Here is a 72,089-nt window from a genome sequence, read left to right as displayed (position 1 = left end):
AGTTTTGTCGGTCGGGGCAGCAGATAGATGACTCAGTCCCCCTGAGGAGGGAGTCCCCTGACCACCACCACCCGTCTCCTTCTCTTGGGAGCGGTGACCGTGGAAACCCCATCCCTAGGACAGTGCATCTCATGCCTTCCAATCGGAGGAGTCTCCTTCTGCTCCCTTCCCTTAGATGTATCATCTAGTCCACTCTCCGCACTAGTACCTGTGGAAAGAACATGAAAACGATTGCTCACCTGTATCTCCATTACTGGTACATAGATGCTCCTCTTTCTTCTTCTGGAGGTCACATGCTGCCAAATCTCTTCACCATCCTTCTATCTCCTCTGCACAGCCTGCTCTGATTCTTCAGAACGTTGTGCCTGTAGAAGCATATCCTGATGTCTATCCAGGAAATCTTCATTTTCTCGTATGCAACGCAGGGTTGATACTTGTTTCTCCAGACCTCGAACCTTCTCTTCCAATATGGAGACCAGCTTGCACTTTGTACAGATAAAGTCACTTCTGTCCTGTGGAAGAAAGACAAACATGGCACAACCTGTGCAGGTTACAACTGAACGCTCACCTTCCATAATTTCTTCCTTCTAAGAGCTTCCTCAGCTGTTGCAGCAACTCACAGAAGCCCACAAAATAAAAGCCTCAGTGGGCACTCCCTAGGCGAACTCCCTCTGTTAGCCTCTGCTGTTCGCCGCTAAGCTGGTTCGCTGCTGACTGCCTCTTTATAACAGTCAGGCCCACTCAAGGCCCACCTGGAACAAAACACTCCCAATTCACACTTTTCAAACAATCAAGCAAGCACACGATCAAACTGACAAACTGTCCCCGCAACAGACATTCAGATACTCACCAACACAGCCCCCCTAATGCAGCACTTAGCGTACCTTCTCTTGGACAGATCCCAGGCAAACTCCCCCTGTTAGACTCCGCTGTTCACCGCGGTATGTACTTGAGCAGCTAATCCATGTTTCTGTCTATGCTGCCATGGCTTCACTGCTATTGTTATTTGAGCTAATTAGGTCAAAAGTGGCTCAGGTGTGTCTATATGTGGCACAGTCATACCTCTGAGTACATACCCTAAATCTGCAACATCCTTCAGCTAGGAGATGATTTCCTTGAATTTTTGTGCAAAGCTACACTCACCCCAACTTTTTAAAAATACTTTTGTGTTTGCTAAACATTCATTAATTGAATGCCAATCCTAGTGAAGTTGTTGGTTAGTCTCCCAAGGGCTGTAATACTTTGATCTACCCTCACTTGTTGGGTTTAGGGTGTTGGTGGTCTGTGATATACAGGAGGGAAGACTAGTTGATCTGGTGGTCACTTCTGGCCTTAAACTATGACTCTATGCTAATTAATTCAGGTAGTAAACAGCTGTGTTTTTTTCAGGCAATTACAGAGTTAGTTGCTTAGATGCTCATTGATTATAATAGATGGTGATTGCAACAACAGCCACATCTATTTTTAAAAAATGGTCACCAAAAAGTGGCCAACTTCTCAATAGCTTTTTATCATGTTGCTAAGATATTATCTTGGTGGTACAAATTCATGCAGTTTCCCTATTTTTTTTATTGGTGGTATCCATTTTGTTACATGCTTACAATGTGACTCAATCCAGCAGAAATAGCCATGGTCTTCGGTTTATGTTGAATCCTCTCAAATCTTGGCTTTCTAGCAAATAAATGTATTTAGCATCAAGATTGGCCAGCCTACTGAAGACACTTTTGGGGGGTTGTAGGTCTGGGTTGCATTAATCTGAATGATAAGATTCCCTTACCCTGTTTAGCATTATACCTGAATCAACAGACAGTTTAATGGCTGTTCCAGAGCAGTGCATCAAATTTTTTTTTAGCTCTGGCAATTATTCTGTGCAGCTACCAGAATAGAATCTAGGTTTGGTGGCCCAAATACAAAATCTTTTTTAGTACCAAACATTGCTTCTTGACAAGGAGGTCATTTTCCCATCTGTTGAAGGGTTGTTTGCCTTTTGTTACAATTTTCAGACTCCCTGACTCTTTTAGACTTACACTGGTATAAAACAGATGTAACTCATTTGAAGTCAAAGGAGTTACACCCGCTTAAAACTGGTCTAAGTCAGAGCAGAATAACATTGATAAATGTTAAGATCTGGAAGAAGGTTCTTTATGCCTGGAATGGTTTGAGAACAGTCCTGTTGTCTCTGTCCTCTCTCTGGTCTACTTTAAATATTTTTGTGACATCTTTTTTTTTTCTCTGAAACTGTCTCAGCTAGCTGTCATCTCTGCCTCCTTTGAAAGGTCAAGAGGGGATTGCACCAGGGTGGAAGGATTTCAGGACAGCCCCTGAATATGATGTAACTCTCCAGTTTCATTCCTCAGTAACTGATGGATGAGAAGCCTTATAGGTTTCAGAGTGGAAGGTGCATGGCACACCGCATGGCACACTGTTTAATCCTGCCTGCAGGGGGTCACCGGCAAACTGGGATTTGGTTAAATCCACCATTGAATCTGCCATAGCATAGCCAAGGAGAGCCTCTAGTGAGCCCCTAGTGTTCAAATGTGCACAAAACTAGAATATACAAAGGAATAGGAAAAATTGAATTACACATGGACATCCTAAACATAAAGGATATAAACAGCAATGTGACATGGGCTAGACTAAAACTGATCACTCCAGTACTTCCCACGCTGCCTGGAATATTTATTAAAAATGCATTACATAGGGCTATTTTTGTCACAACACATTTTATGACAACTGTTTTCATGTTGGGAAATTTACTTCCAAAAATATATTTTTGAAAAGCCTTCATGCAACTGATCACCAGGCATCTAAGGACTTCAGAGATGAGATTCCAGTGCACAGGGCCATACTGCAGTATACTAAACATTAATGGAATAACAAGCATTTGGTTATTATTGAGTTAACAAGCACTTCTATAGTAAATACCAAAAATGCATATTACTGTTTAAAAAAAAATCACTGGCATATTTGAACATTTTCAGTATGTCAAAGCAAAAATTGCCTTGTGTCCTTTTAGATGATTGTTTTCAGGATATTGGTCTTGCTAGAGTGACTAGCACATCCATTATTGTAATTATAATTTAGTGATAATTGCCCTGTAGAATTCCAGCATTTTATTACTATAAGCGAGAGCTCATGGTGAAAGCCAGAATCCAAAATCTCTGGGGAAATGACTGTTTGCTATGTTTATAATTTCCAGACTTGTTACATTCACTTTGGAGCGGTTTATACCTGCACTGAGTAAGTTAAAGAACCATCTCTCAGCTGATTACAATGAAGGACTGTCATTGAAATGTCAGACCAACAGTGTAATCAACATGGCAAATATGTCTGAACCATATTGGTTAAGAGAGATTACTTCCTTGCATGATTTTATAAACAGTTGTAGGCGTAATGCCAAAACGTAAAAGCAAATTGTGCTTTATAAAAGTCTATTTGGGTTCCCTTTCAAATTAAAAACAAACTAACCCCTCATACCAGCACATGCCTTCTCAGTAGAGACATCATCCTTCTGCAGTTGTTATGAGAATGAATTAATAGGTTCTGCAAATAATCTTCCTTTGTAGAACATGAATCCTGCAGACAAAGATAAAACCTGATGTTCCAACATACAAAGATGTATCACAGAGACAACAGGTTACAAAGGGGTCACCTGTATTTCTTGACGCAGTTTTGTTTCCCAGTATTTAATTGATATATTTGTTGAAAGAAAAGACAATGATTACGGTTTATATTATTGCTGGAGAGCCTGAAATGCTTTTTGGAATATTGGCCCAAATCCTCAATTAGTACAAAATTAGCATCACCTCCAAAATTAGCCCTATACATAAAGAAAAGGAAGGGAGAGAAATATTAGCCACTTTAAAAAAGGGAAGGGAAAGGGCTGCTGTCTAAGGAGGAAGAATAGGAAGAGGGAGAGGAGAAGGGCTACATATCACTTGGGGCCTGATCCAAACCCTATTGATGTCAGTGGTAACATTCATCAAACTTCAGTGGGCTTTGGATCAAGGCCTTGGGTCTCCATCCTTTACGTGCAATATCCAATTTAGTGGGTGCAAAAAAATTGACAAGCTGCATATGACCAAGTCTCAACCTATTGGAATGTGGACTGGACTTTTGACCCTGATACTCTGATGGTACAGGGGGTTAATGTGGCTTAACCTGTGCATCAAGAATTCTTAAAGTATAGAGGGAAACCATCAGAGGGGTGAAGTTTTGGAACAGCCTTCCGAGGGAAACAGTGGGGGTGAAAGACCTCTCTGGCTTTAAGATTAAGCTTGATAAGTTTATGGAGGGGATGGTTTGCTGGGATAAAGTGATTTTAGTCAATAGGTCAATAACGTGCCATCGCTGGTAATTAGCAACAATGGTCAATGATGGGATATTAAAAGTTACTACAGAGAACTTTTTCCAGAGGGTCTGCCTGGAGAATCTTGCCCGCATGCTCGAGGTTCAGCTGATCGCCATATTTGGGGTTGGGAAGGAATTTTCCTCCAGGATAGATTGGCAGAGGCCCTGGAGGTTTTTCGCCTTCCTCCGCAGCATGGGGCAGGGGTCGCTTGCTGGAGGATTCTCAGTGATTTGAAGTCTTTAAATCATGATTTGGGGACTTCAACAGCTGAATCAAGGGAGAGAATTCTTCCAGGAGTGGGTGGGTCAGCTTTTGTGGCCTGTATCATGCGGGAGGTCAGACTAGATCATCATAATGGTCCCTTCTGACCTTAGAGTCTATGAGTCTATGAAATTCCTGAGTGGTAGCTGGAATATGTTTAGGGTCCTTGTTCAAGGAAAAGGAGGCACAGGCCTTTCTACATATCCATAAGCCTCAGCTGCTGGACAGAGGCTACAGTAGGGGCTGAAATCATCCCCCGTGGCTAGCCCCAGGACGGAGAAGACAAAGATGGGGTAAAGCCCCTTCTCTGCCCACAATCATGCATTGAACACAGTTCAGCCAGACTGGAGGAACCAGGAAGCCTTGGGTTTGGCCGTTGCCAGAAGTAAAACTGTAAATACTTTATGTATGTGCTGTCTCTATGGCACCTCCCTCTTTTATGTTGATTAATTTTTCATTTGAAGAAAATGAAAGATTAAGCCACTACATAGTTGTCTTCTAGAAATTTATAAAAGAAACATTCAAAGCACTTGGACAAATCCCTTCCTTTATGTTTTTCCAAGATGAAGACTGGATTGATTATTAGGATGTTCTATCTAGCGTAGGCAGATTCTTTTTTTTAAACTTATGACTTCTATATATAGAACTTCCTCATTGTCTTACCATGTCCACTAGAATCCACTAGTTTTCAAGGCCTGGCACAACTATTCTATTCTGCTGAATTTGTCTGACTGTATTCGCCTCTTTCCCCCAAACAATCCTCTTTTGGCTTTTTTGTTTTTCTTTTTTTGTCTTTTTTCTTTGTGTAAGAACAGCTGATTTCTGCCCACCATTGGGTTTGTTTTTATTTAAATATTGTTTTACGCCAAGATTTTCAAAAGTAATTAGTGATTTTGGATACTTCAATTTTTGGATGCTGTGACAGAGAGCTGGGCAGCAGCAGCAGCTGTACCAGCACCTTGATTACTGGATCACCAATTAAATTGGCCCAGAGTAAACCAGAGGGGCAAAGCTGTGCATAACTGATAGATTGGGGATGGGTTGGAGGAAGTTACAAGCTTAATTAATCCAATAGCCGAGAAAGTAGGAAAGGTGCAGGAAGGAAGTGCAGGGGATAGAGAAGCAGGCTAGTGGAACCAGAACCAGGAAAGCTCTCTGGGGTAGAGCAATCTCTTCTCTTCCCTTCTCAGAGGACTGAGGAGAAACTGAAACTGTAAATAATTATGGTGTATGGATCAGAAAGGTGATGGGAAGAGCAAATGTTAACAAACTGCATGTGGGAGCTTGTCTGGGATCACAGCTGGTGCAAGAGTTTGGGGGCCTGGACTATGCAGGAGACCCTGCGGTACCTGGTGAAACAGCAAGATGACTCTGCAAAGTTTCCAGCAGCCACAGTACCTGGACTGGCAGTGGTTGTGTGCCTGGCAGATGGCACAGCAAAAGGGCCTGCAGAACTTCATGTGAGCTCAAGCAAATATGCAGCAGCAGTTACTACAAAGGGTGGTGAGTCTTGTGGTGGCGAAGGGTAATTGGGCCCAGGGACTGGGCCTCTGTAAGATAGGCCCTAGGGATAATCCTGATGCATTTCTGGGTACCTTCAAGAGGGTGGCTATGACTGCAGGCTGGGACTGGGAGCCTGGGCACTGTGGCTAGCCCCCTATATGACCTATATGGCTCTAAATGATGAGCAGGAGGTTAAGGTGGCGATCTTGGATTGGGTGATTCTGCCCACTGAACAGTGTGGACAGAAGTTCTGAGCCATGAGATGGAGTTGGAGGTTGCGGTCCTGGACATTTACCCAAAACCTGATAGATTTGTCCACCCGGTGGCTGAGACTGGACACCCCAACTAGGGTAGATTATTAACACTTTGATTCTGGAGCAGTTCCTCCAGAGCCTCCTCAAGAACATATGGATATGGGTCAGGTGGCATCAGCTATGTAACTTAGTGTGACAAAGTTCCTCCTCTACCTTGGTGGGTCCTGCGCTTATTGGCGGATTTGCTCCCTTCACAGATTCACCCTGTGGGTCAGGAAACAGTCCAGAGATCTTCCCCTCTGGTAGAAGCTATAGTCTAGGTCAATTCCTCCTGTGTTTGATCAGGAGTTGGGAGGTATGGGGGGAACCCGGGCCTCTACTCCGGGTTCCAACCCAGGGCCCTGTGGACTGCAGCTGTTTAGAGTGCCTCCTGGTACAGTTGCACGACACCTACAACTCCCTGGACTACTTCCCCATGGCCTCCTCCCAACATCTTCTTTGTCCTCACCACCGGACCTTCCTCCTGATGTCTGATAATGCTTGTACTTCTCCGTCCTCCAGCAGTACGCCTACTCACTCTCAGCTTCTTGCACACCTCTTGCTCCCAGTTTCTTTCTTTCACTCACTCACTCACTCACTCACTCACTCACTCACTCACTCACTCACTCACTCCCTCCCTCTCCCTCCTCTGGCTCCCCCTGGCTTGACTGGAGTGAGCCCTTTTATAGCATCAGAGGGGCCTTAGAGTCAGGTGCTTAACTGCCTCACCTGACTCTTAGCAGGTTAATTGGAGTCAGGTGGTCTATTAGCCTGGAGCAGCCCCTGCTCTGGTCACTCAGGGAACAGAAAACTACTTATCCAGTGACCAGTATATCTCCCTTCTGCTACTCTGCTGTTCCCAACTGGTCTGGGTCTATCACATTAGTTAAACTGACAGAGGAATTCACATAGGTGGACCTTCCCAGGAAAGAGGGCTGACCATTCAGGATGGCAGATTGGTGGAATCTAGACCAGACCTCTTCCCCAGTGGGAAGGGCATAGGGAAGAGGAGCTCCAACAGAAACTTCTACCCCTACCTACTACCAGTGTGGGTGAGAGGGATGCATAAAAAGAGACTGTCCTTATATGGAGTAGAGTTTTGCTGGAGTCAGCAGTTGGGCCAGGACTTCCCCCATTGGCGCACCAAGGGGAAAAAGCTCAGGCACAGTTCATATGGTTAGGAGAACCAGGAACTGCAAGTGAGCGGGAGCATGGGGAGAGACCACCAGTCCCAGGTACCCATGTTGTGAGGACCTATATTCCAAAATAGAATTGTGGGGGGCAACCTCCACACACAAAGTATGATTTGTGAAGGTGGAGAATGGGTGGACCATATAAGGAGGGCCAAGACGATCACCTTGGAGACAGAGGTAGAACCCCACAAGGAAGCACCGCCAGTAAGGGAGGGAAAGCATGGCGTAAGAAAAAACTTTGTTGAGGGTGAGAGATGTGTGCCAGAATGCTGGCAATAGCACCTATTGATGTCTGGGGGAGGTGAGCAGGTGGGCACAAGACTTCCCACATCTGAAGGACCCTCCCAAGCCTAAGGGGAGAAGCTTCTGAACCCAGACCTCCAAGCAAGTTTGGGGGGCAACAAATGATAATACAGGGACAGGAGTGAGGGTTATTAGGAGGGAGCCACAGGAGGACACCAAGCAGAGAACCCCAGACAGTGCCCACTGCTCTTTGAAGGTGTCTAGGGAGCCAGCAGACATGGCCCAGAGAAACTCTGCCTGGATACATGATCAAAGAGAGGAGCAGAAATAGCCCCCACAATTGAAGAGCACTTCCCCATCCAACGTCCTCCTCCTGGTATGGTGGATGGCCATCTTGGCCAGCGTCAGGAGGAGGATGACAAGGAAGTTTCACGACTTTGTGGGGCCATGGACAGGGTGTGCATAAATAAGGAGGGGCATGGAAAAGTGCAACCAGAATCTGAGGAGAAGATTCTGGAGGAGCCACAACCTGGCGCACTCGAGGTAGATATGACTGGGCAAGAGCTGCTGCACCAGCACTCTGATCATTGAATCCCCTATTAAATTGCCCTGGAGTAAACCTGAGAGACAAAGCTGTGCCTAATTAATAGATTGGGGATAGGCTAGAGGAAATTACAAGGCTAACTAACCCGTTAGTCCAGAAAGTAGAAAAGGCACAGGAAGTAAGTGCTGGGGGAAGAAAGACCAGCTGGCTTTTGAGAGTCAGAGCCAGGAGAGATCTCTTAGGCTACTCTCTCTCCCTCTCCCCCCTCTCCTTGGGGTGAGCTAAGGGGTGTATGCTATTGTAAATATGGAGTTGCACAAGTTTATAAGGGTGATGGGGAGAACAGGGTGAAAAAAATCATGAGGTGTTTGACCAGGAGAAGGTCTCCAAGTAGCTTGTGGTTAGAAAAGAGAGAGGACCAGGGTGATACCCAAGACATTTTAAAGGTGCCTGATTTTTAGAAAACATACAGAATTCATTCTCTAATAATTAGGCTCATTTAAAGTGTTACAAGTGGGCTTCCAAAAACTGAAGTATCCAAAATCATTTGTCACTTTTCAAATTCTTGGTGTTTATTTGTACAAGGACAGATTTTGTGTGCGTGTGTGTAGGTGAATGCTGCACTGTATAGTAATTAACTATTTCTTCTATTTATTATTTAGCGATGGTTCAAAAGGCAAAATTCACTGCCATATTTTAAACACTTGGTGATTTCTGGATATGGGATTTAAGTCCAGCCTGTTGCAAACACAGAGCTCATTTCCAAAACTTGGATCTGGATCGGGTTTGGCTTTCAATCACCCTAAAAGTTCAGGATGTTCTCTACAGATATCCTGGCACAGGCCTTTCTCCATTTTGTTTGTGTGAACAAAATAATCTGCCTACATGTAAGTGAAATATATTCACAAATGTGCAACTCCCTTCTCATGTGCAGAAACTATTTCAAAGCTCAGTCCTCCAAATAGTTACTCATGCACTGAATTCCATTCTCTTCAATGGGCTCCACATGTGAATATCGATACACATGGGAGTAACCATTTGCAGGACCTGCCTTTACAAAATAATAATTCACTGGTGACCAGTTTAAAAAAATAGGAGTAACTTTTATCTAGCCTGGTGTAGCTTGCTATGAAAGAGACTGTCTGGATGCAAACTATTGTCACACTTTGAAGAAGTGTTTTTGGAAAGGTTACTTTGCTCAGTCCCTGTTTACCAGTGCAGCTCATGTTCTCCCTTCTAAAAGATAGACAGGTAGTGAATGTATGTTAACAAATTCAAAAGCTAGAACTGAATTTTACAGTCCTCAGTGCTGGTCATTCTCACCTCATGAATCCACAAGTGTCTATGAATTTGAAGCATTGCTGTTGAGGGATGATCTCATCTCCCGCTTTCCATATTCTCTAGTTTTGTTTTCCTCTGCAGCTCGTTCCATGTGCTCAGAGCTAGAGTGCCAAACTTCCGAGAGAAGAATGAATTATTGTTGCTTCTCCTTTCTTCCTTTATATTTGCGGATTGTGTTTTATCTCAATTTGGGGCAGTAGTTTCTATCTAGGGACAGGAATTGTTTCGTATGGTTTTATTGTTTTATGTGCTTTATATGGCCTCAAAAGTAGAATTTTTACAATTCCTTACCTCTCTGCTTTCAAAAATGATACAATGGAAGGTCCAAATTCACAAGTGCAGCTTCAAATTAGGCTTTAATTGCTGGCTTAGGGAAAGGGCTGCAAGGGTCTAGACAGTCAAAATGTAGTGCTTTGTGGAGGTCAGAGGATGCCTGTCTTCCACAGTGTAGAATGTCTAATGGTAGGAGACATAATTTGCTTCATGGGAATATCAGATGCATAAAATGGCCCAAAATGTGTCTATTTTCATTCAAGGGATGTACAGATAATGGAAAAGAGAAGAACTGTTCCTCTCCTTCATTACTGCTATCTTTCTGCTATGAGCATTTCACCCTCCTTGGATCTCCTACGTTATTATCCATATTTATGAAGTGACCTTAGAGATTTTGGTGAAATGGCTTTTTCTAGTCTCTTGAATATTTTTTGTTTGAATTTAGTGCTCAAGGTCTGAGTGCACTGGACAGTGAAGTACAGAAAACTTTAGTTCTTGTACTATTTATTTTGTTAGTATTTGACTTTGCAACTTTAGTAATGTTATTTAGTAGGTTTTTGGTGCATAATTTCATAGATATTTTAAAAAAGCAAATTGAAAAACCCCACAAATTCATCATGTAGCATCACATTGGCACTCACATGGGTCATTAACAGGATTGGAATCTTTACATCCACAGCCCAGACCTCTGCCACTTGAATTAACAGAGGATCTTCCATCCATACTAGATTGTCATCCTCTGTGTGGACCAGCACAAGAAGGAGATGGGACACTTTTTGCCAGTGGGTTTCATAGATATTTGCTGACAGCAGAGGAATAGTGAGACTCAGGAATCTTAGGTTCTGTTTGTGTTGGGTTGCCCCCTTAGGATGTCACCTGATGTGTTGAGCTACCACTGAGCCTGTCAGTTATGCCATCCTGGTCCCCCTTTATTCTGTCTTGCTGAGCCAAGCTATTAAGCCTCCTCTAGCACACACACAAGCAGGGCCACACCCAACTGCAGAACGAAAAAGAAACAGATCAGTTCTGGGAAGGCTCAGCTTAAGGGACTTGCCCCCAGCACTCAGGTGTCCACTTCCCTTGGAGCGCAAACCCAAAGTTGTATTATGAAATCCACCTCCTCCCTCAATGTGAAGGAAGGTATGCACAGCCTCTGACCCCATCCCAATTATGAATTGTAACACATGTTACAAACAAGAAATAAGTTTATTAACTACAAAAGGTGAATTTTAAGTGAATATAAGTGATAACAGACAACAGATTTGCAGATTACTGAGCAAACAAAACAAAATATGCAAGCTAAACTGAATATACTTAAGAAACAGGTTAAAATATAATTTCTTACCCTAAATGTTATTTTAGGCAGGTTGCAAAGTTTCTGTGGTTTAGGGTTCCAGTTATATTCCTTTTCTGACTGGACCCCTGTCTCAGTGTGGACTCCCCACCCGGCTGCCTTTTCTTCAGGTGTGTTTAGCCGTCTTTCTTCTTGGGCAGACAGGCCATGGAGAGGAGTCCAGTTTGCCTTCCTCCCCACCCTTAAATAAGATTTACATAAGGTGTGAATCCTTTGTTTCCCAAACTTGATCCCTCCTTCCCTTCCAGTGGACAAGTCCCAGATAATGTTTAGTATCAGGTGACAAGACCACCTGACCTAATAGTGTCACAGTGACATCCCCAGACGCCTCTCAGGAGGGAGAGAGATTAGTATCTTCATGGTCTTGTTGTTTCTTTCTGATGGCCTGTCCTCTGGGGGGTGTCTTCCCAATACACACCAGTAGTTATTGTTACATAGTCCATATTCCTAACATTACATACAGAAATGACACATGCATACAAATTGGATAATCGCATTCAGTAAATCATAACCTTTCCAATGATACCTTGCAAGACCATTTGCATAAAGTATATCTCAGTTATGTCATATCCATAGTACACTTCATATTTTTATGGAAATATGCTTATAATGTCCCACCGTTCCAGGCTGCTGAGGGCAGTGTACTCAAGTGACTATTCTGCCCATTCCTCCAAGTGTGACCCCTTCTGTCTCATCCTCTCCAACCTATCCTTGTCCCACTCCTATCTCTTCCCCACTCATGGCTCCTTGTCCAAGTCTTATTTTGGTTGTTGAGTTTCATGTGTAGGTGTTGGTGGTGATATATACAGGAGGTAGGACTAGACAATCTAGTGGTCACTTCTGGCCTTAAACTCTGACTCCTTGCCCATCCAGTTGTAGTCTTCCCCACCAAATGATAGCCCCAATTTCCTTTCCCAGTCAGTCCTCATTTCCCCCGAGCCCCAGTCTCCTTGATCAGCTAGTTCCAATCTTGCCTCCAACTCTCATTCTCTGCCCCTTCCGGACTCTTGTTCCAGTCTACTTCTTCCACCCTGCCCCTAATTCCCCCTCCAGGTCTGGCTCTTGTCCCTGGTGCGGTTGAATTGGGTAGTTTCATCATCCATGCTGCCTGGGCCCAGTGTGTGCATGTGTCACTGAGATCATAGGACATAGTGTCCTTGCTTCCAGTTCAGTTGCTTCACGACAGACTGGAGCATGCTTCATGGGAATGGAATATTCAGGGAATTTAGCTGTTATAATCTAAACCTCTACTGAGCATGTGCAAGCTGATTTTCCCTCCCCCCCCCCAGAATCTTATAATTTGGGCAGATTTTCATGATGGCAGGAATAGACAGATCCCTGATGCAAAGTCCAACCCCTTGCAACCTGTCAAGCCCCTGCTTCAAAACACACCGGTGCTAGAGCTTTTTCAAAGAAAGATCGCAAGAATTTTTTAACGTGGGCAGAACAATGTATCTCTTTCTAGCTTTGTTCTCAGAAACAGCTGCACTGTTTTGACTGAAGTTTTCCAAAACCATTCAGTCTGAGGAAAACGCCCAAGATGGACAATTTCAGCCCAAATAGTTGGCAGAGTTAAAAGCAACTAAAAACAGGGGTTGATAATGGAAAGTGTTGGGCCACCTTAATAAATAGTACTACCAGATTCACCTATAATCCATATCTACATGGAAAGATCAAAGATGGAATGTTATGGCAATATTATGTTATAGAATAAATGTACTTCTCTAAACCAAACCTCTCAGCCTTGTGAGGTTTGTTTCCGTGACATTCCTCTGTTGAGACTGTCAAAAAGGTGACCAGCTGTGGTGGTGATTGTGACACACACATATATACACAATGGGAACTTGCTTTACTTTTTAATCTGCACTATCACTTGATTCACACATTCAAATGATCTATGAAGGTGACTGCACTGGGGTTTTGAAAGAAACGATCTCAATATAGTCAAGATAAACAATTAAAGGGAACAGATTATCCAGATATTTTGTTAGCTAAATGCAATAATGATACTTAAATCATCATCATCATTTGGGTTCAGCTACAGCATAACAGATATATGAAAACTGAATTTGTAAAACTTGGACTAAATTCTAATCTCATCCATGCTGGTGCAAATCTAGTGAGGCTAAGGGAGTTAATTTGGATTTAGATTTGCACCACTTCAAATAACGACAGAACCTGGTCCATTGAGCTCTTAATTCATTTATTTTCACTCTAAAAGAATCATAACAAAATGTGAGGTTATTCATTTTATATGTAGCTTGAGCTAAGAGGGGTCTGGGGCAATACTGTTCCTTTTGCAAGATAATAAGTTAGGGGAAGAGAGGGCAGATCAAAATTAAGCAAAGCATTTCTCTTGTCACTCTTCTACCATTCTAACTCTATTTTAACTGCACCTGTCACTAGGTGTAGACAAACTTTAAAGCATATGCTTAACCCTACTGGGACTAAAATCATGCTTAAAGTTCAGTATGTGCTTACGTGATCTGCTGGATCAGGGTCTACCATGAGAACTGACAGCACTCTAGATGTTCCCAACTCTGCTACTCCTATAGGAAATACAGCACTGAAGTCAAATACCATAGCACAATGAATGATGCTTGTTTAATGGTGACTACAGTTATATAGATGGAACTTGTGACAGATTGGATCACAGAAACCCCCTTGGGAGCTGCCACCCAATGTACCAAGACTACCCCTGTTCCTGTTTTCCCTGCCAGCTTAGAACTCCAGCACCCTGTCTTGCTGAGCCAGACACTCCCGTCTGCTCCAACGCTGACCCAGGGTCTGAATCACTTGTCCCAAAGCTGCAAGTTTACCTGAAAACAGCTCACAGAAGTGTGCTTGTCTTTAGCACTCAGATGCACAACTCCCAATGGGGTCTAAACCCAAATAAATCCATTTTACCCTGCATAAAGCTTATGCAGGGCAAACTCATAAATTGTTCGCCCTCTATAACACTGATAGATATGCACAGCTGTTTGCTCCCCCAGGTATTAATACAAACTCTGAGTAAATTATTAAATAAAAAGTGATTTTATTAAATACAGAAAATAGGATTTAAGTGGTTCCAAGTAGTAACAGACAGAACAAAGTAAGTCACCAAGTAAAATAAAATAAAATGCACAAATCTATGTCTAATCAAACTAAATATGGATAATCTCACCCTCAGAGATGCCTCTGTAAGTTTTTCTCAGACTGGACATCTCCCAGGCCTGGGCACAATTCTTTCCCCTGGTACAGCTCTTGTTGCAGCTCAGGTGATAGGTAGGGGATTCTTCATGATGGCTCCTCTCTCTCCTTTGTTCTCCTCCACCGCTTTATATATCTTTTGCATAAGGCGGGAGCCCTTTGTCTCTCTGCGTTTCCACCCCCCCTCACAGGAAAAGCACCAGGTTAAAAATGGATTCCAGTTCAGGTGACATGATCACATGTCATGGCAAGACTTTATTGCCCACTTGCCAGCACACACATATACAGGAAGACTCACAGGTAAACACAGCTATCTGCAGACAATGGGAGTCATTAAGATTCCAAACCATCCTTAATGGCCCACACTTTACATAATTACAATAGGCCCTCAGAGTTATGTTTCATATTTCTAGTTTTAGATACAAGAGTGGTACATTTATACAAATTGGATGATCACACTCAGTAGATTATAAGCTTTGAATTGATACCTTACAAGAGACCTTTTGCATGAAGCATATCCCAATTGCATTATATTCACTTATTATCATGTTTTTATAAAACCATATAGACTGCACAACATCACAGAACTATTCCGCCTCACTTAGGGAGTGACTGTCCAAAGTGCTGAGCAAATTTGTCTCCCATCGAGGTCACAGGAAGATGAGGGCACATGCAGGTTCGGGTTGTTGTTATCAGAGCCCTTGCTGTGACGCATTGCTAAAACAATCCCCAATGATTATTAACATCTCGATGCTGCAGAGGAAGGTTTATACAAGACAAACTTCTGCAAGCAGTTACTCCTTGGTTGGAAGTTATGGCGAAGGAGCCCTTGATGCATGTCCTCCCCTTCCTTCTTCCTACCCCTTTGTCTGGATCTGATGAGATCAAGAACCAAGATGGATGTCTTATGCTCTTGAGGTGGTGACTAATGATGTGTTTCAGTCCAAGTAGTGTGATAGGCAAAGATTTCACCTAGCTCCTTTCAATCTGGGACCCTATACAAGTACTGGTTTAATTAGTACTCCTCAGTTTACCTAAACTAGGAGGCGTGGTAGATACACTAGAGGGTAGGGATCGGATACAGAGGGACCTAGACAAATTAGAGGATTGGGCAGAAAAAAAACCTGATGAGGTTCAACAAGGACAAGTGCAGAGTCTTGCACTTAGGACGGAAGAATCCCATGCACTGCTACAGACTAGGGACCGAATGGCTAGGTAGCAGTTCTGCTGAAAAGGACCTAGGGGTCACAGTGGACGAGAAGCTGGATATGAGTCAACAGTGTGCTCTTGTTGCCAAGAAGGCTAACGGCATTTTGGGCTGTATAAGTAGGGGCATTGCCAGCAGATCGAGGAACGTGATCGTTCCCCTTTATTCGACATTGGTGAGGCCTCATCTGGAATACTGTGTCCAGTTTTGGGCCCCACACTACAAGAAGGATGTGGAAAAATTGGAAAGAGTCCAGCGGAGGGCAACAAAAATGATTAGGGGTCTGGAGCACATGACTTATGAGGAGAGGCTGAGAGAACTGGGATTGTTTAGTCTCCAGAAGAGAAGAATGAGGGGGGATTTGATAGCAGCCTTCAACTACCTGAAGGGGGGTTCCAAAGAGGATGGAGCTCGGCTGTTCTCAGTGGTGGCAGATGACAGAACAAGGAGCAATGGTCTCAAGTTGCAGTGGGGGAGGTCCAGGTTGGATATCAGGAAAAACTATTTCACTAGGAGGGTGGTGAAACACTGGAATGCGTTACCTAGGGAGGTGGTAGAGTCTCCTTCCTTGGAGGTTTTTAAGGCCCGGCTTGACAAAGCCCTGGCTGGGATGATTTAGCTGGGAATTGGTCCTGCTTTGAGCAGGGGGTTGGACTAGATGACCTCTTGAGGTCCCTTCCAACTCTGATATTCTATGATTCTATGATTCTATGATTCTACCTCCCTTTGTGTTATACTGCTAACTACACTCCCACAAATGGGAATATACAAAGGCCGCCTCAAAGAAGAACAAAAAGTTACTAGTATCTGTGCTTCTTTGGGAGTGTTGCCTCTGCATTTTCACACTACCTGTTTGCCCTACTCTCTTCCTTGGAATTCAACTCTCTTTAGGACCCTGGGAGATTGTAGAATGTTCTGAAGGTCCAGTGCTGTGACTAGGTACTTGTTTGGTTCCAATGGAGACTGGTTTACTAGAAGTTTCCCGAAGGACACTAGTGTCGGGGAGGTGAGAGATGGAGAGGTACGAGGTGCTAACACAAGTGGCAACATATAATGGGAAAACTAATGAAGAACCTGCAGTACTGCTGAGTAACTCTTCTTTCTTCTTTGGCCACATGAGTACTTCTTAGCCAGCTCTGTCCCTCTCATTCTGCTAAGGCCCAGTTGTGAGGTGCAATGTATGATAAAGGCCCAAAATGAGAGAGACGAAAAAATTAATTTTGTAGGAAATTTTAAATGTTGTTTCACTAAAGGAAGGCGTCTAAGTGATGCTTTCTATAATCCTCATTTCATGATTCTGTATTTCTGATGTAAATAGTCTTGAACCATAAGCATGAGGGGACACCAAACTTGTGTGGAACTTTGAGACTAAAATGAATGACATCACTAGAAAAGAGGGATGGCTGAGAGGTGTGGTCATTACTGTTCTCCATGGATTTAATTCAAGAAAGAAATGGAAGCACAGGGGCTTTTTGTTTTTTGCTTTTTTTGTTTTAAAATCCAGTACAGTATTAGACTTTTGGCCTTACAATTTTCTACAGCTAAGAAAAAATAAAGGCGCTTCTATTACATTTCTGTGAGGCAACGGTGCCATTCATTGGTTGCTTTAGGTAACAGCAGGTGCACATTCCTTAGCATGTAGGAATATCCCAGAAGACTTATTCCAGGTTCTGTTTTGAATTTCAAGTGAAAGTTTCAAGACTGATTATTGCATCTCCTTTTTAAAAGCGCTTTTAAGTCTGGTCTCATGTGGAAAATAATGTTTGTGCTAGAAAAACATGGATAATATATTTGTTTCTACAAATCAAATATGTGACAGGCAATATGAAAACACTTCATAAGTTTGAGTGCAAGGCATATTCACGTCACTACTTTTATTTTTCCTTCTCTGTGTGTTTGCAGATGACAGAGCTGTATACAATTTGGTCCAGCACCTTGCAATAAAATGGAGCTTGCAAATGCACACCAATTTCTAGAGGCATATGGAGAAGACACTTGGATTTTCTGTTGACAGTGATTAAAAGACCATGCTAAACTTCTTTTGTTTATCTGCCCAGGGTTCTCTTAATTGGAGTGTGCTGTGAAGGGTCTGGTACATCTCATGCTAGGCACCATATTCCGATATCAGTTGGAATGGTAAATATGGATTAACTCCACTAAGGTAAATGGAGTTACTCCAGACTTACTGCTGCACAACAGAGATCAGAATTTTTCCTTAAGTGTGCATATGTACTCTTAGATCTATGATTTCAACAACAGAAATGTTAAGCAATCCAGCAGGTGAATAACTCTTCTGCTTGATCAAAATGGCTTGATTTTATTTTTTTTAAATTGTGCTTGCATAAGTGGAATTGAACTGAAGAGGTCATAGTCATGTGACCTTTTGGGGGGCTGAATTCATGTAAGCTAGCAAATGGTGGTTGAGCAGGGTGAAGAGGGAGTCTGCCAAAGGGAGTGTTAGGACTGGGAGGTCATGATCAGGTCTGTTTTGAAGGGTTCATCTTGGATCTTTCAGCTTTCTGCAGTATGGGTGGTAACTGAGTTCCCCTGAGCAATTCTAGTTGGAGTCATCTTTTGACAGCAGATGGATTTATTTTTGAATCTAGCCAGTTTCATTTTTTTTTATTCTAGGAGTGTCCATATTTTCCTGTTCCTTTATTCACATAGATGTTTATCCGTGATCTTCCTTTTGATAGCTCTTCTCTGTATCTTCTTTAAAATTTGTATAGAAGGAAAGTGCTTATAATAAGACGTAACAATTTCCATGGTCTTTGTATCAAAACAGCATTCTAACAGCTTAGAATCCCAACAATCTTTGTGTGGCAATTGAGAAATAACATATCCATATTCTCAGATGCTTGGTTGGTGGGTCTTGGTCATATGCTCAAGGTCTAATTCGGGGGATCCCAAACTTTTTGCATGCGTGTACCCATTTTGAGATTTAGTGTTTCCTGTGACTCCAGGCAGCAACAAATCAACATAGTGACCAAGGAATTTACACATTAAATACTTCAATTAATGTGCTCTAATGTGACACATGGACTTGTGTGTTGCAACACCGCTTCTCAAAAGTCCAGTGCACATCTAATCTCTGTGATATCAACAGTACATTGATACCAAGACTTGATGGACAAAAGTGCGCTGAATCCAGCTTCACACAAGTACATGCTCATGAACAGCTCCATCAGTTTCAAGGCTTGTGTTGAGTGCAAGATATTCAATCTATATGCATCCGAAGAAGTGGGCTGTAGTCCACGAAAGCTTATACTCTAATAAATTTGTTAGTCTCTAAGGTGCCACAAGTACTCCTGTTAATCTTTATAGTGAACCCGAACTCTGGGAGAGAAAGTTAGGCAGATGTTTCTTGCAAGAATTGATTGCAGGAAATTTCAATGAGTTGCTTGATTTCAGCTGCTGGCCAATCCATGGCATCAGGCTTACACTTAAAGGGATTTTGCACCCAATCATACTTTGTCATGTCCAACTTGGGGGGCAGGGGGAAAGGATGCAAACTGTTCCTCCAGTTGGCTGAGATCACCTGTGTGGGAGGCTGAATAACTTCTTTGTCAGCCAGGAATTTGCAAGGCTGTGGGAAGGATTCATAGTTTGTCTTCAATAGATTATTCCTCCAGAAAACAATTTTCTTCATGAAGCCTGTGACTTGGTCACTTTGCTAAAGGATGTGGGTGTTCTTTCCTTAAAGACTTGTATTCAGTTTCCCAGATATGTCTGACATAGGCAAGAAGGCATAGACGTTGACTTGTACTTTTCACCAGGGGATAGTCCACAACCCTCCCCAAGGCCATGCTCCCACTCTGCCCCCTCCCTGAAGTCCTCACCTGCCACTTGCTGCTCCCTGCCCTCCTCCAAGCCGCTCCCCCATCTGCCAAACAGCTGATCAGTGGCCCCACCAATCAGTTGCCAAACAGCTGTGACTGGTGGGTGCTGGACACCCACAGTTTTTTTCCCATGGGTGCTCCAGCCCCAGAGCACCCACAGAGTCGGTGCCTATGCAAGAAGGCACATCTTCCTGTGGTCACACAGAAAATCAATGAAATCACACTCTTTGCAGTCCACTGCATAGGCATGCAGCTTGTCTCTCAGTTCAAAAGATCATCCCAGAACTTTTCCTCTCAAGCTTCAGTGTGGAACTTCATGATCGTGTGAAGAGGATGGGTCTCTATGTAGTTTGCATAGATAAGACCTGCTGCAAAACTTCTGGTTCTGAGCTTTAGATGCCAGTTGTTCTCTGTGAATCATGCAGTGCGTGCACAAGGGGGATGAAGCAACTTTCTTTATCAAGGCACGCAGGCCTGCTTTGTGGCCTTCGGTAAATGGAGCTCCATCTGTGTAGAAGCCCACCATGCGTTCACACTTTATAGTTTGGTCTTGCACGTAGCACAACGAACATTCCTTGTGTTGTCATGTTTGGAAAGAATTGTGTCCTCCCATATGTATTTCACAAAGCCAAGAAATGTGCATCATGATCCTGAGTCATCACCTCAACTTGAAAGAGCAAAAGCATTCCCGTTTTCAGATGCTCCCCCACTGTGTTTAACTGATCTGCTGCTATCGCTTCAATTCTTCACTTCACTGTGTTGCTGGAGAGTGGTATGGGTTTGAAGTTGTTTGCCTCAGTTTCCCAACAATTATGTTCACTATATCAATTGCAGATGGCAAAATCAAAGTCTGTCTTACTGTATGAGGTTTCTTGGCCTGTGCAGTGTGGCAATTACCTTAAATGATGCCTTTTGAGCTCGGTCAGAGACGGACATGGCTCTCATGAATCGCAATTGTTGAGGGTAAAGTTCTTCTTGCTGGTGTTGGTTTTCCTGTGTGTTCCTTGTGAAGGGGTTCCAAGTCTCATTAAGTTTACTAGGCTTCATGCTTTTGCTAGATAACACCATGTGACATAGGCAAAAATGCTGCTTTCTTCATCCTTGAGCAGAACACTGGTGAAGCCATAATCAAAGAAAGCCTCGTCATATTTGTGAGCACATTTCTTGGGCTCTTGTTTGTGGGTTTTTTCTTCTTCTCATAACTGCATCATTAGACTCACTGCTGGAGGTTGAAGCAGATACTCTGTGTAAAAATGCGTCCATTGTGCCTCTTATAACAAGTCAGAAGAATTCACTGTTAGGCAAACGAGGCCAGGACTTAGGAAGGCCCTGGGTGATGATACTAGGGCAGCATAGTGTGACTTGCAATGATTCTTAGCCTTAAGTACCAACAGGGTACTCAGGATGATATAAAAGAAGTTATGGGCCACTGCAGATTCCTATCTCCAAAAAAGCTATCACAGGCTCCTAACAGCTTGAGCAAAGAGGATGCTCTATTGATGAGGCTGCTGCCCACAGATAAGAGTCTTTTTCATGAAAGCCCTTCAGCTGGATGCTTGCACAGATGGATGGTGCAAACGGCCAAAATTGGTGTTCACACAGCCACCTCCACACAGCCTGCTCCACAACGCACCAGAAGGCTGCCATTTCGATCTACAAAATGGCTGCCTCTTGGTAGTGTGACCTTGACTTCAAGTCAGTCAAAGTACTTTATAAACAATCAAATATATACTGGTAGTGCTATTCATTGATATAAGGTTACAAAAACAATCACTGTGTACTTAATAGGTGCAAGATTAAAGACTCATGATAGGAGTATCCAGCATGTCCACCTGAGAACAGAATTTGGCCCATAGCTTCAATGTGAAACATAAATATTACTGTTAAACTGTGGCACAGGGTGGGCTAGTCTCCTGAGGGCTGTAATATTTTAGTCTAATTCAGGTTATTTGGGGTCAATACAGAGATAACTTGAGGGGATTTAGTGGTCTGATATGCAGGGGATCAGAGTACATGATCTGGTGGTCCCTTCTGACCTTCCCCTTACAGGCAGAGTTTATCTACACTTGAGCTGGAGGTGTAAAGTCTAGCTTGGGTAGGCATTCATGCACTAACTGTGATCGAGCTAGTTGCGGGGCCGGATTTCCAATTAGGCACAGTAGGTGCATGCCTACGGGTGCCTTATCTCTCTCAAACTGTGCAACATGAAGGTCAGCTGTAGGCAGAGGGTGGGGGCACTGAAGATGCTGTGCCTCGGGGCATGTAAGATGCAAATCTGACCCTGACTAGTTGGCTAAAAAATAGAAGTGTAGTTGTGGCCTACGCTAGCGAATGAATATGATCCAGCCCGGTACCTTAGGAGCATTCTCAGGCAGCTAGCCTGTGCCACCGTGGGTACTCTATTTTTAGCTCAATCTAACTTAGCATGCCTACATCTACCTGAGCCAGAAATGAAACTTCCAGCCTGAGCAGCACTGAATCAGGAAAGCGAGCTTGTCAAGGCTGGAAAACAAAAAAGATAGGCAGAGACTAAAAAGGAAATGAGGGAGTTCTGAGTTGTGATTGGTCAGATAAATCTCACAAGAAGTTATTTCTGTTTCCTGATTGAATGATTGTGCAGGAACTTCTAGCACAATTATTTGCATGTGTGAATTTATATTACTTTCCAAGAACAGTCACACACATATTACAGATTCAGGCACCGAGATATCCAAGCCAAAATAGAGAGGCACATATGTGTGCAGGTATCGCTATCATATGTGAGAACTAGATTGTAGGGTCTCCCTTGGGAAACTTTAAAATAATATGTGTCGTTTCCTGAATTTTAGACTATTTTAAAAACATTTACCCCCCCCCCCAAGTTTTTTTTTTTTTTTTTTTTTTTTTTTGACAAAAAGGTGAGGCTACCTGAGATTTATTATGAAATCTGAACTAGAATATTTTATCAGTGACAAAGCATTTTCTCCCCTCTGTAAATCTCAGGGAAGAGTGGAAAAGAAACATTAATTAGAGGGAAAACAGATCATGCAAAAGGTGAGGGAGGGGGGAGAATAGACCAATAGCCAAAAAGGAAGTAGAAAAGGCAAGTGAAGACAGAGAAAGATCAAAGTGAAAAACCAGGAGAGGTCAAGTTAATTTTTTTTTAAATTGTTTTATGAAATTCTTGTGCCAAATTGTTACAAAAACATGCACAGTACAAAATGTTTGACATTGTATGTTATATATGTGATATATAGTATATTGTATAAGAATGTGTTTTCGACTGAGAAGTACTTGGAAGACCTGGCAGTGAATAAGAGGTGAGCTGGGCACCCAGTGTTCCTGTCAAAGGTAGTTCTGAGGGTGTTTACATCTGGGGTCTCTGCTCGGGCAGTTAGAGCAGTGCCATATGCAAAGTTCAGATCCAACTGCCCCCAAACATTGGGCACTGGTAATTTGGGGTTTCTTTCAGGCCAGACTCTAGATTCTGCAATGATGGAGGAGATGATCTGCTTTGTTTCTATAACTTTTATTATAATATAGTGTTGAGGGGGCTTTGCGCTTCTCTATATTGTTTCGGCTCTTTCTACACTGGTGTTTTCTATTTCCTCTTATGTCTACCTGTCCCTTTCCCCTCGTGTTTTTCATGACTTTTTTTCCCTTTTTCCTTTCTGCAAGTCTCTCCTTTCGTTCCCATTTCTGTTCTTTTCCCCTCCATCCCCTTGTTCCAGCCAGCCACTCGCAAGCTGGCCAGCGAGCCATGCAACGTGCTCTGGTCACGCATTCTCCTCCTTCCTTCAGACAGATCACCCACCTCATCGGCTGGCAGTGGTGGGTAGTACTCACTGCAGAGGGATGGTAGTGGTAAGGGCTGTCACTGCTGGGTGCTTTATAGCTCTAGTGCTGTTCCGTGGATGCAGATTGGTGGGACTGCTGGTCCATAAGCACTGAATTTAGGATCAGTACTTAGTAAAAAGTTTACAGAAAGCACATTTGGACTTCAAAGCACCTATTAAAGCCTGCTTTTGCATAAATAACATGCAACATAAACAAATATTGAAGGAATAATTTAGGGCCCAATCCTGCTGCCCTTTCCCATGTTGACTGATAGCACATTTCATAAGCAGTCACACTGAAACTGAAAGCACTTGTGAAGCAAGATACTTGTTGAATGTTTGTTATGCAAAATTACAAACATTTCATAAAATTGAAAAGTTAGACACCATCAGTTTGAAATCCAGTCAGTGTGAAAACTGAATTTATAAGCAGTCTCCAGTCCTACCCCACCCCAGACGTCCCCTGCTGGTTATTAGATTAATAGATTCTAAGGCCAGAAGAGACCGTTATGACCATCTAGTCTGACCTCCTGCCAGGGCCAGATTTCTGATTAGGCACATGTCTGGGGTGCCGGCATTCTAGGGGCACCTTACCTCTCTAAAACTGTTTGCAACATGAAGGTCACCTGTAGGCACAGGATGGTGGTGCTGAAGATGCTGCGCCTAAGGACACAAGGTGTAATCTGGCCCTGCCTCCTTTACAACACAGGCTATCAAGAGCCTCCCCCAATAACTTCTGCACCAAGTCCATAGCTCCTGGCTGAGTAGTAGCCTATCTTTAGGAAGGAATCCAGTCTGAAGATTTCAAATGATGGAGAATCCATCACATTCCTAGGTAAGTCCAATAGTTACCCTCAATATTAAATATTTGTCTTATTTCTAGTCTAAATTTGTCAAGCTTCAGCTTCCACTTATTGGGTTGTTTTAGGCCTTTTTCTGCTAGATAAAAGAACCATCTTCTAGAAATTTCTTTCCCCATATGGGTACTTGTAGACTGTGATCGTCACTTCTTAACCTTCTCTTGGATAAACTAACTAGATCAAGCTTCTTAAGTCTCTCACTAAAGGTATATCTTGCAAAACTCAGATCATTCTGTAAGTTTTCTGAATCCTTTCTAAAACTTTATGGGTTTACAATGACAGTTTCTTTTTTTAATGCACATTTTCTCTTCATTGTTAAGTGAGACCCCCACACACAAATGTGGAATGGCTAGCCATAGAAGGGACCAAAGTACTGTCAAATGTACAAAGAAAACAAATGGAAAAATTAGTTTGCTATGACTGAAAGATTTTTCTCTAATCAGACAATATTGTAAAACAAAAATCTATTGGTTAAATTCAGACAGAGAATTAATATTTTAAGTTGATTTTGTCCCTTTACCATTTGTCCCATAGGTGACTCTTGCGCCCAGGAAAGTATTGTAGATCATTTTGGTCCCATACCCATGCTGCTTGTGCATTATAAACTGCTTCCACACATTGTACAGTTGCGCCTTCTCTGGAAAATGAAAATGGAAACATCTTATTATGTTAGAACACTATTGAATTTGAACATAATAAATTCCATGATGTCCACTTTTAAACATTGACTATTCTGATTAAAATCTTCCTCCCCTCTTTCAGTTCTAATCGCCAATATTTAACCTCTGAAGACAAAGATTAATACTTTATTCTGTTTGAAACAGTGTTCACCTTTGTTTCTAGCTTTAATAGTTGCCTAGATAATGGCTGGTAAAATTAGATTAGATTTGAAGTGGGAATGAACAAGGCAAGGTGATGCCTGATCTATTTTTTTTTAATTTTATTTATTAATTTTTTTTTTAAGGTCTGCTATCTCATGCACCACCAGAGCCAGCAAAACTGGAATTCTTCACTTTCCAATGGTCCCTATTATTCACTTCTATCCCTGGTGGTTCATCAGATACTAAAGTTTTAAAACTTTTAAAAGCTGTTCCTTCAACTTAGCAGAAACATAGGCCATTTTCAAGAGAAACCAGATACTTTCAGTGTCCCAAACATCCCAGGCTAAGCCCATGTTTGTTGTATAGACAATAAGCCAGGGAAGAACTTGGCTCACTGTCTTTCAGATGGAAGGTTAAATTTAAGTTGTTCTGTTGCATCTCTGAGGGATGCTTAGGTGAAGTTAACAATACGCTGGTTGATAATTTCATATAAGCTTTGCTTTGGGGTTAGTTGTGTACAGAGCATTTACAAACTGTCAGACACAATGTTTATTTCTAACTACATTTTTCTATGACAGGTATGGAGGAGATGTTCACTGTTCATTCTGTCACCATATCGAAATGAGCTCACAATTCCACCTCTGAGCAAAATCATGAACTTGTCCCAAATAGAAATAAACTTGCTTTTTAAAGAAAAATAGTGATCTGCCTGAAAAAACTAGCGTTTAATTTTTGCAAAAGTATTGAGGCAATAACAAAGCTTGCTTATAAATTAAATAAATTAATGGAGATATCCCATCTCCTAGAACTGGAAGGGACCTTGAAAGGTCATTGAGTCCAGCCCCCTGCCTTCACTAGCAGGACCAAGTACTGATTTTTCCCCAGATCCCTAAGTGGCCCCCTCAAGGATTGAACTCTCAACCCTGGGTTTAGCAGGCCAATGCTCAAACCACTGAGCTATCCCTCCCCCCCCATTCCCCCCCCCCCCCACCAAAGCCATAAAACCAGATTTTTTCAAGAGTTTGGTTGGCGTTGAGAATTTCTTTTCATATTTGGTGCTCTGACCAACATTTTCTGCTTTCAGTTTAACAATAATATTTATGTTATGACATTGAAGCTATGGGCCAAATTCTGTTCACAGGTGCATATACTGGATTCTCATAGAAATCAATCCTCTTTAATCTTGCACCTATTGTTAAATACACAATGTCCTATCATCCTTATACAATGAATAGCACTACTCATATATACTTTATAAACAATTAAGTACTTTGGAAGTGGAAAAGAGGTTATATCATCCCAAAGTTTATTCTGTATCGGGCTGCTTGTGCAGCTATCTCAAGCCATCAATGTTTACGTGTATGCAAAAGCAACCCATTTTATTTACTTCAGCTTTCATAAGTACCATATTTACAATACATCCAATCAATAAATAACAAATCCTGCATATAAATTTTTTTTAACAAATAGGCATTTTAATGTAACTCAATGGATTTTTTTTTTTCTCTCCAGAATTTTGCTGGCAGAGCCTTTCTTTTGATCTGGGAGTTGTTAAAAAACATGGTACCACAGATGAAAGGAGTTAGAAAATTGTCCGTATCATAATGCAGTTAGAACAATAATTCATGAAGCAGGTAATTCACAATGACTTACCAGTCCTTTGATTGCACAGGGTTTATGGCTATTAGCAGTTTCCCCTTTCAAATTTGTATTCTTCCATACTTCCTTTCTAACCTCTTTTTCATCATTTATGGTCCAATTTGGTAGTGAAAAAACATAACTGCTGCACTAGTGCGTGGCTGTCATTCAAACCCCAATGCGTTACTGAGCAGTTTGACATTTGTGACTATGGAGGGGGAAAAAAACATTAAGCAGGTGTACAGAACACTAACCAGGTCCCTTAAACAATGCTTTATGGGATTCACAACTTGCCTCTAGGCTATAAACTTGATTCCGTCTCAATTTAACAATGCAGATTTTCATCTTAATATTTACACTCCCAAGCACAATTTGCATTGGACTGTAGTTTAAATATCAGTCAGCACAAAAAAATGTTTTCATATTAAATCTCATTTGAACAAAGAGGGGGAAAGTTTTATCATAAGAATAGCCTGGAGTTTAAAGGTATTGTTTGAAGTTAATAATTATCACTGCTAAATTTTAAAGTAGGCACACTGCTGCAAATCTGTATGATTCGTAAGATTCTGGCCCTAAAGATTTTCTAGCAGACATATAAAGGAGTAAGATGCAAAACTAAAACAAGCTGGAATAAATGCTTGTTTCTGCTTAATCGCTTTATAACTTAGTCATCTGCTGTACAGGTGTGCACATATTGCACTTTCTTTCCATCACATTTACCAGGCTTCTGTGAATCGATGCTGTAGCTTTAGAACTGTAGGGAGATTAGTACAACTGACCAAATAATATCATGTAAATGGATTAATGAAGTTATTGATTTGCCCTTTAAAGATGAATCTCATATTCAGGTGACTTGATAACAGCCATCTAATAAAAAAGGATTTTAAATATAAAACTGGGACTGGAGGAATAGAAATTGTGATTCTGAACACTTACAATTAATGTGCTAATTTAAAATATTTGTGTATATAGTATGCTTCTGTTTTGTGTAATATTTTAATCTTAGTTTTTGATGACTTCTTAGCCCTTACAATGAGAAATTCCATAGCTAATGAGATGTAGGGAGTACCATTTTGAGAGTTTCATGCACATATTTGGATTGTGATTAGTCAAATTCTCAGGTCTTGTTAGTTGGGGAATATTCAGAAATATGCGCACTGGTCAAGTAAACACAAAGTCTGATGGGGGGGGAGAATGAGGAAAATTAGCAGTATGGCAAAAGTATGCAGACAAAAGAGTAGAACTGTGATTATTTTATTAAATGATGTATACTCATATTCTTCATGAGACCCGGGGTGAGCAGAGCTCTGCAAATGCAGAGCAAGAAGCAGCACTCACTGAAAATGTTCAGAAAGTGAGCAATGACAGCAGCATCAAAAGAGAAGGCAGAGAGGAGAAGAACATGAAGATCTGCCTTGCCCTTTTTGTGCCTGACCAGAAGCCCATGAAAGTCAATAGGGAGACTCCCTTTCATTTCATTTTCATTCCTGGTTTTGGATCAGGCCCAGTGTCCATATCCTTCATGAAATGGCATAGAGATTTAGACAGCCCTAGCATAGAATCTGAAAAATTTCTGAATTCTGCTGGGTATGTTTGGGTCTGGTATGATTTTTATCTTTGTTGCCACCCATCCACCCCAGTCCCCAATGTAGCATATTGTACACACATGGGTTCTTTTTTTTAATAAGGAAAGCGTCTGTAAGTTTGGTGTTGCTAAAAATCCACCGTTCCCTGTCCAAATGTGGATACCACCTACTCCCTCTCAAGGAATCTGGATAATGTAATCGAATACACATTTATTGTACCAAGAAGAATTATAACGAGCTATCATTAGAGGGCATTCCAAATATTACACTTTCTGCACTAGCACTGCACCAGAGGTTGGTGGCTTTTCTCTCATGACAAAGCAATGAAAATCTTATTTATAAAAAGGATTTGAATTTGTGGTGGTTGGGTTTTTTGGGGTTGGAATGGGAGAACCAAGACTCCCCATACCCCCTCAACCTCCCACACATCCTCCTCTCCTAAACTTTTTTCCCAGGGACTAGTGAGAATAGTAAAGTACTACCAGCCAACATCCCAAACAATCAAACAAGGTCTGTAAACTGTTTGTCGCATCCAGTGTCATGACTGAGGCACTGATTCAGCAAGATACTTAAGTAAGTGCCCAGTCCTAAGTATGAGTAGTCCATTGATCTACCTGACAGTGGTCCAACCATTCACTGTCAACCCAAGATATGCTGGTTTATGGTGGAGGAGATAAAAGAAGGGGAGTTACAATTATTTTTCTGTGTGGCCCTGGCACATTATCACTGCTGAGATTAGGCATCCTGATGCTGCAGGCCTATCATGTGGCAGCTTTTAACAAGGGATGTTAAAGAAAATGTGTGGTCTCTGAGGCAATGATGTTCTTGTGTCCTGGTTTGCTTGGATCTATAAGAGAACAGGTCAGAAAGTGGTAAGGATATTTCATGAAAGATTTTAAAAGGAACATAATTTTCTTTCCTTTTTTTGTCAACAAAACTAACCAAAATAAATGCAAAGATTTGTTTTATTGAATTTTAAAATTTTAATTTTGTTTTGGTTTTTTGAAGATTTAAGGTTTTGAGTTTTTTCCCCCCACTTTTTCTCTCTTTTACTTTTTGCTTAGGGAAAAAAGAAAATTGGGGTGGGGAGACTATATAAACAACATTTTAAATTTTGTTTTGAATTTATATTATTATATAAAAGTCAAATTGACATGCTGTGACCTTAGTGAAACAAAGCACTTTGACCTTATCAAAATGAAAGGTTTCAATATTTTTTTGTTGAAAACTTTCACTAAATCGATATGTTCTTTTGAGATGTATTGATTTCAGCAAATCAGCATTTTTTGATAAACTGTTCAGTCAGAAAACATATGAGCAACACTACCCTTTTCCTTCTCTTCCATCCACCTTCTTAAATATGTCTTCCCCCCGGCCATATTAAGTTCTCAGCCTGAAGGCCTGCAGTTTTGTCTCCTTTCTTCTCCCATTTCTCCTTGAAATATCTTTCTCCCTCTCAATACCATACACCTCTGTGCTTGTTGGGCTAGCCACCCACTATACTTTGTTCTGGGGTCTTGTCTGACTATTTCAGAAACTGATCTCAATCTCTTGGTACACTGATCCTCATCTCGTACAAGTCAATACAAGGGCCATTCTACATTTACAGAACCGCAGTCAGTCTGTTAGTTGCTTAAGAGACTAACAAACCCCAAGACATTGTCTGGGCTCCTTGTTTGAGTTCCTTTTTCAGTTAAGGCTCAATCAGCTCACTAACTACTACTATTAGATGTTAAAACTGTAAGCACTTCCATGCCGGGACCCCTTCTTATCATGAGTTTGTAGGGTGATTAGCATAATGGGAGGCCCTATTATCAGGCCCTATTCCTGATAGCGTCCATTGAGCAATACCACAATATAAATAAATTAGAGGAGGCTCTGGCTTTCCTAACTCCTTGCCATACCCTGCTCTACATGCCCATTGAGGTTTAACAGTGTAGAAAAAAATCTTGTAAAGAAAATTATCAGAATTCACGGGGCTCCCCAGCCATCTGTCTAGTCTTGTGCACAGAAGAGTTGTGAATGAGGAACTGTCCAAATGAACTCTCTTAGGTAGTGCACAGTGATTAATCCAGACTGCCCTGCCCTGTTAAGAACGCTGTTTGATTGATGTTATAAATGTAATATGTTCTCCAGGGATCAGAGAGAGATGATTTTTAGGGGGAAAAAATCAACAAATGTTCAACTCCACTGACCTGTATACATCACTTCAGTTGTACATATTTAGGGTTATCGTCACAAGAGAAAGATACATATGGCCTCCATCAAGTTACTCTGTGTTAAATTAGCGTAATGCAGATTCTTACATCATTAAAAATGAAAGCTAGGATTCTTTTCCTCTTAGCCCAGTTTCAGCATTTAACTGGCATAGCAGATTTTTACTGGCATGACTTTTTGAATCTGAATCTAAACTTTCTAGACTCTTTCCTGCATCAGGCCAGAATTTGCTCTGACTAAAATGACAAGGGAGCAAATTCTGACCCGAATTAAATCCACTTTTACCCAGTTGTCTTTGGTCCTTCAAGTGGCCATTTAATAAGATGTTGTAATAGTAACATTGGCTATAACTCTATTACAAAATGAAAACCAAAGTAGAAATAAGGTCAGAAAACATTTTACGCTTGGATTAAAAGAGCAATTATACATTCTTAATAGGAATAATTTAAATTATTTCTTCAAAATCTTTTGTTCATGTTAGACTCAATCATCTCCTAGGTCTCAGCTTTAATTAAAAAAAAAAAAAAAGTAAAATGGGAGAACTAAACTTCTGTTTAGCATATTTGGCTACTCTTATCAGGTAGTTGGGTTTAAAATGTTTGGGCAGAAAACCAATAATTTGATTTACAGATTACAATGTTGTCCAGTTTCCTGTACATTTTTGCAAAGCGGAACAATGACATTATAACAACAAACCTCTTATTAGCCTTCCACCCATTTTTGTGTCCCTTTCGGACACTTCATGTATAGATCTTTCCACAGTCCATTAAAAAGTATCTTGGCCATTTACCTAACTAGCCACAGGACATCTGTTACAAAATATTACAAACACACCAGCATTCTACCTTCCTGGAGGGAAGAGGACAGGAAGCTCAGGATTGAAATGCAGCATTTCCAATATTTTATGATATTTTACATAGGTGCCAGACAGTGACATCATATCTACCATGTGTCCCATCCCTTTATGACTGTAACTTCACTGCATCATGGAAATGCTGCAGGACGATGATTGATTTAAACTTTTGCCAGCACTGTAGTAAAGCAGAGGTAACAAATGGTGTCATTGCTGAAGCTGGTGAAAAAATATTTGTAGTCAGGGTTGTAGTTGGAGCCAAACTCCCAGGCACTGAACTGAAACCTAAAGAGAACGCAAACTTTTCCATGTTCATACATTTTTGTTTATTTTGTTTTTAACATGACTGAGTAGTTTTTTGATCATTTAACTGCAGCTTGAATGCTTGACAGTCCTGAGGGTCTACAAGAAAACAAAAATAGGAACAACGCATCAGTGATTTTAAATACAAATACGTTTGCTGCATACCTCATCTAACTGCAACCTTTGCTCATCCTTTCACATTCCCTAGTACAAATTTCTCAAGGCCCTTGACGTAGATGTATGTTAATGTGAGCATGAATTAAGTGGCCAGGTAAATGGCTTTTACCTGCACTGTATAGATGCAGTACTGCAGACACTCATAAATAAGGCTGAAAAATCAAATCAGTCTGTAACGTGCTTACTCTGAGCCGCACGCTCCGAGCCAAATCCTGATCCCACTGAAGCTAGTGCCAGACCTCTCATTGACTTCAGTGGGCTCAGAATTTGGGCCAGTTGTAATGGGGATGCATTTTTCTCTCTAAATAACTGGTGTGTGGAGGGAACTGTAATGTGACCTCACAGTTTTTGCCCTTACATACTGAATAACTGGACACAGTGTTCTTTTTTCACTTCCACTTCTCAACCACTGGCCAAAAATATTGCTGTGTGCCGTTAAACACCTGGCACATGCAGCTTCTGAATTAGGGCTGCCTGGAAACCAACAGTTCTGTTTCACAACAGTTTCACCGTTTTCAAATTTGTTTTCATTCCAATGTGGAACAACAATGAGACCTTTCCAAATTTATCACTGGGGGGCGGGGGAGAGGGAGATACCCCTCCTCCCTAACAGCCAGATTGTTAGGACACTTGCCTGGAAGATGGAAGACCCAAGTTGAAGTTCTGCTGTGCCAGATTTGGAGCAGAGATTTCTACCTCCCAGGCAAATATCCTAACCATCAAGCTATTAGCTGGTCTCCTTACTCTTGTTTCAATCAGAAATTCTATTGTAAACCTGAGAAACTTTCCCAATGACACTTTCGTAAAACCAAAACATTTCTGCAAAATGCTTAATTTGACAGGGTGAGATGGGAGTTTTGGTCAAACCAAACAAACAAACAAAAATGAACAGCTCTACCCAGAAGTGTCTGCATTTTAATTTTGGGTATAGCACGCCCTACATCTGGTGTCTAGTTCTCAAAATCATTGAGCATCTCCAACGCCAATAAAAGTCAATAACAGCTGCAGTTGCTCAGCACCTTTGATAATCATGAACACCACACATAATGGTTTCTTTGGGAAGAATGGAGCTATACAGTATACAAATGTTACATTTTTATTAATAATACTAAATTGCAACGAAGTTCCTACTGAAGAAAGTAGATGGAGTGCCAGATAATTTTGCAATAAATAGTGCAATTTGTAAAATAAAGCTTTTAATTAAGCACTTTAGGTCATCTCAACTTTATAAGAAAAGCTGCCTCAAATCATCTTTTTAATAATGCTACAAAATGTTGTGTGTTTAAAACCAACATAAACACCCAACAATGATCTTAAAGTTAAGGAGCTGACTTTTTTTAACCTCAAAAGCAAAAAAGCTTCAACCTACACTCATAAATGAAATATTGATAAATTCTTAACTCTAGTGAAGCCAGTGATTACTACCATTATGGGGGGAAAAACTATTACAATAAGGCTATATTCCACATCCTTATCGATTTTTTTTATAAGAGTTAGATTAAACTAGGATCTTTTCTTGTGTTTATCAACAGCATTTTTTTTTAAAGTAAGTGAACTTGGAATACCACAAACCAATCAATAAAGTTTAAAAGCTCCAGTGAATCTAACCCATAACAGGTCCTTGTTTGGAGAACATGCTCAAGAAACACATGTGCCTTTAAGAGGTCTTGAAAGAATTTACACCCATGGACCATTACCATTTCCAAACACCCTGCAGCTTTACCAGCACAACATGTGCTGACTGTATATCACCATGACCCTTTCACTAAAGCTCTTTTGACTGGAGTGCTTTTAATACCCACTTTCTCAGCTGAGCTCAGGAGTGATTTGTTTTACATGCCACATTAATCCTTTCCACATTTTCTGGATGAGGCAACCACAATTCCACTTGTGAGGTGTTTCTAAAACATAGTTATAGGAATAAAGCAGCAGGATCCCAGACTTGACAACTTCCCTCCAGGCAGCTGACAAACTGGGCTATCGTGACTGGGTTTAGCTTTTTAAAACTAGCATTTGTGCCCAGCAGTCAGGGTGGGCTGGTCTCAGTGGCTAGTAGGAGGCCCAATTATTGTTGGCAATTCAGTCACAATTAAAACCCTGCAGGGATCTTCATAGATTTAATGTCCAGTGAATGCTGATGAAGATTAATAAAATCAAATTCTTATTTTATATGCTTAAGATGAAATGCAATGGAGAGAAGTAGAACTGAAAATATAAATAGCAGCTCAGTAAAATCCAAGAAGTTTATGCCTCACACCTTCATGATGGTAGGAAAAGAGCTTTTTATAAATGGGCAATTAGCGTTCAGTGTACTGGCTTTTATGATGTGGTAATTTTACAGTTTTCACTTTAAAGACAGACACAAAAAATCAAAGACCAAATGAATTTCTGTTGTATGCATTTATGAGCTTTCTGCATTTATAATGTTAGCTTAATGTTACCAAGGTAGCGTTCTGAAAATTTATTGTTGTCAACAAGGCTAACAGAGTGGACCAACCAATTATAAAACTCTTTTTACATGTCAGCACAGTACTCATTTTATTAACAAGTTAGTATTATACTCAATTTTTTGTGTTAAATCTAACTGTACAAGCAGCTGGAGGATTAAAATTATGTTTCTATCCAATTCTAATTTATTGCTCTTTCCCCGTAAATTTTACTTGTAAGCTCAATCGTCTGAACTGAGCTATAAATTTGAGCAAGGAAAGTCTCATATATAACTTCATTCAGAAATTTCAAGCATAATCCAAATTGCATTGCATTCCACACTATCTTCATGGCAAGTAATGTAAACAGAATGAAAAAATTGCTGGCCTAATCAAGGCTTTACTTTTTTCTTAGAGGATTTTATTATCATACATTGGCCTACTCTACATAAAAGAAGTGCAGCCTCATTATCAGAGAGACCGAAGAATGCATCCACTTATATTGTTATGCCAAGTGGCACCATTTGGTGCTATTAGTCTGCCAAGTTCTTATTATTACACCTCTACCCTGATATAACGCAACCTGATATAACACAAATTCGGATATAACGCGGTAAAGCAGTGCTCCGGCGGGGTGGGGCTACGCACTCCGGTGAATCAAAGCAAGTTCGATATAATGCAGTTTCACCTATAACACAGTAAGATTTTTTTGGCTCCCAAGGACAGCGTTATATCAGGGTAGAGGTGTAGTATGTAAGCCAATGTTCTGTCTTTGGAGAACGTGTGGCTGTTGTTAGTTTTGGCTATGTGAAGTTTTGTGTGTTGACAGGCGAATTTGCTCTGTACGTTGGTCTGAATAGAGTCAATTTTTGAAGCAGAATTGCACCTTGGGTCTAGGTACTGGTGTTGAGCTGAGATTCCTGAAAGTAGGGATTGTCTGCATGCTGTCTGACCACCTTTGTTCTGGGGCTGGTGTTTTATGTCTAAGTGAAATGAATTACACTTAGAATATAGCCGGACTTCATGTAACTGACTTCTCTTGCACTGAGAAACTGACCTGCAAGAGCCCAGATATCTGCTACTGCTCAGTAGAGGGGCAAAAATACTTAGTAAATTAAGAAATGAAATTGATTTACAATCTAGAACATTTATTGGTCTGATTTTTTATTTTTCAGAGGCACTGATCACCTGCATATTCCATTCAAATCAATGGGAACTGTGGGCACTCAGCACCCCTAAAAATCAGGCTTTTGTGGCCTGATCCAATGCCCATTGAAGTCAGTGGGAGTCTTCCCATTGGCTTTGGTGGGCACTAGATCAATCCCTTAATAGCTACATCATTTTACTACATTTCCCCCCAATTAATAGCATGTAAGACAGAGAAATATTCACAGAAAAGAAACTAGCAAGTTCTCCTCCTCCGATTTATTCCTGAGGGTTTAAAAGTGATGTTTCCAGTAAGTAGATAAAATACTTTAGCATAAACAGAAAAAGTACTCGGTCCTAGGAGTGTAGCACCATCTGTTCCTAAAGACATTCTTCCTACTTTGTCTAACAAGCAGTCCACTTCTTATCTACTTTTTCCTAAGCCCCTGTGCGAGTCAAGGGGAAGCTGAACTGCAGTTAACGCTCTGTTCACTAGAGCACAGAGAAGGCAGAAACTTTTAAACAGTTTTAAAAACATTCAGGGCAAAATTGTGGCTGCCCCTATGCAGGTGTGATGTGGGGGTTAGAGGGCAGGCAATTGTTACATGCACACGCACACATAAGTGCACACGGAGCTTGTGCACCAGAGTGGTCAGCAGCCAGAACTTGACTGTTCTGTCTGGGCGAAATTCAACCTTCAGTAGAGGGCCATCAAAAGCCCTATGAGCCACACACAAACTCTCTTTCCAAAACTTAAATAGTGCCCACATCTTGTGTTAGCCCTCTGAGTGCAAGGAGGGTGCTGGATAGTGTGGCCAGCTCTGCTCAACACCCCAAAGAGAGCATGACCATCTACCATAGGAGCATTACTAGGGTCCTGCTATCTGTGTGCATGCTAGATGTCAAGAGGAGAGAGCACATTGTGTGTATGGGTTTGGCGTGTGTATATATATTTATAATATTTTTTAAGGCTTGATCCTGTTCCATTTGAAATAAATGGAAATTTTACCATTGATCTCCGTGGCAGCAGAAGTAGGCCTTAGGTCCTCCAATTCAGCAAAAACCTTCAATAGGTCTTAAGTACAAGTTTAAGAATAAACACCTTACCTATGTGCTTTGCTGAACAGGGACGGACTTAAGCATGTGCCTAAATGCTTTGCTGAATCAGGGCCTCAAAGGGTAGAAAGGCAACTGGTGAATGTGCCAATTTTGAGTCCTTTAGAGTTGCCATGTTTACAATTACTCCTTACTCTGCTTACTCCCACTAAGCCACTGGCTTATGAAGCCAGAATTTTGCTCTAATTTTATTTATTTATTTATTTATTTATTTATTTTAAAGACTTCACACACACACAGCAGGAAAAGAAACTGATAGGTCCTTCCCATTAAAGTGATTTATAATAGCCTATATTATGATAAGACCACTTACTGTATATCATAGAAAATGAGTCATGGAAAATAGTGGACTGTAAATATCACACAGCCAAATAGCTTTTCAAGCCCCACAGTCAAGACTGTATGATACAAATGAAAAATATGTTTCCTTTAGCAAAAAAACTTCCTGCAGCTTCTAGCATTTTTTATCCAAAAGAACAGAAACATTTTAGAAAATAATTTCTCTATAAAGAAAATAGAAACGTATTTTCAGCTGACCCTGTATGCAAACTACTATTTAGATATTATAGGCACTTATTGTATCTTTGTATTGTTTTCAGTCGCCATTTAAAAAAGCTTGCTAACTGTTTGTATCTGAAGGTAGAGATTTTGATTTTAAATAAGACAATAGAAATAATCTTTTTTATTTACAGAATTCAGATAGCTTTTAGGCTCCCATACTTGTGGAATTGTTTTATACCCTAGTGCAGAAATCTACTCTGCTGTATTTGGAGTTAGTACTTAGCTTGATCCACAAAAATTGCCTATTTCATTTTTTTTGCCGTTGGGCAATTTTTCAATCTTAGCTAAACCAAGTCCATAATGTGTGCCTTCTGGCCAACATTCCAGGTAAATGAATAGCTTTTAAAGAAAAAATATGCTGTTTTTTCAAAAGCTTGACATTTTTTAAATACAAGTCCAGAACTGAAACCTTCAATAATTTTTCCATGCCTATATGTTGCAAGCAGCAAAATGTTACACAAATGAATACATCTGGGATTATTTTCAAGCTGTTATTTCCCACTAGGGAAAATATTTAGAAATAAGGCTCAATTTTTGTGCTGAAACTACAAAGAGGCCAACCATCTTGATGCTTTTCCAGATTTTTTTAATGGTTTTCCTGATATTGTATGGTGAGTTTACTGCTCTGTTTTGTATGGCCTTATATTCACCAACAGTAAGCATTTATGTTGGGCTTATTTCAGTGTACAAATCTGTTTTGTGGCATTTATGGCCTGAAGCTAATAAGGACATTCAGTATTTTCTTGTAAAACGTTGGGGGGGAAAAAACCTGTACCAGGAAAATAAAATGGAAACCTTTTTAAAATTAAAAAACTGGTCTAACCAAAGGCAGGGACAGCCCTTCTATACCAGAGTCTGTCCACTCTGAGTTTAGAAGAAGTAATCTTCTGTTTCCTGTCATCAGGTACCTGATCCAAAGTCCATGTAAGTCTGTAGATATCTTTCAATGGACTTCAATAGGCTTTGGGTCAGGCTTCAGTTTAGGGGAGGTTTGACTTTGTGTATTTACAATAATAATAATGATGCATATGTAAAAAATAAGAAGAAGAATACTGTCCGTTATATAGTGTTACCCTCACAATATACATTGTTATAGGGTTACTCATTAGCAATAGTGCTTTTCATGCATAGATCTCAGGAATTTACAGAGTAGTGAAGTGACTGGCCCAAATGTCACAGAGCTGGGAACAGTACCCAGGTCTCTTGAGTCCCAGACCGGTAGGCCACACTGTCTCCATGCAAACCATATTTTCTACTTAAAACCTAAGATTATTTTAGCAGTTTAATTTAGATTTAAAATGATTAAAAAGGCACCTATCAAAGGCTCTCGGTACCCCAACACCTTCACTAACGATATAGTGAAATCCAACAATACTGCATGGTCATTCCAACAGGAACCTCAGCCAGCCTGACACTTACAGAAGCTAATTTCCTACCCCTTTATCACTGTTGCAAGCACACTCTCAGCCTTCTCCAAAACCCCTCTCTAACCTTTTTTGCAACATGCCCAGGAGGTCACCAAATTTGGGTTATTACGGACAAGGGGAGGGAGCAAGTTCCAGAGCCTAGGAGTCCTCCGAGAATGCCTTGCCAGCCATCCCCTCTCTTTTATAGTGAGGGGGATCTGACTCCGGTTCCCCTGCTTACTGCAACTGTGGCAGTCTGTCATGAAGACCGAGGTGCTCACCACATCGCTCATCATTAGTGCATCTTGGTGTGTTTCCTCGTCTAAATGTTTAAAAGGAATAGCACTTATTTTTCAACAAAGCCCTACATTATTGGCCCCATGATCTACAGTAACACTGATGCTATTACTATAGAACATTGTAACATTTTTTATTTTAAAGTTTTGTTTTTAAAAAAAGAGAAAAGAAAAAAAAACCACAGTATATCTGAGAGTTGTATAATGCACTAGGCATTGTTAGCCAGTAGTTAATAATCCACTATCTCTGCTTCCCAATCCTTCTGTTAGAGGCTTATTAGTAATGTTTAGACACTAACTACCACCCCCTAATTCACAAGTGTATAGATGCAATGTAATAAATATGCCAGTTGCTTTCATGACCTCATGAGCAGAGCTCAAGGAGACAAGAAGATATGACCAGAACCCTGAAAGGCTTATTCCTTTATTCTCCTTTTCAGGGCCGGCTCTACTGTTTTTGCAGCCCCAAGCAGCACGCCGAATTGCCGCCGTGGACGGCGGGGGCAGTCCATGTGCCTTTAGGGTGGCACACGCGTTTCCGCGGTGACAGCAATTCGCCGTCCGCTTCTATGTTCAGCTGCCCACGGCGGCAATTCGCCGGCAGCTTCTGTCTTCAGACGGAAGACAGAAGCCACCGAAATCCCCCCTGTGGGCAGCTGAACATAGAAGCTGCTGCTGAATTGCCGCTGCCGCGGAAACTCGCGTGCCGCCCTAACGGCACACGAACTGCCCCTGCCATCCGCGGCGGCAATTCGGCACACTGCTTGGAGCGGCAAAAACACACAGAATGCCGCCCCTTGCAGATTGCCGCCCCAAGCACCTGCTTGGAATGCTGGTGCCTGGGGCCGGCCCTGCTCCTATTCGTCTATATTAAACATGTCATTCTTTCTGTCAGCTCTCAGAAATCTATTGACTTTCCAAATAACCAGTTCAGTTACTTAAAAGGTGTGTGAGAATTGTGCTGGCCTTCTGCATAGGGGTAAATATCACCTTTGCAGAACTGTTAGGAAGAATTGAATGAGGATGAGGACTTTAAGCTGTTCTCGGGGACTTCATCAGGCATGTTATTTGTCAGTTAGTGATACTAGTAGCGGAACATGACTAGAAGGCCCTATAAATAAATACTAGCGGCTGTTCTGCATAAGGACGCACATGATTCTCATGTTAGGGTCTGATCCAACTCGTTTAAGTCTATGTGAGTCCTTCCATTGACTGCAATGGGAATTGGATCGTGCCCTTAGTGGAAAGGGAGGTGCGGGTGACCTGCTAAGAGCAGGATTTGTCCCTTGAAGTGGGATGAAGAGCTCAGCACTGAGCCTCGTGAATTACAGCTGTGCTTACAAATAATATTACAATATTCTACAATAATGGTATTTTTCAAAGGAGCTACCCAATTCATACCAGCTGAAATTCTGGCCCAATGAACCTTATTCAATGGCAGAACGTCATACCTGTTGTTCTCAAGGAATTGCCACAAGCAAATTCCACTTGGCTAACCCAGTTTCATGGTTACATGAGATTGTTACATATTGAGCTCTGCCTCCTGATTATTTCTTTAGGGAGCTGCTTTACTTAGCAGTTATATCCTTTCCTCCAATCACTCATTGTCAACAGTTCCACCAAGAGAATGCTTGGGTGAAAGGGCAGAATTCAAAGGAATACACTACGAATGTTCAAAGGGAGTGAGACCACAATCCCAGAGGCAAAAGATAATTTGAGATTTCATACTTATGTGCAACAACAGAAAAACTCTGCCATGAAGTTGCAAACAGTTCTTTGCAGTATTGGAAGATAGGTTAGGGCTTATCTGTATCTCAGTTCATATTGCTTTGTTTTGCCAGTGTCAAACCAAGATATCATGTCTTCTAGTCCAAACAAACAAAAGACATTCTAATGTGTTTTATTGTGCTTTTTTAAAAAAATCAGCTCCCAGAAATGGGAACAACTTTTAATTTTTCCAAGTATCTTCCTCTCCCTGATTCCACTTTGAAAAATTGGTTATGATTATTGCTTGCTACAGTAGAAACCTTGAAGTTATAAACTGACCAGTCAACCACACACCTCATTTGGAACTGGAAATACTCTATCAGGCAGCAGCAGAGACCAAAAATAAAAAATAAAAAAAAAAATAAGGCATATACAGGACAGTGCTGTGTTAAACAAAAACTACTAAAAAACATAAAAGGAAAGCAGCATTTTTCTTCTGCATAGTAAAGTTTCAAAGCTGTATTAAATAATGTTCCATTGTAAACTTTTGAAAGAAGAACCATAACATTTTGTTCAGAGTTACGAACACTTCAGAGTTACCAACAAGCTCCATTCCCAAGGTGTTTGTAACTCTGAGGTTCTACTGTATATGATATAATGCCATTGGAATTGACAGAGAGCTAAGAAGTCATTTTCTCCCTAGGCAGACTGATACCTAGATATTTCCATGGTCCCTGATTTAGGTCAAATGAAATCTCTGTCAAACCATCAGATGACTGACAGTTGCCCACAAATTAAACTTCAAACAGCAATTCTTCAGCAAGTTATAAACCTGAAGCTCATTAATAAAAGTTTAATGTACTTTTAATGAACCGCACTCTCACAGACAGGCTGTCTTTTTAATAGTTCAAACGGGATTCATCAAATGTACAGTGGCATTTTGACCCCCTATTCTACTACACTGATACATCAAGGTACAAATGTTCAATCTACATCTGTCCCTTGACAAAGTGGAAACACAGCAATTGTAACTGACTGCTTTCCATACAGCCTCCTTTGAAAATAGTTTGGTTTCATATTGCTCTTTTTTCATAAATTTGGCATTTGGCATTTATGTGGCAGCAGGAGACCATTACCTGTGGCGATGTTCTTTTCCATTGACATTATTTCTTAATTATATCACTCTGAGCTCATCACTAGTGCAGGATCATGGGTTTGTGGTTTGTAAAGCCAGTCTACATATTGCTTCAGCATCTCATGCCAAGGAGGTGTTATCAAATTTGAGGTTTCTGCTTCCTTTAAAAAAAAAAAAAAAACTTTGGAACTCATGACTGCTTAAAAAGGTATCAACAAAAGTGCCTGTCTTTTCTTTGAAGTAATTTTTCTTTGGAAATCAGTCCCTGACCAAAAGGTTTCAAAAGATTAAACTGTGCTTATTTTATGACTTTCTAAAACAGCAGGGTTAAATGCTGGGCTAGCTGCCAGCCAGCAAACAGCACCCATACTTTCATGTTCAGCAGCCAGACACCTCTACAACATTATTCCTGAGCATGACTGTGTCACTCTGGACAACAGAGATTTCAGAGTTTGAATAATTTGAAGGAAGGCTAATGAAATTTCAGAGTGAGAAAGGTGACTTTGTAATGATCTTAGTAGGCAAATTAGATATTTGAAATTCTCTTTGCCAAAAGGGACTTTTCTCTAGTGATCGAATTGATTTTATGGATCTATGGATCCCGGTGCACTACCCCAAATGTCAATGCAGCTAACTGTGGTCATTCTCTTTGTGCACTGAGGCTGAAATTCAGTCTTTTACAGAAGGCCAGCCCATGGACTACACTCCACTGAAAGTCTCACTTAAGCCTTCAAAAGTGCTTTGAAGATGAAGGCCCAGCTCTTGACTTTAATCTTGTATTCAGTGAGAAGTCAGTGCGGAGAGCTGGCACTTGGGCAAAATGCTCTCCCTGGCCTGTCTTGCTCCACAGTATTCTGAACCAACTAGAGTTTTAGAATTCCGCTCCCATTGCAACCAGGAAGTTACCTACTCTATTTTATGAATTTTCTTTCTGGTCTTTTCTTTCTAATCTTTGCGTGCCACCTGGTTGTCCATTTTTTTCATCTCCCTCTCTCCATTTTGAAGACTCTTGGGCCAGATCCTCTCCTCCTCTTCCATCACTTTGTGTTGCTAAGGTGGTGCAAAGTGCTGGATTAACTGGCCAACTGAGAATTCTCCCTGTTCAGGGAACTTTTCAGATGGTATAAAGTGGCATAAACAGCTCCTGCTCCAACTGATCCCCTCCCCTGGCACATGGAGTCAGTCAGAAGCATATGGGTATGGCTAGGATGTGCGATGGAGTGTAATTGCACTCTACAAATTTTAACCAATGTATCTCAGGAACCATAACCAGCTGGCATAAATTAGAATAGCCAAGAATCCCCTAAACTTCTTTAACTTATGCCAGGGCTCAGGCTGACACTGGAGCAACCAGGAAATTGGGTGACTGTAACTGGCTTCCTCTCTCCTGTTCCGAATGGATCTTGACACAGGAGAGAACCTGGGCCTCTTATTCTTGTTCTGCTCACTGGATAAAACCCCATTGTGTACGGATCAAAGAGGTCTGATGAACTGCCAAAAATAGTAACCTATACGTAAAACGTGTGCTCCATTTACAGCAACCATTTGAAAGTTTCCAGCTACTGCAGAAATGCAGATTACGTTGATTTACTGTCTATACTACACAATATTGAGGAGCTTTTTCAATGAGTTCTATTGCATATGCTGCAGAAAGACTGGGGAGAGCTCCTCTTCTTTACTCCATATTCAATCACATGAAGTATATCTTTCAGATATTTTGCAATTGTAGCACAAGAGAAAAATATCAGCACCTGCCTCAACATCTCAGCTCTTAAACCTGTATGAAAATCAATGGACTTGCTCTTTGCCATAAAAACATTATGGTATTATTTAGACTATCAATTTATTTTACTTCTCAGTCTGTCATTGTGTCATGTATGCTGTATGTTTTGCCTGTTCTTCTGGTAACATATCTTTTGTGCACAGTGTATTACTCAATCACTAGGTGTTTGTTATATAGACAAGGTGCGGTATTTGGTAAATAAGAGACAAAGCTGGGAATCAAGGAGTGTAGAAGTAATTTTATTTTGTCTGTAGAAGTGTTTTTTGTTTAGTAAGCACCTCTCATATAAGGAAGACTGCGATTTCACGTTATGAATGCTTGCTATTCATACTTTTTAAAATAGAATCGGAGAAACAAGTTGGTGGTGATTGATGGTAGGACAGAGGAGCAAACTCCAGAAAGTAAAAGTTAGCTAATCTGTGGACTCAAAAGCCTTACAAGTGTCTGTTTCAGAAACAGTATATTAGAGGAAAGTAAACTTACAAAAGAGCTGACCAAGGCAGTAGAAGTGTACAGCAAACACACGTGCTGGAGAAAGATGTTACACTAATCAATAGCCTGAGTCTTTTCAACCAGCTTACAAGTGGTGTTTGTGTTCTTCGTTGTGCTGGGAGAAAACGGAAAGAACTCGATCTTAAAACAATGCATCAATTTTATTAGAACATTGGTTATGGCTCAGATACAGGAAGAACGTCACAAGCTTCTCTCCAAGTAGGCATATCAAACAGTATTTGGAACCAATCCCTGCCACTTCCTGGTTCCACTTTCCTGCTTCCTGTCTATTGGGGTTCAAATTTCCAATCAATAAACCCATAACAATGGATTATTCTATCACTTGTTACTATATTCCTCTCAATTCACTCCTCTGCTTCTGTCTGTCAACCTCTCCAGGATCAAAGCCCGCTATAGTCTAGAAGTTCAAAATGCCATAGAACAAATTCAAACTTCACATATAAAGATCTAGGCTACGGTTCCCCCACATCTACAGTACTTTTAAGAATAATATTTTCTTCTCCACTAGTATTCTAAGACTGACTAGTAAAAATCAGCTCTATTTTCACTCTCTCCAGGGCATCATGCATGTCTTTTTCCACATACACATTACTCTGAGCTGCTAATTAACCAGAAATACAATTAACTAAAAATATTCAATAAGAAGAAAGTAGCTGTATTTTATGGGGAAATGTGGACTTAGAGGTAGAAGATTCCTTTTCTATTATTCCACTTTTTTCTGCCTCTTGCAAGTAAGTTATGGAGTAATTTTTCTTTCAGCATGTAGGTTGCATGCATTTACAAACTGAAGTTCATTTTGAATAGCTTAAATGTGATAAACAGAGCAATGACTTTGAATTTCCATATTCTTGTCCAAGATTCATTGTCTGAGTATTGATTTTCTCCTAAAACAATTTCTATTTGAATGGTTATCAGCCAGTCCTCCATATTGATGTTTGTTAATACATTCCCAATTGTATTTATAGCAGGACCATCCAGTAAATAAAAAAAAAAATCTGTGTATGTAGACTGTGACATACAGAAAAATGTCACTTTCCTATGTCCCCTCCTACCTCTTGCTGTTGTAATACACACTGTCTTGAATAGAAAGTGATGATCATGTCTCCCTCTTGTGGTTGGTCTCAGCAAGGATAACAGCCAGCTACCTACTAACAGCTAATACTTGTTTAACTCTGTGCCTCCTGGTTTCGGCCAATCCTATACTTGTGAGATTTCTAGCTGGTCACATGTCATTTCAGTCAAGGATATCAAATGCCTCTTTTGTTAAATACTGCCTTCCCTCCCCCCCCCGAGTATTACCAAAAACTATTTGGGGATCACATGATGCTATAATGTCCAGTTTTGGTCCCCACACTACAAGAAGGATGTGGAAAAATTGGAAAGAGTCCAACGGAGAGCAACAAAAATGATTAGAGGTCTGGAGCACATGATATATGAGGAGAGGCTGAGGGAACTGGGATTGTTTAGTCTCCAGAAGAGAAGAATGAGGGGGGGGATTTGATAGCAGCCTTCAACTACCTGAAGGGGGGTTCCAAAGAGGATGGAGCTCGGCTGTTCTCAGTGGTAGCAGATGACAGAACAAGGAGCAATGGTCTCAAGTTGCAGTGGGGGAGGTCCAGGTTGGATATCAGGAAAAACTATTTCACTAGGAGGGTGGTGAAACACTGGAATGCGTTACCTAGGGAGGTGGTGGAGTCTCCTTCCTTGGAGGTTTTTAAGGCCCGGCTTGACAAAGCCCTGGCTGGGATGATATAGCTGGGAATTGGTCCTGCTTTGAGCAGGGGGTTGGACTAGATGACCTCTTGAGGTCCCTTCCAACCCTGATATTCTATGATTCTATGATTCTATGATATTTCAGCCAATCAGAATTGATGAAAAAATGAGTGTCTGCATAAAAAAAACTATAATGGTATGTGACTAAATCTCACAATGATGTCACAGGTAAACCTCTGTAAAGAACGATGATAAGAAGGCTTGAATGTTGGAAGAATATCCAAAAGTTCTGGTGCTTATTTGAATCTTTCTGGTCTATAAATCAGGCAAAAAACTTAATATATTACTACATACGTTTAATATTCAAAGATTTGTATTTAAGTGTCTGAACAACATCTAAGTAATAGGACCTTGGAATATAAATATAACTGGAATATATATTTGCATCTCGGTTGCAAATTATCCTTCCATGTCAACTACTACACTTCCACATTACTAAGCTACATGGCTTACCAAGAGATTTAGGTTTGCCTGTCACCCAGTTCACACAAGGTGTCCTCAGGTGGAACTCCACTCAAACACTTGCTCAAAATCAAACAACCACACACATACACCCTTAGAAATGTACTGAAAATCAGTTTCTTATTTTAATAGCTAAACTTGCTGTTTGTCACTTAGGAAAGGGGTACTTTTGACTAATAAATCCAGTTTTAATAAGAATGATAAGTGGGGGGCACTTAAAAATTCATGGTAGTTCTAGAAATTACTAGTAGTATTCCTAGTGCAACTCTAGAGAATATCTCTAAAACAGGAATGAAATTTTAGTGTGTTTAGTGTATCTCTGAAGTAAACTTTTATATTCAAGCTATGAAATAGTTATTAAAATCAATATGCCATGCAGTTATATCAATGACAGGTCACTTTAAAATATGGCATTTTCAATTTATTTAATCAAATATTAGCCAGGATGGGCAGGGAAGGTGTCCCTAGCCTCCGTTTGCCAGAAGCTGGGAATGGGCGACAGGGGATGGATCACTTGATGATTACTTGTTCTGTTCATTCCCTCTGGGGCACCTGGCATTGGCCACTTTTGGAAGACAGGATACTGGACTAGATGGACCTTTGCTCTGATCCAATATGGCTGTTTTTATGTTCTTAAAATGGGTGCCTTTCTTCAGATGATCATTGGCATCTGATGGATATTAAAGTATTTGTCTCAGTGAATACACAAATAATCTAAATATACAGATAACAGTGCACTGGAAAACATTTATTTCTCAAGCATGCTGTATATCATACACTGTGTAATGGGTCTAGGACTCTAAAGAATTACTTTGAGATTGCATTCTCACAGCAAGTCCTGTTCTTTCCCCAAAGAACATTCCCTAGTGTTCTTCCCATCCATCAGATGATTCCAACAGGGCCAATGGAAGAAATTATTTCCATCAAGATACCTATGCAGGAATATGAAGTAAACTAAAAACCACGATGTGCCATTAAATTAGCACCAGTTTAGTAACTTTTTTTATTTCATCTATCCATCCATCCATCCAAATATCTATACATCCACAATCAAGACCTGGTCTAAAGCAGATTGAAATGACAAACCAACCATGCAACACTGGGTATAAGTCCATCAAGAAGTTCTGGTGACCTCATGAACCATCAGAGCAGGCACTGATGGCTTTAATTGAAGCACATGATTAAATTGCAATGCATCCTTTTGAAAATGTAGGGATTCATTTAATATTGCAGAGGGATGATAGATCTACCATGTTAAATTGCTTCTCTTTCTTCTGGAGAAGCCACTCTCCTTACATTACAGTCAATCCTCTTTTGTAGCAAACGAAATATGCAATACTGGAAAATGAGTATTTTCTCAGACAAAATGAGTTTAAAAGTATATTTTGTAGAAAGACACATATTTGGTTTATATATGTATTTCTGGAGGGAGCACAAGGAAAATCTGGCTCTTTCATGGCTATAGAAAACGTAGGCGGCTTATATAAGAAAGGCAGGTACCTGCCAGAGACTCTCAGCCTTTTTTCCACAATAGCTTTTTTGGTATGCTGTCATGTTTCCCTTCCCCCCACCCCTCAATAAAGTGAAATGTCAAATCAGCAGAGAATTCAAATGTGTTTACAAAAAAAACCCAACAACAACCTAAAGGGCATCTGATGTTTTACAGACATTCCAACACCTCAGGAAATTTGAACTCACACCAGAGAGTCTGATATTCATCTGAATCTCCATCTGCACTGAAGCACACGTGCGTACATAACACACATTGAACCACTACAGTGGGGGCGGGGCAGGAAAATCCCTGCTCTTAAATTATAGCCACCTTCTACAATTCTGCAGTAACCACCCAGGTTTTGGTAGTTTGACACATCATAGTGGCTTGGAACAATCTTATCAGGTTTGTTAAAGAGATTCTTCTGTTGACCACTATAGAAAAGCTGCACCAGAGACACAGGGGTTGAATGAGAGTAATTTGGAGTAGAAAGGAAAGGCTCAAAAAGCTGGTGTGACTGTAGACACCTCATAGACAGATTTGACTTTGGAATCATTGCATTGTTAGTTGCTTCACCAGCATTCTTCTGATTCTCTGTGTCTGCAGGAAGGGATGTAGTCATTAGTCCTCAGTGGAAATGTGACCTTTCCTTTTAAGTATCTGTTTGATGCTCTTGAAGCTCTCGGAGGAATAAATTAATTTCATGGCATTAAATCTACTCTTGAGTGAGGAGTAAGTCTCTCTTGGAAGCAGGTCTATATTTTCTAACTCCTCATCATTTATCACATTCTTTGGGGACTCATTCTCCATTTTTAATTCCTTCCTCCATTTTGTCAGTACTTTTAGAAAACTCCCTTCTCTAGGACCTGATTGATCTTAATTACATTGGCTTTGACTTCAGTGTAATTGCCCCTGATTGTACACTGAAACAGACTCTGAGTCTGTTAGACGTTTCTGTTAAACAAAGTGTTTATTTTAAGGCTCAATTCACCTTTAACTCATACCTCTCTTCACACACTTCTTTACATGCTTTTGAATAATGCATACCTAAAATAAATAAGAGGGCCAGATTTATGGGGATAGAACAGTTTTACAGTGATGAAGTTGCACTACTGATGAATTTGGCTGTGTTTTGAACCCTGATTTATCACAGCACTTAAGCTTGTTCTTACAGTCCCATTGCCATAATTAAAGGTAAGCAAATGTTTAACTTTAATTTAAGCTTTAATGCTAAATCAGGGCCCAATCACGGAGCCAAATTCATCCTTGGTGCAAGTCAGTGGAGTTACATCATTGTAAATCTGGTCCTCCATTAGTATTTTGCTGAATAGATTTGTTTAAAGTTAAGCATATGCTTAAGTGTTTGCTTTGCTGAATTAACACCTTAGTGCTTGGTCCACTCTTGCCCACTCTTCTCTTCCTTTCTGTTTGATGATGTAATCATTAGGTCCTCAAAGTAACCTAATAAGCTGCTTCCTAGTTAGAAGCCATGGTAGGACTGAACCTCTCATTTAAGAGAGGATAAAATTAAGTTGTTCTGCAGCTGTGAACCAGAGAAGTCCCAGCAAGCTTCCCAGTAAAATGAAAAAGTGATGGTATGCCACGCTGGCTCATAAAAATGTAATTTAAACACTGCCCTCTCAATAAAAAATCACATTCAGGACACAGTAATCCCCTTCTGAACCTTATCTTACATTTCAACAGCTCTTTGGACTCTTACAATTGATGCACTTTGAATTTCCTGCTGGTCAGGTAGCGTGGCTTTCTGTATTTCCCTCCCCCAACTACTGCTTTGTTCTTCATTCTGAACCCCACAGGCATTTCCACATACAGGACAAAAACTGAATCCATGATGTAAAATCCAGTAAGTTCAGGAGCCTTTAGGTACTACTCATTAGAATTAAGAACTAGTGCTGGTTAGAGCTGTGAGATCTTTACACACATTCTACCCAAATGAATGAAACCGCTCTCTTTTTTTAAACTTTTCAACTAATTTTTCAAAATTGAGATTTTTTTTTGATCTTTTTAAAAATGAAACTCTTCATTTATGGCAAAAACTCACCAGAAGCCTGGGCTTTCAGGGCTTATTAAAACAGACAAACTTCTTATTGTTTCAAAAACCCAAATTTTTCCATACTAGATTGGATCAATAGTCTGCCAATCCTGACATATTTTTCTGGCAGTGGTCTATAATTTTAGTGCTATAGAAGAAGGTTTAAAAATAACCCCAGAAGGCACAGGTGCTGGCTTCCTCTTTGCCCCGAGGATGCTCATACCTTGTTCCACCTCAGGCCCGGCTCCACCCCACCGCCCATGCCCCCCCTGCCCGCCTCTTCCCAACCAATTCCCCCCCCTGTTCCCTGAGCGTGCCCCATCCCTGCTCCTCCCCACCCAGCTGATCACATGGGGTGGGAGGCACTGTGGGGGGGCGGGGGAGGAGCTGGTTGCTAATGGGTGCTAAACAGAAGATGCCCTGGTCAGTTCAGTCAATAATGTACTTCATGTGGGAAGGGAGATTGGTTTCTGGCTCCTGCAGTAATCATCTGATTGAACTATGAGACGGTTACTTCAGTTTATCATTTACAGTATTGGAATGGGTTGGGGAATTTTTTTGACAAAACAAACTTTTAACTGGACTGTGTGAATTTTGACAGAATTTAATTGGGTGGGTTTCTCAGGTACAGCATGGACCTTCTTGGGTTGGAGGATAGGAGATAGAGAACTCCCACATGGAATAGCTGACAGAGAAGTGGTTAGAGCACTCAGGCAGGATGTAAAAGCGTCAAGTCGCTGCTCTGAATCAGCCACTACATCCCCCGTATCTTAGATGAGTGTCCTAACTAGCAGGCTATAGCATCACAGTTGGTCATGCTCAATCTCTCCTGCTGGAGCTTTTCCACTATGTATACATAATTTAATATTTACAAAGCCTGCGAGAGGGAAACTGACTGACTATGTAACCCAGTGGGTAGGGTACTCACCTGGGATGCAGGAGACTCAGATTCAAGTACCTGCTCCAATGAATATTTAACTATTTATACAAAGAGATCCCTGTTCCTCTCAGAATAGCCAATACAGTAGCTTAGTTATTAGGACATTCATCTGGCATGTGGGAGAATGGCAGAGCAAGGACTTGAATCTCGGTCTCCCACATCCCTAACTTCTCTCTCTCTCTCTCTCTCTCTCTAACTTTTTGTGCAAAAACCTCACAAAAAACAACAGAACTTTCAAAGGTCTTGATTTCATCCCAATGTGAAACAGGAAAATTTTTGACATCTCAAACCTTTGCAGGACAGGAAAACCATTTCCCACCCAGCTGTATTGAATATAATTAATTGGTCATAAAATTATAATCCTTTCTCCTTTTTTATGTATGGCTTCCCTACCTGAAAATAACCTGCAAAGGTGAATTGCACAGGCTGATGATGTGCTCATGTCCCATTCTTATGGTGTCTTGTCTGGCTGTCCTGCTTCTCCCTTGTGAGCTAAAAGTATTGAGTAATCTTCTTAGTTAGCTCACAGGCCCAGAAGCCAATAGTTATGTAAGCATGAAAGCTTGTCCCTCTCACCAACAGAAGTTGGTCCAATAAAAAATATTATCTCACGCACCTTTCCTTTCTAATCTCTTGTGATTCTGGGTAAGATAGGCAAACCTCAAAAAGTTTGGAGTTTTGTTTTGGATAAGAACCTAAAAGACTGGATAGTGGGCCTGGATTTCACCCTTTATCCATGTTGTCTGAACCTCATAAATCTTCAGTATTGTTGCCTCTTTGCCCAGAGTGTTTAGCTAATATTGGAGCATGGGATCTTGAAGGTTTCTTCCCATTACTAAGAGAAATGTCCCATATAAGGTGTATTTTTGATGCAATCCTGATTATTTTCAAAGATTATACATTCAGTTCTGTTTCCATGAACACAGTAGGAAAAGCAGCAGTCCTTGCTCATGGTCTCCAAGTCTTCTCCTCCAGTCAGCTCTGTGTCCTGAGGTGCTCTCTCCCTCTGCTCCCTCTCAGGGCCACAGTCATGACTACTTCTCTTGTTATCTGCTGACTTTCTCCAGGCTTTTCTGCCTCTAACCCATATAATTTGTCAATCTGCCAACCCTTGTGTTGGCATTCAGGGATTCCCTTAGGCCACATGGCTTAGTTTTTGATCAGGTCTTGCTATGAGGCCCATTGTCTTGGATGGTGACTTCCACTATTTCCAGATATCTTGCTACATAAGAAGGCTTAATTGCTCCTTCCATTTAGCTTGAAAGAACAGTGTTTAGCACACACATTGATCCTTGACTGTCTATAGATCAAAGACCCGACTGATGGCAGCCATTAACACCGTTCAGAATAAAAGGGATAGGAGGGATAGCTCAGTGGTTTGAGCATTGGCCTGCTAAACCCAGGGTTGTGAGTTCAATCCTTGAGGGGGGCCCCTTAGGGATCTGGAGTAAAATCAGGACTTAGTCCTGCTAGTGAAGGCAGGGGGCTGGACTCGACCTTTCAAGGTCCCTTCCAGTTCTAGGAGATGGGATATCTCAATTAATTATTTAAAAAAAAAAGTATTCAGCTAGGAATCTACAAGAACAGGTATTTAAAATTGTACCTACAGGTCATACATTTACATGTAGGTATTTGCACACGCAAATGAGCTTCTAAGCAATATGAGCACATCTCCAGAGGTCTTTGCATTTTACTATACATTAATTATCAGCAACTGAGTCAGTTTCAAGGTTCTTTTTTATTTTCAAAGGTGAATTAACTAGAGCCAAGTTATCTCAGTGACCACTTTTTTTGTTACATCCTAGGTGTTATAGTTTTCTATAGGTGGTAAAACGTTTTGTCAATATGAACACCAGGTAATTTTATAGGTTAATTACCAACTTTACCAAAGCTATTAGAGGGTAGTTACCAGGAGAATTGTGAAGCTCGAACCATCACCTGTCATCTCATTAGAACAAGTAACAACTCTATGCTCCAGCAATAACCTTTTACAACAAAAACTGTTCAGAAAGGATCACACCTCACACAATTTTACTGTTGAGTGACTGTTTACTTTAGGCAACAAAAAATTTTCCCTTTTCTTTTTACAAGGCTATGACTGCCAAGGCTCCCTCCCTGAAACTGGACTCAGGCGCTCCAAGTTCATGATTCTCTAATGTATTGTTATTTTTCAAAAAGACGCACTGTTAGTTTAATATAAAAAAATAGAGACCAGATTATGTCCCATTACTCAGGTTGAGTAGCCCTTTACTCTCCGAGTAGTCTCCCTGACATCTTAATGGAGGGGAAAACTTCTACTTCTGAGTAAGGGACTGCTCAGCCAGCATAAGAGTTGGAGAATCTATCATTCATTAATTGCAGTTAATTTTGATATGACAATATTGAATTTTCTCTTCTCTTGCCTGTTTTTTAAGGTAGTATTTACCATTTTAAAGGCCTCTAGTGCCTCCTGTTGTCTCCTCTACCACAATAGAATGCAATATAGAATTACATCTGCAGAGACGGAGGACCCACCAATTAAGGAGTGAAAATCTCTGAGTAATCAAGTATCTTAAAAAGTTAAGAACAATTAGGAAAGGAGCTCCATTAGTTCCAACGACTGGCTTTTCTTTCATACCTACTTCTGAGGCCACATCACGACTGTGCTGCTGCTCTGTGCTGGGAGCACTGCATTCCTAATTAGAATATGTACAATGGCTGACCCCCACCCTTCCCACAGCTGTGCAACCATTATAACTTCAAATAATGTTTTACAGCTGGGGCACAAGGCTGAAATAATACATGTGGTTAGTTACTCCTTTATATATGGTATCTTTCAGATCCAGTGTGAGTCTGCTTTTCCTAGGTAGGGCAAATATTGACATACAGTATTTTGTTCCCTTTTAGCTCTTACATTTTCCTCTTTACCAGATGTAGCAAACCTTTCCTAAGCTGTTCTGTCTCTACTGCTATGCATGTTGACACCAATGGACTTGTGAGTGAGTAGGCCTGTCAGCACTGGATATTTTCTCCTCCATTGTCACTGGTATAATGACATCTCCTGCTTTATACAGTTTTGTGTCCAACAGCTCAGGAATCCAGTGCAGATCACAATGTCTGGCAGCAAGACACTAAACTATAATTCATGCCCCCCCCCCCCCAAAAAAAGGAAATCCCTTCACTTTAGGACAAGAGCATGACATGTATCCATAGTGTTATAAAGTCTATAATGCGAAACTTTTTATTGATTTTGATAAAGTAAATGTTTATTTGGCAGATAAAGGAATGATTATGGCTAAGAAAATAACTTTAAAGACAGGGATAATTTGGGGGATAACCTACTTCACACTGTCCTTTTAAAAAAATGCAAACAAAATCAGCGAATAAATATTTTAAGACTGAGATTTTATTTGCCATTTTAAATAGTTGTCTTCAAAAAAAAAAAAAATGACCCCAAGAAAGGAGAAAGGGGGAGACACATACAACTTCGAGAACTAGACATATTAGTAAGAAGTTTGAGCTGGACCCAAATGTCTTGGAAGTTCTGGTATGTTTTTATATTTGTGTTTTATTTCTGGCCATTTTTGTAATAAAGATTCAACCCAGCTAAAGCAAAGCACAAGATGATGTTATACGATATAGAATTAAGAACAGGATTTCTGTGAAACACCATTGTTCAAGATCAAATCTTTCCACTTTGTCAAATTTCCTTCTGGTTCAAAAGGAGATATTTTCCAGAGTAATAAGGTCACTGATTCCAGTTTACCACTCTGGAATATTTAGTTTATTCCTTGAATTTTAGTTCTTTCGGTAATAGCTGATGTTCTCAATAGCTGTTGCTCCTGTGAGAGTTGAGAGTTTAAATGTTCATTAAAAAGTGAGTTCCCATTGTTGACAAAATACAGATGGCCGTGCATAAACTAGTGACACCTAGGAATACATTTCCAGCACAGTGCATGGTGATTTGAGCACATAAATGCTCTTGCTGTTATTAACAGTCCTAGGTGTCATTTACCATTTTTTCCTGTTGTAATTCCATTCTCTTTTAAGTATGACACATTAGATTAACATTTATTTTTAAATTAAGTGACCTTACTTCTTCTTGCAATATCTAACATTATTGCTTCTCTTACCACTACAAATTTGTAAATAGATAATATTGTAAAAAGTTAGATGCACAAAATATTATGAAGGGCTATAATTTGTCTCTTATCAAGGCTCTGATTCAGCAAGCAAGGCACTTGCGCGCAAGTCTAATTTTAGCACACAGTTTGTCCCACTGGCTTCAAGTGAGTCACCTACTTAAATATCTTGCCGAGCTAAGGCCGGATAGACTAACCCTTATGGACATTTGCATAATTACATACATCACATTTGAGGTTTACATGTTGTGGGGAAAAAAGCCCAATGCTTAATTTTGTGGAGTGTTACAAAACGTGAAACAAACTGAAAAGAAAATATCATAAATTCATATGTAGATAAAAATTATTAAATTACAAGATAACAAAGCTAGCAACAAAAGATTTAAGTACTACTTGAAATAACTAGTGCAGGGTGGATGGATAATAGAAAAAGGATTAGCTATATTCATCCATTTGAGGGGAGGGTTTATGCACCCTTAGATTTTTCTGTCCCTTGCTCCCTTCCTCCTGCTCCCAGTCTGTTTGGTAACACTTTCTCAATGGCTGCTGGATTTGCACCCTTCTACGTTTTTTCCCTCCACTTCTCACTTCTTTTACTCTTGACTTCTCCTTGATATCTCCTTTTTACTGCATCTTCTGTTTTACTTCTCCCCCTTTGCTAGCTGTGGGAGAACTGTCTTTTTTGCTGATCTTTTGCAAATTATAGTGATATTTCCGATGTGGGTGGGTCGGTGCGTGAGAAAGAAAGAGAAAAGATACCATGAGGCAGCCAGCAAAAGTCAGAACTGGAAGAGATGGAGACCTGAGGGACTAAGAGACTCTGTCTTATTGAACTTGGAGTAGAGGGAGGCCACCTGGGGCAGAACCAGCAACTGAGAATATTAAGGAAATAAAATAATTGTGGAAAGTTAGTGCTGGAATTGTGAATGAGCCTGAGACTTCTGGCCGTGGCCCAGGAACTGGGAGTGGTGGCTGTTTAGGCTGAATCAAACATGCAGTCACTCAAAATCTGAACAAATTAGGGAATATCATACTTGGAGGGTTCTATTACAGATTGAGATACTTTTTTTAAAGTCAGTATATGATTTTAAACATTAAAATTATCAGATCTATTTGCTAGACCAGTTTCAAAGTCTAGTTTGTATGATCAAACATCCCACAGCAACAAAACAATCCATAAAGTATAACTCCTACACTTTCTGACCTTTCAACTCCAACAAGGCTTTCAGCCTAGATGCACTAAGCACAGATTGGGTCAGCACCGTTAAAATAGACATAGCTTTGAGCTTAACGTTCATACTTCTCTCCAGTTTTTCATGTAAAAGACTTTGATGATCTCTTTCTGAGTGGATATTGTCTGCTCCTGAAATGCATAATCCTTAAACTAATGTTAAAATGTAAAGTACAAAACTTTATTTCAAATGAGTCATTTTTAGCATAATCGTCCAAAAAACTCAAACGTATAGCGTCAAGAGACTTTAATGTTCTATCTTTTAGCCTGTGGTTTTTGTGTGGTCTTTGAGGGGTCTTACAAAGTTCACAGAGAAAGTGCACTATAATAAATAAAAATATCTTCTATCATTGATATTGCACATTTCATCCCAAAGAATCCAAAAGTACTTACAAACTAGTGAATGTATTTTTCATTATATTCATGCTTATCACATGGATATCTCTCTGGTAAGTTTCAAATAACAACTTTTTTGAACCGTTTAGAGATTTGGGGCCAGACTCTCAGCTGGAGTAACCTGTCATAGCTCCATTAGTCACCTCAGGATTTGGCTATTTTATGTTAGAAGTAGACCTGGTAAAGATGGATTAGTAGGTAGAATGAAAGTGAGTTGGTCAAATGTGGATGATAAATGCAGTTTTCACTACCAAATATGTGAAATGTATGGTCTCGGTGTGGGTGTGTGTATAATACACCTGCACCATATAAATATACATTGGTCCCATTGCCTATCTACTAATCATACACCTGTGAGAAAATAAAGATGACTGGTGGAATGTTGGTACACCTTGTATTTCATGTTTTGTTAGGACAAAAGTATCTTTAACCCAGCCTTGTATGGCACATTTGATAAATAGCTCCAGTGAGATTTTTTTTCAAAAAGCTCAGTGGTGGTTTATCTCTTCTTCCATTGAAGTCACTGGTAATCTTCAGCTGGAGCAAAATTAGGGTAGTGCTCAGAGTTTTTGAAAATTCCACCCCTTCGTTCTATAGCCATGTGATGTCAATAGATGTCTAGTCACATATTCAATGAATGGCATCAGCGTCTGACGATTGAGTCTGGGTGGATGGGATGGATTTGAGTAAGGTTGGAGTGGAGATAATGCAAGTGGGTGCATGGGATATTTCTGTCTTTGCTTGCTTAAAAAATTCAAGTTAAAAAGGAGATTCAAGAAAATCTCCTTTAACCATAATAAAATAGAGATTTTTTAAATCCAAATATCCATCTATGATATAGAAAACAAGATCAATAGGAAAAGGAAAACCATTCCTGAAGAGGTGGTACAGATCACACAGTCTATTTCTGGAGGTTACACATTTTTTACTAGACCACTACATAAAGCATACAATTTGAAATGCTTGGAGGGGCCCACCAGATACTAACTTATGAATTATTGACTGTGGGTAGGAATAGGTTGAAAGTATTTCCTGCTGTGAATGATGCTGGGTAACTTTCTTTTTGCTGTACTGTACAAAGCAACAGCAGGATTTATGCAGTCATTCAAAGACAGCAGATTTTCCCAGACATTTCAGAGACTCTATCAAAGTAAAAGTACTCTTCAGTAGGGCTTCAGTTTCTGTTTTAATTGGACGTACAACAATATTTCAAATGTGAATGTAAGAAGGAGGGAAACGGTGGGGGCGAAGGACCTGTCTGGCTTTAAGATTAAACTAGATAAGTTTATGGAGGGAATGGTTTAATGGGATAACGTGATTTTAGTCAAATCAACAGCGTGCCATCGCTGGTAAATAGTATCAATGGCCAATGAGGGTCTGGCTGGAGAATCTTGCCTACATGCTCGGGGTTCTACTGATCGCCATATTTGGGGTCGGGAAGGAATTTTCCTCCAGGGTAGATTGGCAGAGGCTCTGGAGGTTTTTCGCCTTCCTCCGCAGCATGGGGCAGGGGTCGCTAGCTGGAGGATTCTCTGCTACTTGAAGTCTCTAAACCATAGGACTTGGGGACTTCAACAGCAGAGTCAAGGGAAAGGGGTTGGGACGGCTTTGTGGCCTGCATCATGCGGGAGGTCAGACTAGATGATCATAATGGTCCCTTCTGACCTTAAAGTCTATGAGTCTATGAGTCTATAAGGATCTTATTTACTCTCTGATGGAAGTGAAGATATCATGGAATACAGTGAAGAATTTTTTGCTTATTCTCCACTCGGGTGGGTGTAGATAGCTTCTGGAGTTATGCTTAATCACAGGCTCATTTTTAGGCAGTGTGGTCCTAGACTGGGAGTTAGGAGGCCTGGGTTCTATTCCTGCTATGGCCACTGTCACTGTGTGACCTTAGGCGAGTCACTTAATTTCTGCTTGCCTCTGTTTACCTTCCACTCTTTGTCTTGTCTATTTAAATTGTAAACTGTTTGGGGGCAGGGAATATCTCTTACTATGTATATACAGCACATACATATGCTGATGTCAATTGGAGCATGTAGGTGCTACTGTAATATACATAACAGTCATGAAGAGTTTTAATCCCAACTTGTAGCCAGGAGCACTGAAGTGTGTGTATGGGTTGGGGAGGAATGTTCTTTTTCATTACAATATTGCTGAACTCCTCAGTGATTCGTATTTAGTAAAATGGATTCTTTTAATTTACTTTTTTTGGAGAATGAAGTTATTACCATTGACTAATTATGAACTACTCTACCCATGCATTCTTTGTCTCCTGTGTATTCAGTTTTATAAAACTTGCAAAATCTTTCTCTAGAAAGAAGCTAGAATATAATCCCAAGCCATATGCTTTGTGTCTAGTTCTATTTGTTGACATGATTATTCCGCATAAGTGCGAATGGGTCCAGAACATTTGGTGCGCTAGTTTTTACCAGATACCTTTCATACGTGTTGGTCCATTGTCTCTGAAGACATAAAATTATTCCAGACTGCCTAAATGATGTTGACTCTTGGAAAGATTGCGGCCATACAGGGTCATGGGATAATCTTACTCCATTGTGTGGCCTCCCAACACCTACACGGCAGATGCAGGAGAGAGTGGGGAAGCATGGGGTAGGCACACAATGCTCGCTCTGTCCCTGAGCAGTGCTACAGAGCGCTGAGGAATGGACAAAGACTTGACTCCACAGCCCCAATGACATATTGGCAATACAGCTGAACCAATTTGGGTTTTAGTAATCCTCTGTCTGGTAAGGGCAAGGAGCTGGTTACTTCCCAATGGAGCAAGAAGTGGGCGGGGGGGTTGAAGAATTTTTGAATCACAGTTCCTTCTTTAGGCTCCTCCTATGGTAACGCTGCTATGAGCTGCTGCTTACACAGAGCTGTGCTTAAGGGCACAATCTAGACCTCTGAGATCTCATTGCCATAATCCTTTAAGTAGTAGTTGGGTATACCTAATTTATAGAAGCTTTTATATCCTTCAGTCCAATTATGGGCAAGAATAAGTATGGTCCATTTGCTTGATAAGCAGTGAGAAATGTGGTAGCACTTCAGCTAAGACATCTTTGCATTTGAAACACTAATACATGTAAACTGGTACATGATTTAGTTTTGATATCCAGTACGATCATTTGCAAGGGAATGAATTCCATAAGCAATCAATTCCTGACAGGATAAAGGGGATCTGGTGGTCTAAAAGACAGGTTTTTCCAAATATAGTACTAGATTGAGAGCGTAGGGCCAGAAGGGATCATTGGATCATCTAGTCTGACCTCCAGAATATCACAGGCCACTAAATTTAACCCAGTTAGCCTTGCATTGAGCCCAATAATTTATGCTTTTGCTAAAGCATATCTCAAGAAAGACATTCCGTCTTGATCTGAAGATATCACTTCCCTTGGCAGTTTGTACAGTTGGTTAATCACCCTCACTGCTACAAATAGTTTTTCTCCAGTTTTTCAGCATTCTTTATGAAATGTTGATACCAGAACTATACCCAGTTTTCCAAAAGGGGTCTCACCAATGGTATATACAGAGGTAAAATCACCTATTCCTACTCATCTGTTTATACATCCAAAGATCACATTAAGCCTTTTAGCCACAACAACCCCCTGGGAGCTTGCTGAGTTGCTGGTCCGCTATGATCCCTAAATTCTGTAGAGTCCCTGCTTTTCAGGATACAATCCCCATTCTGCAAGTATGGCCTACATTCCTTGTTTCTGTGTCTGACTGCATTCAGACACATTTTGTGTGCATGGCTCCGACTTACCAAGTGATCCAGATTGCTCTAAATAACTGCCCTGTCCTCATCATTATTTACCACTCTGCAAAATTTTCTGTCATCTACATATTTTATATTTGCTTCCAAATCATTGATGAAAATGTTGAATGGGCATCGGCCCTAGTACCAATCCCTGTGGAACCCCCTTAAGAAACATCCTCATTTGATGATGATTCCCCAAAATATATTAACCACAAACCATTTTCAAATAGTCTTCCTATCTAAATGATAGGAAGTTCGTAGACCCTTTCATTCTCTTCCAGAAACAATTTCATCAGCATATTCCACCTCAGAGAACTTCATTAACTATATTTAAAGAAAGTCACTGCAAAGTATGAAAATTGTAGATTGGTTAGACAGAGGCCCTATTACAGCTTTCAGTTGTCTTAAAGTCTGACTTGTTTTTTACTTAGTTCAAGAAGTATATAAATATTTTATCCATTTAAAAATTTAAATGTACTGACATATAGAGAACCATGCTAAGCCCATAATTCAATTTTGGCATAATGCTCATTTTGGTCATGAATTCACTCACAAAGAGAAAACAGAAGCAACTGTCATCAGTCTATCAATCTGCATCATTCTAAGCAGAGGAAGAAAGTCATTGGTTTTCTTAGCACTATTTCTAAGAAGTTAGAATTTTCTTGACTTCATGGATTAGCGTGGTTTGAGATTTGTTTGCTCTTAAACTTGGAAATAATAGTGCTTCACATTTTCTAAATACAGGAAGAAAGAAATGCTTCCCAAAAGCCATAATGACAGCTAAAAAAATAATACTCATTGACCTGGAAATGCAAATCAACACCTTATGTAGAAGCCTGGATCAGTGCTCTGTTGCTTCTTGCCAAATGGGAAAAGGCTTATTTTACTAGGCAGAGAAAAATGAAGTGCTGAGATTTCTCTCTGGATTAGTTATCTAGTCACTAACAATAGGCTGCAATAAAGTGTCTTAGCACACTTTTGGCAACATGGGACTAATCCATCATTTGTCATAAATAGTGGAAAGTCTCTGCCCAAAGCTACAGAGAATAGAGCTGGGTGACATTTACCAGCCAAAAGTCTTTTCAGGTGAAAAATGCAGACCCAGGTTTACCAAGACACTTTTTGAATTCATGTAATTCTTTGGTGAATTCTTCGTCAGAAAAAACAATTCTGAAAAAAAATCTAGATGTTTTGTTTCAACATTTTAAAACAAAACATTATGATTTTTCCAATTCAAAATGACATTTAATTTTACTTAAATTTTATTTAAAAGTCTCCTGAAAAGTAAATGAAGTGTTTTGTTTCTGATTGAATGAAACATTTTCACCCCCAAACATTTTTTTTTATTTTTATTTTTGCAAACCAAAAAGTAAAAGAATACATTTTTATTTTGGGGTCAGCTCAAAATGAATCCTCCTCCCTCCCCCCCCCACACTTTTTTGTTGTTTATTCATATAGCTCTAATAGAGAAGCTGCAGAGCAGCCCAGTGGCAGCTCCTGCAGCCCTTGGCTTCAATAGCCAATGTGGGTCCTTACCCAGCCCACAACTCAATGACAAATCACAGGCATAAAATCATAGAACCATAGGACTGGAAGTGATCTCAAGAGGTCATCTAGTCCAGTCCCTTGCGCTTGGGGCAGGACTAAGTATTTCCTAGACCATTCCTGACAGGTGTTTGTCTAACCTGCTCTTAAATATCTCCAATGATGGAGACTTCACAACCTCCCTAGGCAATTTATTCCAGTGCTTACCCGCCCTGATAATTAGGAAGTTTTTCCTAATGTCCAACCTGAACCCCCCTTGCTGCAATTTAAGCCCATTGCTTCTTGTCCAATCCTCAGAGGTTAAGAAAAAAAAAATCTTCCTCCTCCTTGTAAAATCTTCCTCCTCCTTGTAACACCCTTTTACATACTTGAAAACATGTCTGCTCTCAGTCTTCTCTTTTCCAGACTAAACAAACCCAGTTTTTTCAATCTTCCCTCATAGATCATATTATCTAGACCTTTAATCATTTTTGTTGCTCTTCTCTCTCCAATTTGTCCACAGCCTTCCTGAAATGTGGTGCCCAGAACTGGACACAATACTCCACTTGAGGCCTAATCAGAGTGGAGTAGAGCAGAAGAATTACTTCTCGTGTCTTGCTTACTACACTCCTGCTAATATATCCCGGAATGATGTTCACTTTTTTTGCAACAGAGTTACACTGTTGACTCATATTTAGCTTGTGGTCCACTATGACCCCCAGATCCTTTTCTGCAGTACTCCTTCCTAGGCAGTCATTTCCCATTTTGTATGTGTGTAATTGATTGTTCCTTCCTAAGTGGAGTACTTTGCATTTGTCCATTGAATTTCATCCTATTTACTTCAGACCATTTCTCCAGTTTGTCCAGATCATTTTGAATTTTAATCCTATCCTCCAAAGCACTTGCAACCCCTCCCAGCTTGTTATCATCCACAAACTTTATAAGTTTACTCTGTATGCCATTATTTAAATCATTGATGAAGATATTGAACAGAACCAGACCCAGAACTGATCCCTGAGAGACCCCACTTATTATGCTCTTCCAGCATGACAGTGAACCACTGATAACTATTCTTTCAGAATGGTTTTCCAACCAGTTTTGCACCCACCTTATAATAGCTCCATCTATGTTGCATTTCCCTAGTTTGTTTATGAGAAGGTTATGCGAGACAGTATCAAAAGCTTTACTAAAGTCAAGATATACCACGTCTACTGCTCCCCCCCCCATCCACAAGGCTTGTTACCCTGTCAAAGAAAGCTATCAGGTTGGTTTGACACAATTTGTTTTTGACAAATCCATGCTGACTGTTACTTATTCCCTTATTATCTTCTAGATATTTGCAAATTGATTGCTTAATTATTTTCTCCATTATCTTTCTGGGTACAGAAGTTAACCTGACTGGTCTGTAATTCCCTGGGTTGTCCTTATTTCCCTTTTTATAGATGGGCACTATATTTGTCCTTTTCCAGTCTTCTGGAACCTCTCCCATCTTCCATGACTTTTCAGAGATAATCACTAATGGCTCAGATATCTCCTTAGTCAGCTCCTTGAGTATTCTAGGATGCATTTAATCAAAATGACTGGTGCTTCAGTGTTTTGCAGGGCCAGAGTTTAAGGCAATGAGCCAAAGTCTTTTTAAATCAATGAAAAGATTCCCATTGATTTCAATGACCTTTGGATCAGGTCCTTACAGAGCATGATACATGAGCTGACCTATATTGGGGGCATGGGTGGGGGAATGGAAACTGATATATTAGACCTTTTAAAACAATTAATGAATTGACACACATTTATACTTGTTACCTTGGAAAACTAAACTAGCTACTTTTTATTGCACAAAATTGGCCTGTTATATAAGCTGAGTTGGATTTGAAAATGGTACTTGGCTAAAAATCCCCCCAAAAACGTTTCCTAATGGTTATATATGATAAGAATGAGCAGCCCAAGGATTTGACAGTCCTGGCATGTGAAAGATGGAATTCCTGAAGGTAAATAAAACAGATTAAACCATTCTTTAAAGGGCCTTGGCTGGAAAGATGGATGTACTTAAGCCAATATATTTCAGACCTCCTTCAACTGGCTGGGAATAACGCCGAGAATTCTTTGCTTAGTAGGAAATCTATTGGTGTGTGTGTGTGTGTGTGTGTGTGTGTGTGTGTGTAGTTTTTAAAAAAAAAAAAAAAAAAATTTCCCAGTCATATTCACCTTGCAGAAATAAATATTAAACCATATGGAGAAAACTTTATATTTTCATAAGTGTAGTATGATTCAAAATGAATTAACCGTAACCTCATTTAATGATTACAAAACAGCAAATTTCTTAAGTGTCTATGAAAAACATTTAAAAAGAAATTAAATTAGTCCAATATCTTCTACACAGTACATCAAAAATAATGTGCTTTTTGGTAGAATTTCTACAGTGGATTTTGTAATCTTTTATTTGAAGTTAGAGATGTCATAAGTAAGGATGAGGAATTTTTATATTCCTAAATTGCATATATTATTGGCTGTGCTAGTGGGTAGCACAATAGAGCCTTTGTTATGCTCTGAGTAGAGCTATTTATACATTGAGACTTACTGTGTCCAAAGACTGCTTCCTGCTTCTGTTTTTTTTTTAAACTAGTCCCTCCAAATAAAATAAAAGCGGTAAGCCCTAACATTATTCATACCCAGGCGGTTGAAATGAAAAGTAAAAGTTTTTGTATTACTTGCAGGGCGTGTTGTTCAGCTCAGTTCACTTAAATGCAGCCCAAGATGAAGCTCAGTGAAAATGATGCCTTATTTGCTCCATTATCTTTCTGGGTACAGGAGTTAACCTGACTGGTCTGTAATTCCCTGGGTTGTCCTTATTTCCCTTTTTATAGATGGGCACTATATTTGTCCTTTTCCAGTCTTCTGGAATCTTTCCCATCTTCCATGACTTTTCAGAGATAATCGCTAATGGCTCAGATATCTCCTTAGTCAGCTCCTTGAGTATTCTAGGATGCATTTAATCAAAATGACTGGTCCCCTCCTTAATGTGCTAGCCTTCGTGGATCCCATTCTCAAGTGCCTGTCTCTCCCTATGCAATATATAGGGAGCCTAGGCACCTAATTCAGACTTTGTGGATTTCAGTGAATTTTCTAAGTGCCTAAAAGCTAGATGTCCCCCTAAGTCCCTTTGTGGATCCAGGCCTAAGCTTCTTGGGGAAAAAACAGTCCTTTTATTTTGCGTTTGTAAAGCAAAATGGGGTCCTAGTCCATGACCAGGGCACCTAAGCACTCCTGTAATATAAATAATGTGTGACTTTCTTCAAACGTTGTCTCACCCCCGCATCCTAGCCAAGGGCTGGTTCAGCTTTACGTGCATGTTAAAGCAGCTGCAGGGCTACTCTACTTGTGCCATGAATAATAGCTACCTAGAATCTGTTCTGCCAGCCCATGGGTGCCATACTCACTGCCATCCCTGGCACCTCCCCCTCCCTGCCCCCAGGGAAACCTGTATGCTAGGGAAATGGAGATCAGGAGCAAATGGCGCAGAGCTGGCTATGCCATCCAGGGTTTCCTCTCCACAAGGGGAATTTCTAGATGTCAGCACAATGAGGATGGAGCAGGGGCCAGGTTCAGGCTATTTATCATGCTGCCTCCACAATATTTTTAACAGGTGTAGTCAAACTTCAAATACCTGCAAGTTTAATCCAACTCCACTATCTTTGCTATAACTACAATATGGTTGTTGTCCTTTCCCTGGTAGCCTGCAGGGCCAGTGGTGGATCTGTTTAGTAATTAGTTTTACTTTTTTACGTTTTAAGCAATTTGTATTGAATTTCCCATACATAACTCAGCCAAAGAAAAGAGTAAGGTATGAAATGATTAGATCAGACATCAGCTTTTCCCATTGTGTGTGTGTATATCACCTTACTTATCTTTACAGTGTGTGAGGGTAACCTTTAATGCAAAATTGGAGAGTAAGAGACAGCAAATCCCAGTGATGATTGAGCCTGGAGATATTCTAAACAAAAAGAGCTTGCAACCATGTTTGTAGCTGTTTCCATCACTCCACACTAATTCAACAGACATTCCAGATTACAGAAAGAACAGGAGTACTTGTGGCACCTTAGAGACTAACAAATTTATTAGAGCATAAGCTTTCGTGGGCTACAGCCCACTTCTTCGGATGCATATAGAATGGAACATATATTGAGGAGATATATATACACACATACAGAGAGCATAAACAGGTGGGAGTTGTCTTACCAACTCTGAGAGGCCAATTAATTAAGTGAAAAAAATCTTTTGAAGTGATAATCAAGCTAGCCCAGTACAGACAGTTTGATAAGAAGTGCGAAAATACTTACAAGGGGAGATAGATTCAATGTTTGTAATGGCTCAGCCATTCCCTGTCCTTATTCAATCCTGAGTTGATTGTGTCTAGTTTGCATATCAATTCCAGCTCAGCAGTCTCTCGTTGGAGTCTGTTTTTGAAGTTTTTCTGTTGTAAGATAGCCACCCGCAGGTCTGTCATTGAGTGACCAGACAGGTTAAAGTGTTCTCCCACTGGTTTTTGAGTATTATGATTCCAGATGTCAGATTTGTGTCCATTAAGTCTTTTGCGTAGAGATTGTCTGGTTTGGCCAATGTACATGGCAGAGGGGCATTGCTGGCACATGATGGCATATATCACATTGCTAGATGTGCAGGTGAACGAGCCCCTGATGGCGTGGCTGATGTGATTAGGTCCTATGATGATGTCACTTGAATAGATATGTGGACAGAGTTGGCATCGGGCTTTGTTACAAGGATAGGTTCCTGGGTCAGTGGTTTTGTTCAGTGATACGTGGTTGCTGGTGAGTATTTGCTTTAGGTTGGGGGGTTGTCTGTAAGCGAGGACAGGTCTGTCTCCCAAGATCTGTGAGAGTGAGGGATCATCTTTCAGGATAGGTTGTAGATCTTTGATGATGCGCTGGAGAGGTTTTAGTTGGGGGCTGAAGGTGACAGCTAGTGGTGTTCTGTTATTTTCTTTGTTGGGCCTGTCTTGTAGGAGGTGACTTCTGGGTACTCGTCTGGCTCTGTCAATCTGTTTTTTCACTTCAGCAGGTGGGTATTGTAGTTTTAAGAATGCTTGATAGTGATCTTGTAGGTGCTTGTCTCTGTCTGAGGGATTGGAGCAAATGCGGTTATATCTTAGAGCTTGGCTGTAGACAATGGATCGTGTGGTGTGTCCTGGATGGAAGCTGGAGGCATGTAGGTAAGTGTAGCGGTCAGTAGGTTTCCGGTATAGGGTGGTATTTATGGGACCATCGCTTATTAGCACAGTAGTGTCCAGGAAATGGACCGCTCGTGTGGATTGCTCTAGGCTGAGGTTGATGGTGGGATGGAAATTATTGAAATCATGGTGGAATTCCTCAAGGGCTTCTTTTCCATGGGTCCAGATGATGAAGATGTCATCAATTTAGCACAAGTAAAGAAGGGGCATTAGGGGACGAGAGCTAAGGAAGAGTTGTTCTAAGTCAGCCATAAAAATGTTGGCATACTGTGGGGCCATGCGGGTACCCATAGCAGTGCCGCTGACTTGAAGGTATATATTGTCCCCAAATGTGAATTAGTTGTGGGTTAGGACAAAGTCACAAAGTCCACCCACCAGGTTAGCTGTGACATTATTGGGGATACTGTTCCTGATAGCTTGTAGTCCATCTTTGTGTGGAATATTGGTGTAGAGGGCTTCTACATCCATAGTGGCCAGGATGGTGATTTCTGGAAGATCACCGATGGATTGTAGTTTCCTCAGGAAGTCAGTGGTGTCTCGAAGATAGTTGGGAGTCCTGGTAGTGAAGGGCCTGAGGAGAGAATCCACATAACCAGACAAGTCTGATGTTAGGGAGCCAATGCATTACAGAGTGATGGTTGGGGTTATTGTGTGGGCTGGGTGTGGTCTTGTTTGGGTGGTTGTATTGATTTGTGTCTGGGGTGAGTTGTGCTGGGAGATTTGTGTTGATTTGTGTGGCTGTCAGTTGGGTGCATGGGTGTCAGTTGGGCCGAGTAATCCACCATCTGTGTAGTCTCCTTCATATTACCAATGAAATTGTTGCATGCAAATTAACTTTAGAATAAGGGCGATGATTGGATGAGTTACCTCTAAGTTGGTCTAGGATTCTTGGCATGGCATAGATCTTTGCCTTACTATATCTGTACATCATACAAGTATAATTCATAAACTCAAAATGGGTGAGAACTTAAAAATTGGACAGTAACAGCCTGAGAAACCACTGGATGATTCATCTTTGTAATTTTCTAAACACAACCATGATTGTAGCTGTTTTCATAGCTTCATACTGACTCAAAGGACATTTTAGGCTTCAGAGTGACAAACAGTGACATTCCTGGAATCATATTATATAGACTCTCTTATCTTAATGACAATTTCTAAAAGTTTTCACTAAAAAGGCTCTATAGTGAAGCATATATAAATATGGATTTAACATGTTTTATCCAGAGATGTTAATATCAGGGCTGTTGATTAATTGCAGTTAACTCACATGATTAAGTAAAAATAATTAATCGCGATTAATCACAGTTTTAATTGCACTGTTAAACAATAGAATAACAACTGAAATTTATTAAATATTTTGGATGTTTTTCTACATTTTCATATATATTGTATTCTGTGTTGTAATTGAAATCAAAGTTTACATTATTTTTATTATAAATGCACTGTAAAACTGATAAACAAAAGAAATATTATTTTTCAATTCACGTCATACAAGTACTTTAGTGCAATCTTTGTCATGAAAGTGCAACTTACAAAAGTCAATCTTTTTTGTTATATAACTGTTTTGTTTTTTGAGTGCAATGTAAAACTTCAGAGCCTACAAGTCCGCTCAGTTCTACTTCTTGTTCAGCCAATCGCTAAGACAAACAAGTTTGTCTCCATTTACAGGAGATAATGCTGACCTCTTCTTATTTACAGTATCACCAGAAAGTGAGAACAGGCATTTGCCTGGCGAGTTTTGTAGCTGGCATTGCAGGGTATTTACATGCAAGTTATGCCAAACATTCATATGCCTCTTCATGCTTCAGCCACCATTCCAGAGGACATGCTTCCATGCTGATGACACTCAATAAAAAATAATGTGTTAATTAAATTTGTGTCTGAACTCCTTCGGGGAGAATTGTATGTCCCCTGCTCTGTTTTACCTGCATTCTGCCATATATTTCATGTTATAGCAATCTCGGATGATGACCCAGCACATGTTTTTCATTTTAAGAATACTTTCACTACAGATTTGACAAAACACAAAGAAGGTACCAATGTGAGATTTCTAAAGATAGATGCAGCACTCGACCCAAGGTTTAAGAATCTGAAGTGCCTTCCAAAATCTGAGAGGGATGAGGTGTGGAGCATGCTTTCAGAAGTCTTAAAAGAGCAACACTCTGATGCGGAAACTACAGAACCTGAACCACCAAAAAAGAAAATCAACTTTCTGCTGGTGGCATCTGACTCAGATAATGAAAATGAACATGCGCCGGTCCACGCTGCTTTGGATGGTTATTGAGCAGAACCCGACATCAGCATGGACGCATGTCCTCTGGAATGGTGGTTGAAGCATGAAGAGACATATGAATCTTTAGCGCATCTAGCACGTAAATACCTTGCGATGCCGGCTACAACTGTGCTATGAGAACACCTGTTCTCACTTTCAGGTGACATTGTAAACAAGAAGCAAGCAGCATTATCTCCTGCAAATGTAAACAAACTTGTTTGTCTGAGCGATTGGCTGAACAAGAAGTAGGACTGAGTGAACTTGCAGGCTCTAAAATTTTACACTTTTATTTTTGAATGCAGTTTTTTTGGTACATAATTCTACATTTGTAAGTTCAGCTTTCATGATAAAGATATTGCACTACAGTATTTGTATTAGGTAAATTGAAATATACTGTTTATTTTTTTCAGAGTGCAAATACTTGTAATAAAAAATAAATATAAAGTGAGCACTGTACATTTTATTCTGTGTTGTAATTGAAATCAATACATTTGAAAATGTAGAAAACATAAAAAATAATTAAATAGTATTCTATTGTTTAACAGCGCAATTAATCACTATTAATTTTTTTTAATCACATGATTAATTGCGATTAATTTTTTTAATTGCTTGACAGCCCTAGTTAGTATCTTTTCACCTTTTTCAGGAGCTAAATAACAGATGTGCACACGTTTAATTCATGTGAATGGTAAAGTTTCAAATTGTCTAAGATTCTGTGGTTCCTAGCAGGTTAAACTGAAAATATCTGAATAAACGCTTGTGCATGTTCAAGGAGCCTTTAGAAGCAGTTCAGTGTATTATACCTGTAAATGGTATTTCTGTGCTCGAACAGTCTGCCTCATACTGTATACAATGTGCATTTTTTTTAAATATGTGGAAAAAGCATTCAACTTTGATTTAGGGGAATCTTAGTTCTTCCTAGATCAATAGGGCCAGGTCCTGAAGACCTAAATCAGATTGTACTCAGTCCTGAGGCAAACTCCCATTAATATTAATGGGAGTTTAGCTGAAGTAAGGATGGAGTAATAAAAACTGAATAATCCTGACCTCGGGATTTGGTGCATAGACATTAGATTTGTTAGAGTCCTACTAAATATTCTTGCCCATGCTCCTGTCAATGCAGAATTGTTTCCTTCAGCATAATCTTGAATGTTTCATTCAGTCCAGTTTTTAAGTGACTCAGGTGATGCAGCTTCCATTACTTCATTTGGCTGATTATTGCACAGTCTAATATAATGTTTTTTAAACTGCTTCATTCTCACAGACCACTTCCCAAACCCAGCATTTCCCCCAGGCATATGAGAAAGGTTAGGGTAAATTTATAGGAAGTACAAGGAAAGGGTGGCATGGAATCTTCTCCCTCACTCAATTTTTCATTAATATAACTTTTCCCCTCTGTTTTACATTTCCAAAGTCTGCCCCTGCACTCTTGCCAGTGATGTTTTGAACACACTACTACAGCTGGTCATACACTTCCTGAGAATCATATTTATTGTGAATTTTGCCATTTTTTTCTGCATATCAATCATTCAGGAACAAACTTTGATGTTTACTCCTCTGTTCAATATTATATTGAACTATATTTATTTCTCTCTGTACTTTTATTAAGCTGTTCACTTTGACCATTGCTCTCCATTATTTGAACTGCATGATTGCTAACCTAAGTCATATGGTATTATTCTTGTTCCCTGATTGGATGAATGAAACTTTTTACAGAGGAGAATGAGTATTGTTATTTATATGTGAATATGCACGTGTGTAGGAAGAAAGAGTCATTCTTCAAGCTTCCATGTGAACACAAACCTTTTTGGAGTGAATAACAAGGAACCATAAACATAACCAAAGCAAAAGGCCATTCAGAATGTTTCCGAGCACTGTTTTACGGTATTCTACCACCTGCACAGAGTGCGCTGGCTCTAAATAATTGCAATACACAGAAGAAGGTTAAGAAACTTAGTGGTGTAGCTGAAATTTCATGCTAAGGTCTCAATGTCAGTTTACTGTAACACAGTAGATCTTCCAAGAAATGAATTTGGCCCTTTCTAGAGATGTAGAACTTCAATCTCAAGAAATAATCTTCCTTGGAAGAAACCCCTATTTCTGAATTACTTTTTTACATTGTTTAATAACTGATAATTTGAAGCAAATACTGTAATTTGATTGGATGTTCAACACAATGGATGATATTTATGTTGAGACAATTATATGGACCAGTGCTTGTAAAGCACTTCCGATCAGGCCTCAGATGGAAATGAGATTATAACATCTTGGCAGATGATATGTACAAATATTAGAGCATGGATGACTTACTTTTTGGAATGAATTTATCCAATTAATTTTCCTGGATGTAATTATACAGGAACAGAACGTGATTTCTACAAATGTGTTCTTTATAGGCAAGTATTCATCAAATAGTTAATATTGTCAGATGAGAGATAAGAGCTTTCAATTTTCCGTTTTCAATGAATTATTGGCATCTCACCCCTGTTTACATTGATCTATAGTTGGGAAAATTATTATCACAGAAGTCTGTTTCCTTCTGTTGTTTGCAAAGTGGACATGGCAATGAACTGCCCTCTTGTTGTTTATATTCATATAAATATATGCAACTGTTGAGGTAATTGGACCTACAAATTTACCCTAATTGTGAGCTCAACTGTAAAAAGTGAGTGAAAGTTTTTTATAAAGTATTACAATAATCTTTATAACAACAAATATTGGTGGGAGAAGGTGAAAAAGCAAGACAGACTCAATTAGTCCAAATAAAATGGCCTATTGATATAATTCAAGGACTGTGTTACAATTCTGCCTGGTTAACAAGAGGAGCTGAGGACTGGACGTTAATGAACCAATATTGT

This window comes from Trachemys scripta, chromosome 2 (assembly GCF_013100865.1).
Source record: "Trachemys scripta elegans isolate TJP31775 chromosome 2, CAS_Tse_1.0, whole genome shotgun sequence".
Classification (NCBI taxonomy): domain Eukaryota; kingdom Metazoa; phylum Chordata; order Testudines; family Emydidae; genus Trachemys; species Trachemys scripta.
The sequence above is the reverse complement of the archived record's forward strand: the minus strand, read 5'-3'. Positions refer to the sequence as shown.